The 72,089-nt window shown below is 43.8% G+C and overlaps 1 protein-coding gene across 1 annotated transcript; it reads right to left on the bottom strand.

The window, feature by feature from the left end:
• Nucleotides 1-15,654: 15,654 nt before the first annotated feature.
• On the bottom strand, nt 15,655-70,692 carry CHIC2 (cysteine rich hydrophobic domain 2). Its single transcript, XM_082256772.1, has 6 exons — nt 70,436-70,692; nt 44,741-44,795; nt 44,500-44,655; nt 18,023-18,079; nt 17,797-17,856; nt 15,655-16,293 (listed from the first exon to the last, which is right to left on the bottom strand). Exons 1-6 carry the CDS (start codon nt 70,555-70,557, stop codon nt 16,243-16,245), a joined length of 501 nt encoding a protein of 166 aa, XP_082112898.1. The 5' UTR covers nt 70,558-70,692; the 3' UTR covers nt 15,655-16,242.
• Between the last annotated feature and the right edge of the window lie 1,397 nt (nt 70,693-72,089).

The following is a 72,089-nucleotide window of genomic DNA, read 5'->3' as shown; positions in this document are numbered from 1 at the left end:
CATGCTCTTGTCCACTCCCCCACTAGCACGGCACCTGATACCTCTTCTCTTCTTAGCACTGTTCTGCTTACTCTAAAAACTACTAGTACAATGCATGTCATGAATGATGACTTGAGTGGCGTCAGTGTGCACTGTTTTTTTAAATTTCTTTCACATTATTTAATTACTCACCGGCGGTCCGGTGTCTGTGTCTTGCCGTGGTACCACTGCCTGGCTGCCAGGGATTCAGGGAAGCTGGCTCTGCTCCGCCGAGTCCGCCGCTCGGCGCTCTCATGCGCTGGCTCCGCTCCACAAGCCCGCCCACCCACACTGCTCTAACCAACTGGCAGCCGCTCGCCTCGGCTCGGCTCGGCCAGTAAGCAAGCAGCACTGTAGTGTACAGCATAGTCAGACAGGAGCCGCCGAGCCGACGAGACACATAGAAGTAGAAGGCGGCCATACCGTGCACCCACCACGACGGTATCGGGCCATGCAAAACACCGCGATAACGGTAATATCGTTACATGCCTAGTTGGAACCAGCAGGGTTCATACACATTTTCACCAATAAAATTCCATGACTTTTCCATGACTTCACGTAAATATTCATGACCTAATGTTTCATGAAATGTCTATGTATACATGTTAAATAAGAAGAAAATTCATGTCACACCCAGCATATTTTTACTAAAATAAATGACAATCTTTGTAGTGTACAGTATCTCTGCAGTTAGGGTTTAGTTTCTGGATACAGCGTGACTCAAAATGGTCCCTTGTTTTACAGTGGATGAGATGCAAGCACCGCTGCCGCACCTGGGAGCCGGTGTCACTTCAGGCACACGGGTGAAAAAGCCAGCGATCGGATTGGAAGCTGTCAAGCACACAGCTGCAGACTGGTGCTTTGCACCTTTAGCTTGGCTAGACAGCGCTGCCTCTCCCATGTTCGAAATGTCAAACGTTTTACGACACACACTGTACATTTAGCGGACATGATACAGGAGAAGGTCAGAGGCTGCAGACATGATACAGGAGGTGGTCAGAGACTGCAGACATGATACAGGAGGTGGTCAGAGACTGCAGACATGATACAGGAGGTGGTCAGAGACTGCAGACATGATACAGGAGGTGGTCAGAGACTGCAGACATGATACAGGAGGTCTTCAGAGGCTGCGGACATGATACAAGAGAAGGTCAGAGACTGCGGACATGATACAGGAGGTGGTCAGAGGCTGCGGACATGATACAGGAGGTGGTCAGAGGGTGCGGACATGATACAGGAGGTGGTCAGAGGCTGCGGACATGATACAGGAGGTGGTCAGAGGCTGCGGACATGATACAGGAGGTGGTCAGAGGCTGCGGACATGATACAGGAGGTGGTCAGAGGCTGCGGACATGATACAGGAGGTGGTCAGAGGCTGCGGACATGATACAGGAGGTGGTCAGAGGCTGCGGACATGATACAGGAGGTGGTCAGAGGCTGCGGACATGATACAGGAGGTGGTCCGAGGCTGCGGACATGATACAGGAGGTGGTCCGAGGCTGCGGACATGATACAGGAGGTGGTCCGAGGCTGCGGACATGATACAGGAGAAGGTCAGACTGCAGACATGATAGAAGATAGAAGAGCACAGGGGAAGCAGAGAGCACTGGAGGAGCTTAAGGGCACGGGGTGGGGGGGGGGGCTGGAGAGAATTAAGGGGGGTTTGGAAAGCATTGCAGGGGGGTTGGAAGGCGCGGGGGGGGGGCATGGAAAACCAGGGGGATGGAGAGCACTGTCTGGGGGGAACTGGAAATCACTGAGGGGGGGGGGCAGGGAGCTGAAGAGCACTGAAGGAGCCAGAAAGCATGGGGGGGGGGGGGGGGGGGGAGAGCTGAAAAGCACTGAGGGGAGCTGAAGAGCACTGAGGGGGCTAAAGAGCACTGAGGGGGCTAAAGAGCACTGAGGGGGCTAAAGAGCACTGAGGGGGCTAAAGAGCACTGAGGGGGCTAAAGAGCACTGAGGGGGCTAAAGAGCACTGAGGGGGCTAAAGAGCACTGAGGGGGCTAAAGAGCACTGAGGGGGCTAAAGAGCACTGAGGGGGCTAAAGAGCACTGAGGGGGCTAAAGAGCACTGAGGGGGCTAAAGAGCACTGAGGGGGCTAAAGAGCACTGAGGGGGCTAAAGAGCACTGAGGGGGCTAAAGAGCACTGAGGGGGCTAAAGAGCACTGAGGGGGCTAAAGAGCACTGAGGGGGCTAAAGAGCACTGAGGGGGCTAAAGAGCACTGAGGGGGCTAAAGAGCACTGAGGGGGCTAAAGAGCACTGAGGGGGGCGGGGGCATTTTTACATTCAGCGTATATAGCACTGGTACAGGTAGGTGTCCTTCCGGGTCCGCAGTTTGCCCTTACTGTCAGTCACTGGCCAGCAGCAGCAGAGGAGATGACCCAATCAGGCAGCGGGAAGGGCTGGCCGTGGTTTGCCTGGAGACACTGACTGGCTAGCAGCAGCAGTAACAGCCGGGAGATTATCAACCAATGAGGCAGCGGAAGCGTCAAGGAGGGCGGGCCGGCCGCATGAACGTGATGACGCGGGGGTGCGGTAACCGAAACGGTTACTGCCCCCTTCTGCGTCATCATCACGTTCATGCGGCCGGCCCGCCCTCCAGTGACGCTTCCGCTGCCTCATTGGTTGACAATCTCCCGGCTGTTACTGCTGCTGCTAGCCAGTCACAGTGTCGCCAAGCAAACCGTGACCGGCCCTCCCCGCTGCCTGATTGGGTCATCTCTTCGGCTGCTGCTGGCCAATGACAGCACGCGCATACCGCGGACCCGGAAGGACGCTAATACAGTGAAATGTAAATACAGTATGTGGCAATATAATTATCATAAAATAATTAAAATAATTAAGCATCCGCTCCCCGCTCCGCCACAGTAATTTAATTCCATGACTTTTCCAAAACCTAGTGTGTTTCCTAATTTTCCATGACCTTTCCAGGCCTGGAAAGTGTCATCTAAAAATTCCAAAACTTTTCCAGGATTTCCAGGACCGTATGAGCCCTGAACCAGGGCAGACTTCAGAAAAGAAGCCACCCGATCTCCCGCTAACGCAGCAACGCTAAGACCGGGACCAACACTTTCGTGAAGAACCTGAGGAGCGAAAGCTAGACCAAAGGGAAACGCGCCACAAACAGATAGTGCTGCTTTCTCACAGCGAAGTGGAGGAAAACACTGATTGCTGGTGCAAATTGGAATATGCATCTAAAGAAGTCAGGCAACCCCCTTGATGCAGGGACGCCACCACCGTCTGAAAGGACTCCACCCTGAGTTATTGCACTGCAAAAAAACTTACATGGCCCTGAGGTCCAGAATCAGATGAACTTGCCCTCCTTCCTGGGAACCATGAAAGGGTATGGAAAAAAAACCCCCCCCGAAAAGGTTTGACACCGAAATCAAGGCGATCACGCCTTGGAATAACAGAGCTTGCAGCAGATCTGGGGGCAGGTGCACATTGATAGGAAAGAACCTCTCTGGAGGACAAGAACAGAATTCTATCTTGGAACCGGATACAATCACCTCATGGACCCAATGGTCGCTGACCCAGGAGGTCCACAGCCCTTGAAACAGCAAAGGCATTCACCCACCCCAGACATGGATGGAGGGTGAATCTTCATGCCGAAGGTGCCATGAAGGATTAGAGAAGCCTGCTGTTTGACTGCCAGACCAAGGCTGCAAGAAACCTACCGAAGAGGCTTTGAGGGGCTTGGAACCTGTTGTTTTATTAAAGTCCCTGAGGGACGAAAAAACTTCTTGTGGGCTGAAAAGGAAGACCCACGCCACCGAAGAGTCACCTTCTCCTTCCCAGACTGTGGAAGGAAGGTACTTTTACCTCCCGTCAGACTCCTAATGATGTCATCCAGGGTAGCCCTGAACAGGCACTTGCCCTGAAAAGGTAATTCAGTCAGGGGTTTTGATCAGCAGTCCAACACTTCAGCCAAAAAATATGCCTAAGCACCACTGCCGTGACAGATAGCTTAGAGCAGTATTTCTCAACCTTTTCCAGTCAAGGCACCCTCGAAAATTATGAACAGTCTTGAGGCATGTCAAGGCATTCTAAAAAATGTAAAAAATATTCTAATAGTTTTACATAATACATCAACATCCACACAAATAGGACACCCAACGCTAGAAGTGATTTATTCTTCCAAATCTAAAAACACTTTTGCACACTGCTGATTGGTATTCCAATGTTTCTTTTCTCACTCAGTTTTTCCCCCATCACTAGCCGCAGGGCGTTGAAAAAGGACAGCCAGTGCCGATACCTGGCCCTTAATCGTGGCCAGCACAAGGCGCTGGTCCACACCAGGCTGGAGGAAAGCCAACACTCGCCACCGAGTAAGAACGAGTGGACAAGCCCCTGGACTCACACCAGGCAAAAACGGAATTTTTGTAAAATCTTACCTGTAAAATTCCTTTCTCTGAGTCCTCCGACAGTCGCCGCCTCTTCATATTCGTCACATATGGGGTATTAGACTTTGCTCCGAAGGAGTAGCTAGGCAACAGAATATGTTAACAATAAAGCTTTAACATATCCCACCCTCAAGGGGTGGTCCCCTCAGTCAATACCCTCCTACTTCCTGCAACCATATCTCAGTTTTAGTGGAATAGCAGTAGAGTATACATACAAACCCCAAAAGAGGGGCGGGGGCGGCGACTGTCGGAGGACTCAGAGAAAGGAATTTTACAGGTAAGATTTTACAAAAATTCCGTTTTCTCTTACGTCCTCCGACAGTCGCCGCCTCTTCATATTCGTCACATATGGGGACGTCCCAAAGCAGTGCAAACATGAGGGGTGGGAAACGCATCCGCGCCGAAAGGCAACGCAGTCTCCACATCAAAGAAAGGAACCTTACCAAAGGAAGGAACTAGCTGGGCAACAGCAAAAATAAGTGCTCAACAGGAGCAACAACCCAGGAAAAGACAAAAAACCAGGGGATACAAAACTTATCCCAACAGCCAGGAGTCCCCAACAAGGGACCCTAGGGAACAGCCGCACTAAGAACCTTGCGGCCAAAGGAAGCATCCGCCGATGCCTGAACATCTACTTTGTAGAATTTTGTGAAAGTGTGCACGGTCGACCAAGTCGCCGCCTTACACACCTGGGCTACAGAAGCCCCAAGACGACAGGCCCAAGACGTACTCAGAGATCTAGTAGAGTGCGCCTTCACAGGCACAGGGGGAACCTTCCCCTGCAAGGCATAAGCCTGTTCAATGGTCTGCCTGATCCATTTGGCAATGGTAGAGGCGGAAGCCGCCATGCCCTTCCGAGGACCCTCTGGAAGAACAAACAAGGAGTCCGTCTTTCGAAAAGACTCAGTCGATTTAAGGTAAACCCTAATCGCTCGAACAACATCCAGAGAATGCAATCTCACCTCCTTAGGATGTTTAGGCTTCGTGCACAACGAAGGCAAAACAATATCCTCGTTAAGATGGAATTCCGAAACTCGTTTCGGCAGAAAAGAAGGATTAGGTCGCAAGACCACCTTATCCAAATGAACAACCAGGTACGGAGACTTGCAGGACAAAGCCGCCAGTTCCGACACTCTGCGAGCCGAAGTGATCGCCACCAAAAAGGCGACCTTTTTGGACAACATAGACAACGAGATCTCCCTGATCTGTTCAAAAGGAGCACGTTGTAACACAGACAGGACTAGATTCAAGTCCCAAGGGGGCAAGGGATCCCTCCTAGGAGGAACCAGATGCCGCACACCCTGAATAAAAGTGCCAACCAAGGAGTTGGAAGCTACGGGACGTTGAAACAGAACGGCCAGCGCAGACACCTGACCCTTTATCGTAGCCAGCGCCAAACGCTGATCGACACCCGTCTGAAGGAAAGACAGCACACGGGAAACCGAGTACGTGCGGGGTGAAAACCCCCTGGACTCACACCAGGCAAAATAGGCCTTCCAAGTACGGTAATAAACCTTTCCCGAGGAAGACTTCCTCGCGTTGATCAAGGTATGAACAACCTCTGGAGAGAGACCCTTCTCCTTCAGGACCTCGGTCTCAACAGCCAGGCCGTCAAAGCCAGCGACTGTAAAGCAGGATGGTAAATCGGTCCTTGAGACAGTAGATCGTCCCGAAGAGGCAGACGCCAGGGGGCGTCGACCGCCAGATTCACGAGGTCTGCGTACCAGGACCGGCGAGGCCAGTCCGGTGCCACAAGAATCACCGTGCTGCGTTCCGAGTGTAACCTGCGAAGGGACCGGGACAGCAACTGAATCGGTGGAAACGCGTACATCAGCCTGTACTGATGCCACGGGGCCACTAACGCGTCCGACGCGTCCGCCCGAGGGTCGCGCGTCCTTGCCACGAACCTCTTCACCTTGTAGTTGAGGCGAGACGCGAACAGGTCCACATCTGGAAGACCCCACTTCGCGCACAACATCTGGAAGACAGCCGGGTGGAGAGACCATTCCCCCTGATCCAGGGTCTGGCGACTCAGATAGTCCGCCTGCCAGTTCTCCACTCCCGGAATGTGAACCGCCGTTATCGCCGGGACATGAGTCTCGGCCCAAGACAGAATGTCGGCCACTTCTCGAGCCGCTCGGGCACTCCTGGTGCCCCCTTGGTGGTTGATGTAGGCCACCGCCGTGGCATTGTCCGTCTGCACCCGAACCGGGCAGCCCTGCAGCCGGTCCGTCCAGCGATGAAGACAGAGCCTTATCGCACGCAATTCCAGAATGTTGATCGGGAGGGAAGACTCCCCCTCCGACCAGGTCCCCTGGGCGGACAGAACGCCCAGAACACCACCCCAGCCCGACAGGCTGGCATCCGTGGTGATTATCGTCCACGAGATCGGACGAAACGACTTGCCCCCGGACACCAACGGGGACTGGAGCCACCACAGGAGGTTTTCCCTGGTGCGATGACTCAACGAGATCTGAAGATCCAGAGATTGAGGTCGCCCGTCCCACTTGGACAAGATCTCCGCTTGGAGACCCCGCGTGTGAAACTGCGCGAAAGGAATCGCCTCGAAAGCCGAGACCATCAATCCCAGACATCTCATACACGTCCGCAGAGACGAGTTCGGAACGTCCCTGAGGGACCTGACTTCCTCCTGAAGAGTCCTGAGTTTGTCTTCCGGCAGGAAGACCTTCGCCTGCACCGAGTCCAGTATCATTCCCAGATAGGGAAGACGAACCGACGGACTCAGAGTCGACTTTGGAACATTTATCGTCCAACCGAACTCCTGCAGAGTTTGCATCGTGACAGACAGGTCCTTCTCCAGACCCTGACTGGTCGCAGACCGAATCAGAATGTCGTCCAGATACCCCAGGACAGAAATGCCCTGGGCTCTCAATAATGCCAGAACCGGTGCAAGCACCTTGGTGAAGACCCGCGGAGCCGAGGCGAGCCCAAAGGGCAACGCCACGAACTGGTAGTGATCCTCCGCAATGGCAAATCGAAGGTATCTCTGATGACCCTCGAATACGGGGATGTGAAGATACGCATCCTTCAAATCGATGGAGGCCATGAATTCCCCCGGAACCAGGGCAGCCACCACCGAGCGCAGGGATTCCATGCGGAACTTGCGAACCCGCACAGAGCGGTTCAGAGCTTTCAAGTCCAGAATTGGACGAACCTTGCCCTCCTTTCTGGGCACAGTGAACAGATTGGAATAAAACCCCCGAAATCTGTCCCGATGAGGCACCGGAACCACCACTCCCTGAGCCCTCAGGTCCCGCACCGCCAGGCGCAGATCCCGCAGGCGCTCTGGAGACAGTTGTAGATTTGAGGGAAAAAATCTGCTCTCTGGCCGAGAGAGAAACTCGATCTTGTAACCAGATCGAACGATTTCCAGAACCCATCTGTCCCGCACACGGGCCAACCAGGGCTGAAGAAAACCGAGCAAGCGTCCCCCCACCCCAAAACTGGGTGAGGGCGCCCCTTCAGGCCGAACTGTTATGGGCCGCAGGTCCGGATTGGCCGGACTTCTGTTTTCCAGACCAGGGCTTCTTCTGAGAGCCCTGGCCCTTGAACGGTTTGCCCTTGTAGCGCGGCCGAAAGGCACGAAAGGACCCCTGAGGGGGCCGAAAATTAGCATGCTTCTTCCCAGAAGCCCCCTTAGCCTTGGGGAAATGGGGCAAGAGAGTGCTCTTACCCCCAGTAATCCCCTTAATCAACACATCCAGGGACTCCCCAAAAAGGCGAGACCCATCATAAGGCAGATTGGCTAAGGTTTTACGTGAAGATTGGTCCACCGACCAACATTTCAACCAAACCAGGCGGCGAGACAACACCGCCACGCTGTGCACACGCGCGGCCAACGGAATCAGGTCCAGGTCCGCATCACACAGATACATGACACCCTGGTGGATCTGATCCACCATATCCAGGGTCGCCGCTGAGGCCGAATCGGCCACTAGGACGCGCCTAAGCATCTGCGTCCAACTTGCGATCGCCTGGGCCGCCATGAGAGAAGCAAACAGAGCCTTAAGCATAGAACCCGTAACAGAATAAGTATGACGGGCAAGAGACTCCAGTCTCCTATCCGTGGCATCACGGAAAATAGGGGATCCCTCTGCCGGGATCGCAGTGGCTTTGTTCAAAACCGCAATAGCATGATCTACTGGCGGAGGCACACACCACCGTTCATCAGTGGCAGGCGAGAAAGGATAACGCAGCTTAAATTTACTTGGTACCGCAAAAGGCTTGCGCAAATCGCGCCATTGGTCCTTAACAGCGCGCTGAAAATCAGCATTGCAGGGAAAGACCTGCGGCGTCCTGCGTTTTCTCTGCGTCCCATAAGCCGCCAAGGCAGCTGGGGGACACACCTCGTCCTGCAAACGTAGCGTCTGCTTAATGGAAGCAATCAACTCATCCATGATTGCAAGCTCTTCAGGCGAGCCAGGGGGAGAATTATCAACCCCCTCAACTTCAGCCTCTACCTCAGACCCCACTAGATCCAGAGAGGAGCGGGACCCCGATAGGGGGGTCCCCGCCAGAACAGCCCCATCACCTTCACCCTCAGAATCAGAGGACAGAGCAACTCTGGGCCGTTTAGTAGATTGAGCAGCCACCAGCATTTGCACCTGTGCAGCAAGGCCAGCCACAATAGTGGCCAAATCCCCCCCTGGGGGGGAAACAGCGGTCCCCTGGCTTTCCACCAAGACTGTGGGAAATTTGCCCTCCTGAGAATCCATTGCCCCTGTATGCCAGACAACCAAGGGTTAACTGCCCCCTTACAGCAAGCGCGGCAAGCGCAGCCCACCGCACCACACTCAGGCACAATGAGACCCCCACAGGGAATATACAGACTGAATACAGGCAATGGAACACAGGAATAGAAGGATAAAACCTGAGGAGACTCCGCTGCTGCTGCTGCCCCGATCGGTGCTTCCAGGAGAGAGGAAGTGATGCTGCCAGGGCGCTCTATGTAAGCCTATGGAGGCTACAAGAAAATGGCCGCCGTGCATGTAAACCATGCGGCCGGAGCGGGCGCCGGTAAAATGGCGCCGTTTGGCGCCGAAATCGCCGCTCCACAGTGCATAAAATCACACACAATATCATCCCATAATATGGATATATGTTAGATCGCCGCAGCGATCGCTGTATATGCCCCAACATGCCATTAAAAACATGCCCCACAGCACACAGCTCCTCACACTGCCCAGCCTGACATACTCAGTGTCATACAGCTCCCCCCCCCCCTTGCAGCCCACAGCATGCAGCCGAGAGATAGGGAGACAAGCAGTGTGATTAAAGGCAGGTTACACAGTCCCAGACTGAGACCCCCCCAGACAGACAAGTCCCCACATAGATACACTTACCTCACATGGCGTGGGGAACCCGCACAGGCGAACAAGCCGCTGCACATGAGGCAGGGAGAGTCGCTACTCAAGACGCACACAATGGCGGTTCAGAAACCGCACAGCGTCCGGTGAGGTAGCCACCTCACCAATCATCCCTGCACCGAACAGGGATGGGTCGTTCACCGTGCCAGGAGCGTTACCTGGCTGAACGCTCGATGGCAGACTGGGAAGCCACTGACCCACGACCTGCGACCAGGGGGATCAGCCCGAGACCCAGTCCGCATGATCCTCTTCGTCCGAAGAACTAACTAATGCTGACAAAAATAACAGCTAAGTAAAGGTAGAGAGAAAACTCAAACAAAATATCAAAAAGAAGAAAGAGTCTGGGACAAAAAGTCCCAGCACAGAGAGAGCCAGCCACTCCTGACAAGCTAGACATTAAAACTGAGATATGGTTGCAGGAAGTAGGAGGGTATTGACTGAGGGGACCACCCCTTGAGGGTGGGATATGTTAAAGCTTTATTGTTAACATATTCTGTTGCCTAGCTACTCCTTCGGAGCAAAGTCTAATACCCCATATGTGACGAATATGAAGAGGCGGCGACTGTCGGAGGACGTAAGAGAAATAAGCTTTCCACGTACGGTAATAAATCTTACCAGACAAGGCTTTTCTAGCTTTGATTAAAGTAGGAATGACCTCTGAGGAGAGACCCCCGTCTCTCAGGACCTGGCTTTCAACAGCCATGCCGTTAAAGCCAGCGACTGTAAAGCAGGATGGAAGATCGGTCCCTGAGACAAAAGAAGATCTTCCCGCATTGGGAGCCGCCAAGGAAGCTCTACGGCTAGGTGAACGATGTCCGCGTACCAGGACCAGCGTGGCCAGTCTGGCGCCACCAGTATCACCAACGTCGCTTCCGACGCCAACCTGCAAAGGAACCTGGACAACAACTGAATCGGAGGAAAGGCATACATCAGAAGATACTGATGCCAAGGCGCCACCAGCGCATCCGAGGTGTCCGCCAGAGGATCGCGTGTTCTTGCCACTAACCTTTCCACTTTGTTGTTTAGCTGACGAACCGAAGGAGACAAGGTCGACTTCTGAACGTTGATGGTCCAACCGAACTCCTGAAGCGTCTGTACCGTGGTTGACAGACTCTGGCTGGTACTTGATCTTAACAGGAGATCGTCCAGATATCCCAGAACCGAAATGCCTTGTGCCCGTAACAGGCCCAGAACAGGTGCCAACACTTTGGTAAAAACCCTTGGAGCCGAAGCGAGACCAAAAGGTAACGCCACGAACCGATAGTGTTCCTCCGCGATAGCGAACCGGAGGTACCTCTGATGGCCCTCGAAAATGGGGATGTGCAGATACACATCCTTCAGGTCGATAGAGGCCAGGAATTCTCCAGGGCTCAGGGAGGCCACCACCGAACAGAGAGACTCCATCCGAAACTTGTGAACTCGCACAAAAGCGGTTCAGCGCTTTCAAGTCCAGAATAGGACGCACCTTGTCCTCCTTTCTGGGCACAGTGAACAGATTTGAGTAGAAACCCCAAAATCTGTCCTGATGAGGCACCGGGACGATCACCGCTCTGGGGTCAAATGAATATTTGAGGGAAAGAATCTGTCCGCCGGCCGGTAAAGGAATTCGATCTTGTACCCCGATCAAATGATTTCCTGAACCCACCTGTCCGGAATTCGGAACAGCCAAGGTTGGAGGAAACCACGCAAACATCCCCCCACCCCTGAAACGGGTGAGGGCGTCCCTTCAGGCAGAGGCGGACTGAGCCGCCGCACCGGCGTGGCCGGATTTAGGTTTTTCGGATTCTGGGGCAGCAGAGTGCTCTTGCCCCCAGTGACTCCCTTAACCAAAGTATCCAGGGCCTCACCAAAAAGTCGAGACCCCGCATAAGGGAAATCAGCCACCGTTTTCCGGGACGTCTGGTCAGCCGACCAGCTCAGTCGACGGCTAAGCACCGCGACACTGGACAGGCGCGCAGCCAGAGGGGCCTCATTCAAGGCCGCATCGCACAAATACATGACCCCTTGATAAATCTGGTCCACCATCTCCACAGTAGTAGGGGGGGCAGAATCAGTCACAAGCGTATGCCTAAGCGCCTTGGTCCAATCCGCCACCGCCTGAGCCACCATGACAGAGGCGAAAATAGGTTTCAGCATGGAACCTGCCACCATGTAAGAATGACATGCAAGTGATTCCAGCCTCCTATCCGTGGGATGCCTAAACACCGGGGAATCCTCAGTGGGAACCAGGGTAGCTTTGTTCAATACGGCCACAGTGTGATCCACCGGAGGGGGCCACACACCAGCGCAAATCCGTAGAAGCCACAAAGGGGTACAGTAGTTGAAACCTTTTTGGCACTGTGAAGGTGCGTTTCAAACTGCGCCATTGTTCATTCACAGTGTGATGAAACTCAGCGGGACAGGGAAAAACCTGCGCTGACTTGCGGATCCTATGTGTACCAAAAGAGGACACAATGCCCGGAGGACTGGGCTCATCCTCCAAATGTAGTGTTTAACTGAAAGAATCAGTGCATCCATAGCCGCACGTTCTTCGGGCGACCCAGGGGGAGAATCCTCTACCCCCTCCACCTCCCCCTGCGACTCTTGCGGGTCCTGAGAAGAGCGAGACCCCGAAAGGGGCATGCCACCGACAGCAGCCACATCACCTTCTGAATCGGAAGAAAAATAAATCCTAGGCCTTTTCCTAGCAACACGTCCCGACATCAGTACCTCCATATTGGACACCAAAGTTGCCACTACAGCAGCCAAATTAGTCAGAGCAGGGGAGTCAGATGAACTGGAGTCCCCTACCAGGCCTGGAGGAAATTTGCGGTCCATAGACTCCATTGCAGAGGAAAAAAAAAAAAAAAAAAACTTTTTGCATGGTACTGGCCCTTTAAGTGCGCCGCGGAATGCTTTTTGGTAGCCCGTTTGCCCAGGACCAAATCAACTTTGGACACCAAGGACTCCAGAACTGTCGTCAGTGCAGTCAGTTGTGGGACCCAGGAAGGCCCGGCATCCTCAGAGTGGATCAGGTGGTGAAACGTGTTTCAGTGACTCCATGAATGGGGAGGGAATCTGCACAAGTGTAAAAAAAAATAGGGTTTACATCAGTCTGGATTTCAAACACAGGATTGGATCGGATAGCAGTGGGCATCAGCGGACATGTCACTGCTGACATCCGCCGCTCCATAGGGGTGCATGGAGCATTAGATCAGGTCCGCCTGAAAAACTGACAGGCGGACCTGATCGGAAAGCCCGCGTGAAAGGGCCCTTAGGGACACCCCACCACGCTGTCTGCACCACAAGGTCCAGCACTACCGCTGTATAGCAGCAAGAGCGAGGGAGCCCTAGGCACTCGCCACCACCAGACAGCTCATAGCAAGCTTCTGCACAGTGTGCGCCGAACAGTAAAAGGCATGTCTGGCTATTAGCACTAGAGGCCAAGGAGTTCCCACTGCCGAATCACAGCCCATCTGAGGTCCATAAACATGGCCGTCGCTATTTTCAATGGGAAACTATAGCAAAATGGCCACCAAGACTACACAAACATAGCCGCCAATCTGTAGTAAACTAGGCTACAAGAAAATGGCGGTGCCACGGGGCTCCAGGGGGTGCCACGGCTGGAAAAAATTGTCCCAACAGGAAGGGGGGCCCAGGGAGCACCCCAACCAGGCCCATCCCCCTCAAGGAACGATCATTTTGGGTGCAGGTGGCGCCCCCCGAGCCAGATTCACCTAAGAAAGGTATGTTCGCCCCAGGGGGTGAGCAGATAGGGGCCACAGGGACCACCGAGCTAGGGGAGGGGGAGGTGCGACTGGGAAGGTGAACCCAGGGGTCCGACCAATGCCAGGGAGGGGCCCATGTCCGCCACCAAAACCTGCCAGGGGTGGGCAGCTAGTTACCACACCAGGTACAGAGTGGGTACCGCTCCGGACAGGACACTGCTCCATCCTAATGTGGGTGCGGTCGGCCAGGAGGAAACACAAACTCCAAAGCCAGTTCGTATGCGCCCTCAGGAGACGTTTAACTCGCAGGCCAGCCCTGATCCAGTGGGGCTATGTCGTGGCTGACCTAGCACGGCGCTGCGGCCTGCACGTGTTCGCTGGCCGGCCTGGGGGGCCCTAAGGATCTAGATTATCGCCCAGTCCAGCAGTTGATCGTAGATTCTCATGGGTACAAAATAATGGAAAAAATTTAATTTCTAAAGAAAAAAATAGCTAGGACCAGAGATCCCAGCAAGGAACTAGGTCCTGACTAGCCAGAAAGAAACTGAATACCTATAGCAGGAAGTGGGAGTATACCCCTAGGGACTGCCCCATAGGTGTGCTTAAGTTTTTCTCTGCCTAGTGTCTTACTCCTGTAGGGGGCAGCCTAACCCTATGGTCATAAAGATGTAGAGCTTTGTCTGTCAATGAATGAAAGAGAAACACAGTTTACTCCAACACTGCTTTAAAAACAAGCAGAGGGTTTGTAAAGAACTTTTGGAAGAACCATAGTAATTGTATGCATCAATTTCAAGGTTTTTGACTCATACTGCTACAGAATTTATTAGACAAGTACTTGTTCCACTTACCGTTCTACAATTTCAGGCTATTAACTGGATTTGAGCTGCTTAAAATTTATTAAAACATCTGACCAATCGCAAAAAAAAAAAACCACGACCTAATTTTGTAACGTGTACTGGACAGATACAAAAATATGAATGGAGGCTGTAGACAATACAGGGGTTTTAGGTTTACCCACTTCTACAGGTTCTTCAGAATGTTTTTTTTTTTTCTGAAAGCCAACTCCAGGACAGAATTAACCCTTCCACTGGGGCCCTCCATCAACCGTACAGTGTGAGGGCTTAACTAAAAATACATTCAATCTTTATCCAACCAGACAGACCCTCACAGTACATATTTGCAAGATTATATAATCAGACTGTATGTAGTGTGTGGTCGGTTTTAGGTATTCCAGGTAAAAAAAACAAAAAAAACACTAACAAAACAGCTATTTCTCATAACTCTCCCATTTTAATGTACAAATAGGATGATAAAACATAACTAGGCCAAGCATCTTACAGCAAAAACATATGGACATTTGAGTGTTTATACAACTGATTTTTCTTATTTAAAATTCAGTGCACTCCTTTTGCCAGCATCAGTTATGCACAAATTAGAAAGGAAACAAAATGTAACAGAGGAAAAAAAGTTATACCAGATAATATGTTAAATCATTTTTTTTCTCTAGACAATTAAATTACACCCACATTGTGTTAGTACTGGCTATACATCCTTTATAGTGAAAAAAATTTGACTTACTTGAAATTTAAAGAATAAACCAATAACCAAAAATTAAACTATATATGTAAAAACGGAAGGGGGGGGGGGGGAAGCAAAAAATTATAGGCAGATGCATGTATATATCTGCAAGGTGAATTAGGAATTTTAACTTCCTAATTCACCTTGCAGAAATATACATGCATCTGCCTATAATTAAAAAATAATAATAAATAAAAATAATTAATTTTCAACGTATCATACTCTAGAAGGAGCAAAATTAAAGCGATCTTATAGTGGTAATAAACATTTTGTCAGTAAAGTTTTAAATAGAGCATCTGTGTTTAAAATGCTACATATCATATACCACAGTTTAATAACTAGTCTGAGAATACAGCATACCTAAGATGACACCACAGTAAATTTATTGTGATATTTTATATTTAACAAGATTTGATTATTAGGATTGTGTATTTGGTTTATTGTGCCACAAGGAACAGTTTGAGAATTCAGTGGATTGTTTCCGCTGTCAAGCAACGTGATCCAATTTTTTTTTTTTTTTTAGTGAGGATTATTCAACGTCTTTATGCCATGTAATGAAAGATGCAGCCAACCAGTGGGTGATGGCAAGGACAAGAAAGCAGCTAAAGATACCAACTTTGCGCAAGTAAACAAATCTGTCGTTTGGAAAGTTACCCAATTCGAAACGAGCACTGAAGTGTTATGGTAGCACAAACCATATGGTCCTGAGCTCCAGCGAAATGCAGCACACACTTTTCACAGGTATTTTCTGTAACCATGAAGAATGTCCACCTGCTCCAATGTTTTCAGCACATCCTTTTCAGAACCAGCTGACAGGATGATCTTCCCAGGCAAATACAAATTCCTAATGGTGCAGTTCCATCTTGGTTCCAAAACAGTGATACATTGGGGATAACGAAACAGGCAACATAAATATCACAAAGCAAAAGTAAATGATTTCAAGTCATGGATAAAATGTATATTTTTGAGATGTGTTTGAACTCCTTCCATAAAAAAAAAAAAAAAAAACACACAAGACTCACTGCTATGTCACCAATGGGGAAGAACCAAGAAAGGCACCATTGGAAATATGGGATATTTGAGTAAGTCCTTAGAGGGAACAAAAAAAAGAAACCATAACACTAAGATAAAAGGATGGGGGGAACCTGCTAATCTGGTCGAAAAATTGGTGTCTTTGGTAAAAATTCTATTAAGATGACCTGTGAAAAAAGACAGATATATTAATCAATGTTTGGTTCTCTGGCGATCAATCATAAAAGAGTAAGAGTAAAATAAATAAATTGTCCTTTTAAAAGAAACAACAGAATACTTAATTATAAGGAAAAAGCCAGAAAAAAAAGGTCATATGAAACAAATGCAAAGTAAACTCTTTTAACCTCAGAGTTCACTAAATGATACTACACAGCGGGTGTTTTAGAGCAATAAACAACAACACCCATAAGGTTTGAAAGGAAGCATACAAGCATATGGTTGAGAGGTCACTAAATCTGTTAAAATAAGCACAAGCTAATTATTAACTGACAATTTAAGTGATACAGTTCAGGATGTTTGTCTCTCAAAACAAAAAAAGGAGTTCCTTTGATAGCAACAATACAAAAAAACTATGCCCTACTAACGATTGCCTTTTAGGAACTAATTAATGACTGTGTCAAGGGCCTATTGTATAATCCATCTTATGAATATGGACTCTCTTCGGAGGTCAACTAAGTGATCTGCAGTGTTGGATTATTGAAAATGAAGCTACAGTTAAGAAATACAAATTAAACCAATTCTAATGTAGGTTAAAAAAAAAGATAGCTTTAAAATTTGTACACAAACTAAACCTTGACTAGAAAGTTCATAACTTTCAAATCCTATACAAAAACTGGTAAAAAAAATTCCTCTACACAATCTTGAAATGTCACCACTGTTTTCACTGTAGGAAGGAGAAAAAAAAAAAAAAAAAAAAAAAAGAATACTATGGAGGGGAATTAGCCAGTAAAGCATTTTTTTTTTTAATATTAGAAATTACAACAATTTGAGCTCAATGGTTAGTGAGTGTCAGGAGTAAAAAGCGAATGATAAAAAAGGGAAGGGGGTGGTTTAAAACAAACCCAGAACGAAAAACTTTAAAATGTACCCTAGAAATTGTCATTTTAATATATAAACCGCTCAGTATTTCAGCGATGACAATTGAGTAGTTTAAAAAAAAAAAAAAAAAGTTTGTTAATGGGATTTTTACCTCCTAGAATTAATGTTGTTAGCTAGATGCAGTGCAACTCCACATTTTAAATTGTTACATTTCACATTTTAAAAAAAATTGATCTACATGTTCTGGATGAATTAACAGACGTCAAGTTAAATATGGGCATTTAGAATAATGCTAATCAAGTTTCAGACTAGAAGATCAGTCAACTATGTGTTAATCTTTCATACAGAATCAGAAATTTCACACCCCATCAATGTACGCCCGGGCTATTTTATTTAGGCAATTTATTATTTTTTTTTTCATTGCACAGTGAAGACTTGTCTTCAGTCCTTCATAACTTTATAAATCAGCCCTACCCATGAGCCCATGCATCTGTGAACCGTAGAAAATCCTTCCGCTCGGGTGATTAAGCTCTTGACACCTTTACTGATTAATAATCAGGCAAAGAATAAGATCAGAGGCAAAATAAATGATCATTTAATAGAGAGACTCACAAAACAGCCCTTTAACTTACATATTCCATCATGTTATTGGTTTCACATTTCCTTTTGCTTAGTCTCCAGTGCAAGCACAGCTGGAAAAGAGGGATAGTAAAAGAAGAAAAATGAGCTCCATTTTACTGCGGCACACACATTAGCTCATTTATCCACCTTTCATATTTTTTGCCTAACAAAAGCATCTGTTTCCATACTGTGCAATTCAAACTTCAACACTGCGAAGTTACTCCCTGCGGTACTCACCTTGTGGTATAACCTATTGTTTTCCCATTCCAATAACTTCTCAATCGATCTTCGTGTCTGCAAGACAAATAGAGGGAGAAATTTTACCCTTCAGTAGCTTAAGAGAAAACTGCAGCTGTTTTTTTATTTTGGATGAGAAGGTTCAAGCTTCAGGACAGTGACCGAGACTGGGGTGGTCTGCAACATCATCAAAGAGGGCTGCTTGTTAAATAGTAACTGCAATGGATTAACCCACAGGAAAATAGAAGATCCACTTGGATAATAAACATAACTAAAACGGCCCCACATCACCCCAAATTGTGTACAGATTTCCAATGGCGAGTTTAGACAAAACATGCACACAAAATACTCAACCTAAAAAACTTTTACTTCTAATAAAATCAGCTAAAAACCCAAAATTACCATTACATATAATGTATAACTTTTCTTGAAACAATGTTAATTTGTATTTGCCGTATATATCAAATATAAATTTCATGCAAGCAAAAAATAAAATAACATTGGCCAATAGAGCATTATACCACCATTTTAAGTACAGCAAAAGTTACCATAAATCAGAAATTTCTACTCTGATTCCTTCACTATATGTAAATAGCTTACATTCCATATTTTGTTAAATGGGAAAGGGATTTAGGAATCACTTACAATTTACACTCTCAAATCCCCCTCTGCTGGAGATGTCAATATAAAGAAATTCCATATTAGACATTTTTGGTCCAATCTTGTATAGTTTATTTTAGGATATAAATAGATTTCCATTCCACTCCCAGTTGTTTGGTTGAGTGAGGACTTCGCAGCCTTCCTCCTCCACCTGACTCTTTTCTACTGAAGCACTACAAGCACTCCCTTCTGAAACATCCACAAATACATATATACTGCTTTAATGGAAACAAACTGACCCAAACTCTTTAGCTGAAAAAGGTCAAAGAGATAAACCCCCTTTGCGCCTACAGAAATCAAATATGCGTCCTCGGGTTTAAGGGGCTGTACCAGGGTAATGCCTGCAGCTAGAGGCATCACAATGGTACGAGTGTTTAAATCCAACAGTCGGCTTTCCTGTAATGACAACCGATGCAGCCGCTCAGCTGTCACTACAAGGACTACCCCCCCCCCTCCCTTCCAACGGCCTTTCCTGGCTTGCCCAGGTCTCCAGTCCCATTGGGAGAGCAGAGCCACCAGCCAGCATGTCCGCCGGCTGGTTGGAGTCCCAAACAAAGCCTAAGTTGGCTTTGATCGGGTCGCCGATGTAAAAACCAGGAACAGGCGTCATGACATAACTTTCGGGTACTGGAGCCTTAAAAAGGTGCCAGATTTAAAAATAAAATGAAAACATCCAAACTTGGCGTTTTGAATGCTTTTAAAGTGCAGAGGAGGGGTTTTAGACCCCAGATCCCTCCACAAAGGGCACCTGTCAAAACGGATGTTTACATTTCTTGTTCCAGCAATAAAAAAAAAGTGATAAAATTTTTTTTTTTTTTTTTTTTACATAGTGAGAAAAAAAATATATTAACCTTCTTACTGGTATTCCCGAGCGTGGCTCAGGGTTACATTTCAGAGCCAAAAGCGGTAACCCCGAGCCACACTCGGGGTACTGCCAGAAGCATCGCTGGATCCTGTAAAAGAGGTTACTTACCTTGTCACCGGGATCCAGCGATGTATGCGAGCGGTATGCAGCGGCGGATCTTCCTCCCGATCGTCTCCGTGCCCCAGCTTCCGTCTTCTGCGACGTGACGTTCGCAGGGGGGGTGGGACCGGCGGCAAATTCAAATGTAAAAACACACCAAACACACCAATACCATTCAAAATAAGATAAATTCACATTACATTGCCCCCCAGTGCCCTTTCCTGCAGTTTTACTGTTATGTATGTATGTATGTATGTATGTATGTATGTATGTATGTATGTATACACATACATACATACATACATACATACACACACACACACACACACACACTTTAACTTAGTTATAGTTTTTGATTATATTAAAATTTATGATTTTGTGTTTCAAACTTTATCATACCCAAGATGTTATAAAGAAGAACGCACAGTAAAAAAAAAAAAATGTAAAATAGTTGGTTTGGGCTGCTCATTCTCAAGAATTACATGCAAAATAATGGTACCGCTTTCAGCACCTAAAATCCGAAAGAATCATACCGCCAGGGAGGTTAAAAGCGCCCCATCACTCCGTGCTCGCACGCAGAAGCGAACGCATACGCAAGTCGTGCCCGCATATGTAAAACGATGTTTAACCACTTAAGCCCCAGCCCTATTTCGGACACTTTTTGTTCACAAGTTAAAACCAGTATTTTTTCCTAGAAAACTATTTAGAACCCCCAAACATTATACATATTATTTTAGCAAAGACTCTGGAGAATAAAATGTCGGTCATTGCAAAATTTTTTGTCACGCGGTATTTGCGCAGCGGTCTTTAAAAACGCCATTTTTTTGGAAAAAATTTGAAAAATCACATTTCACTGCATTTAAAAAATACTAAACAGTAAAGTTAGCCCATTTTTTTTGTATATTGTGAAAGATGATGTCACGCAGAGTAAATAGATACCAAACATGTTACGGTTTAAAATTGCGCCCCCCCGTGGGATGGCGACAAACTACGGTCAATAGAGATCTCAATCTGTGACGCTTTAAATTTATTTAACGGTTACCAGTTTTGAGGTAGAGTGTAGCTCTTTTTTTTAAATCATTGCCCACGCTCTGGCGATCACGGCGATACCTCACATGTGGGGTTTGAACAGCGATTTCATTCGCGGCTCGACTTGCGTATACGTTTTTTTTGTGCGCGAGCTAACGGTGACGGCTAAATTTTTTTTTTTTTTCCTATTTATTTTTTTTTCAACTTTATTACAGGTTTTTTAAAAAAAAAAATCTGATCACTTTTATTGCTGTCACAAGCAATGTAAACATCCCTTGTGACAGCAATATGTGTGACAGGTACACTTTATGGAGGGATCGAGGGTCTAAAAGACCCTAGACCCCTCCACTACACTTCCCTGTATGCAAAATCATGGACGCCGCCTCCGGGTTACGTCATCGGAGACCCGATCGATGCAGTTTCCGGCATTCATCGGGACTCCATCCAGCTGGCGGACGTGCCGGCTGGGTGCTCGGGGCTCCCGGTGGGACGGGAGCCCCGGTAAAAGCCACGAAAGGCGGCGGGAGGGGGGGGGGGGGACGTCCCCTCCCGCCCCCCCCCCCGGGTAACGATTGAGCGGCTCCCGAGCCGCATCGGTCGTTACCGACTGAAAGCCGACCGTCGGCTTCAAACCGGGATGATGTCTCTAGCTAGAGGCATCATCCCAGTATAAGCCCGCAAAGTTTACCGACGTAGCCCTACGTCGATATGCGGTAAGTGGTTAAACCACATGTGAAGTATTGCTGTGATCATCAAAGCGAGTGCAATGATTCTAACACAAGACCTCCTCTGTAACTCTAAACTGATAACCGATAAAACTTTAACCACTTGCCGACCACCGCAAGTACATTTACTGCGGCGGTCAGCCCCTCCTGGGCAAAGTCGTTAGCCCAGGAGCCTGTAGGGGGCAAGCGTGCACCGCCGGAGGCGTGCTTCCGCTCGTTCCCCTGCATCCCCGCGCGTGTGACCGGCGGTTCCGATGTCTGCAGGTCACTCGCGATCTCCCAGAGGAGAGGGAGAAAGGCAGGCGGCTAATGTAAGCAAAGCCGCCTATCATTCTCCCTGGTGTAACAGCAGAGATCATACGATCCTGCTATGTAGGATCGTAGGTCTCTGTGGTTACATGAAAAGCCACACCCCTTTGCAGTTAGAAGCACGCCCCTAGGGACACATTTAACCCCTGCATCTTTAATAAATTTAACCCCTTCTGCTAAGTTAACCTGACTGCCAGTGTCATTTTTACAGTAACAGTGCATATGTATAGCACTGATTACTGTAGTAATGTCACTGGTACCCCCAAAAGGGTCAAAAATGTCAAACGTCCGATCTGTCCACCTCAATGTCGCAGTACCACAAAAAAAATTAAAATAAATCGCAGATCGCCGCCATTACTCGTTAAAAAAAAAATCAATATAAATGACATAAATCTTTCCCTTAGTTCGTAAACGCAATAACTTTTGCGCAAACCAATCAAAATACGCTTATTGCAATTTTTTGTTACCAAAAATATGTAGCAGAAAACAAATTGGCCTAAAATGTTAAAAAATTTATTTACATTTTTTTTGGGGGGAATTTCATATAAAAAATGTGAAAAATTGTTTGTTTTTTTCTAACTTTGCCTTTTTTTTTTGTTTATAGCGCAAAAAGTAAAAATCGCACAGGTGATCAAATAGCACCAAAAGAAAGCTCTGTTTGTGGGAAAAAAGGACATCAATATCATTTAGGTACAGCGTCGCACGACTGCACAATTGTCCATTAAAGTCACGCAGTGCGAATCGCAAAATAGGCTCTGGTCTTTGAGCAGCCAAATCCTCCGGGGCTCAAGTGGTTAAAGCATCGCCAATGGAGACTTAAGTACCAAAGTTTGTCGTCATTCCACAAGTGTGCGCATTTTTAAAGAGTTACATGTTGGGTATCTATTTACTTGATGTAACATATTCCATCCATATAAAAAATTGGGCTAACTTTGCTGTTTTTTTTTTTGATTCATGAAAGTGTATTTCTTCCCAAAAAAATGCATTTGAAAGACTGTTGTGCAAATGCAGCGTGACATAAAATATTGCAATGATCGCCAATTTATTCTCTAGAGTCTCTGCTCAAAAAATATATATAACGTTTGGGTGTTCTAAGTAATTTTCTAGCAAAAAACACTGATTTTAACTTGTAAGCAACAAATGTCAGAAAAAGGCTTAGGTGCGAAAGGGTTAAATTTATGGAGGAATTTATGGCAACTGCTAACACCACAGACACACGTTTTTGTAAAATCTGGTACTATTGGTGGATTTTACTTTTTCAGCTGAATGTTGCTCTCAAACCAATTGGCTAACCTCTTAGGACACGCCGATGGGGTTATCCGCTAGAGATCAAATGAGAAGAAGGACGCTTCCCCTGACCTGAAGCTTCCACTTTAGAAATCCCTTCCCTACCTCCTCCTCCTCCACAAATGGCTCCTTTAACTTTTTTTTTCCCCCCCTTCTCCTAATTGTTAACCTTCCTTGTTCTTTTTGTATCAAGTCCGGACATGCGTTGTCCCCTCGAAATCTAAAAAAGCTACTGCACTGCTTGTTATCCAAACTTAGAAGAAAAAAATAAAATTTTTCGCCCATCTGATGGTCTTGAAATTTCTTTTTTTGGATTTTTTTTATATATATATATATATATATATATATATATATATATATATATATATATATATATATATATATATATATATATATATATATATATATATATATATATATATATATATATATATATATATATATATATATATTTATATATATTTTACATAGTGGTCATTCAGACCTTACTTATATTAAGATGCCTTCAATAAACGCAAATTTACAGCAATGTACTTTTGTTATTCCCTCATATCCCTGCATGAATATAAAACCTTACAAAATAATAAAATGAAAGGAAAAAAAAAATAAAAAATTGACCATTTCAAAAATTGGGGCCAAAACTACTACTATAAAATACAAGGTTAACATATAAAGACAACCAAACGAATGCCCAAATTTCGCCATGTGGAGGCATGTCAAATAGTCTGTGATTAAAGCAACGGTCTCCCTCTAATAAGACATTTAAATGCTCACCTCGTCAGATGCCCGTGCTGCTAATCTAGAGTAAAGAGGAATAGCCAGCTGAAGAATCTTCAAAAAAACATAGTAACACTGGGATTTATTTACTAAAGGTAAATCCACTGTGGTTGCTGTTTTTATTTTCCTTGCATCTCCCCCTCGGATCTACAGTGACTGCACTTCCAAGTGCACTTGCATTGCACTTGTAGTGCAGAGTTGATTTGCCTTTAGTAAATAAACCCCGTAGTAGTTAAGATTGAATAAAGACAATCGTCCATCCAGTTCAGCCTGTGTAGGTGTGTGTCAGTGACGATAATCATTTCCCATATCCCTGTATATTGTGTTCTTTGAGATGCACATCCAAGGGGAGTCTTTTAAAAGCATCCAAACTCCCCGCTGACACCACCAATTGTGGAATAGAGTTCCATATTCTTACTGTCCCGACAGTGAAAATTCCCCACTGCAGCTTAAGGTTAAACCGCTTCTCCTATCTCATTGTGTGGCCCCGTGTCCTCTTACACTTCCTGGGACTGAATCGTTTTTTGCTTTTTTTTCTATCCTGGAATCACCATTGAGGTATTTGTGAATTATTGTCCCCTCTCAGCCTTCTCTTTTTTAGCAAGAAAAAAATTTAGTACTTGTAGTCGCTCCAATAATCCAGAAATTAAGGTCGTCCAATCCCCTAATTAGTTTTGTTGCCCTTCTTTGGACTCTCTCCCGCTCCAGCACATCCCTTCTGAGGATTGGTTACCAGAACTGGACAGAATACTCCAGATGTGGCCAGAGTTTCTTAAAGTGGCAGGATTATAGTTTTTTCTCTGCTGTATATTCCATTTATGTATGTCATTCTGCCTGCTTTGGCAGCTGCCATTTGATATGGCATGTTATTGCTCAGTCTGTCTTTAACTAGGACCCCCAGGTCTCTCTCCAGCCTTGATTCCCCAGTGGTTCCCCTCCTAGTAGTTTGTATTTATGCTTTTAGCCCCCAAGTACACTACTGTATATTTCTCCCCAATAAACCTCATTTGCCATGTTGTTGCCCACTCCATTTTATAATATTTCTATATCCTGATGTGAAGTTATTGGCCTGCCTATTTTTGTGTCGTCCACAAAAACTGAGATTGGGCTATATATCCCATCCTCTATATTATTTATGAATAAATTAAACATAATAGGTCCCAGAACAGACGATACCTTACATGTGTTGATTAGAACACCATTTTCATTTGCGAGCGAGACTTACGTATACGTTTTCTTTTGTGCGTGAGCTCACGGGGACGCTTTAGGCTTTAGACTTTTTTTTTCCCCCATTTTATTTTTAAAAACAGTAATAGGGAGTGACAGTAATAGGCAGTGACAGGTACTCTTTATGGAGGGATCGGGGGTCAAAGACCCCTCCCCAATAAACCTCATTTGCCATGTTGTTGCCCATTCCAAATCTGCATTTTTGAATACGGGCTTTTTTTTTTTTTTTTTTTTTTTTTTTTTTAATTGGTACCATTGGCAGCCGAGTAAACTGGGATGTCGCTTCCGGGTTCCATGATTGGAGACTTGATCGAAGACTAATCTGGCTTTGTTTGGGACTTCAACCAGCTGGCGGATGTGCAGGCCGGTTGCTTGGGTCTCCCGGTGGGACGGGAGACCCGGGCAGAGCCGCGGAGGGGCGACGTCGCTGAGATAACAGCCGAGCGGCTGCTGAGCCGCATTGGCTGTTATCTACTGAAAGACGACTGTCGGATCTAAAAACGGTACCGGGTTTATGCCCGTGACTGCAGGCATCATCATCCCGGTCGGTTTGTGGGAAGTGGTTAAGCGTTTGGGAGTGTAATTTCCTAAGTCCCCCACTGTGCTCTGTGATTCCTACTGTCAGCATACTACAACACAACAGGACACAGGAGTTACTTAGGGGCATGCAGATCCAACCACTGAGCACAGCGGAGGACTACAGATCTACATTTTGGAAATGTTGGTTTACGAAAATGCTTCAGCTGGGATTTTCTTTTCTCTACAAGGACGATCAGTGGCACAAGCAACAGTTGCACAGACCTTAATGCTGACAGTGTGCATCTATTGGCTGCCTACATGCAGCTTGGGCAGATGAAGGCCCAACACATAAAATCAATAAAAAAAAGGTTCAAGCACGTAGGAAGGGTGCCAGTGCCCGTATAAATGAGCCCTAAACATCTTGTTTACAAAGATGATCTTTATTTTCAAAATTCATTTTAGTGACAAGGTTTCTTTGGGTTCTTTTTGGAAACTCAAACTGTACACCCTAAAATCCTAAATAAGCGCCCACTTTATTTTCAATGGCCATATTCAAAATGTATTCATCTCAAATGCATTATTCAGCAAACTAATTACCTCATACATCTGACCTATCAAGCTTAAAGTCACCTAACCCAATCTTTTTATTTAAAAAAAGACCACAGCTATTCACCATTACTGTCATCCAAGATTATTTTTTTTGGGCAGCTTTTAAAATGGTAGCCAGCCACTGATGGATAAAAAGACACTTGACATCAAGAAAAAGTGGAACTAAATACTGTGTTATATACAGCCAGGGCATTTTAATGGTGAACTACTGGAAATTTCATGAAAACAATGTTCAAAAAACAGATGTTACTCTTTAACTGGTTCATCAGTGATGTACTGGTACAAAAAAGGAACTTCAGTCTTTCATGAAGGTACTGCTCTAATGCACCAAACCACCCAGTTCCAAAACCTGCTAGAAACATCTCTTTGCCATCCTCTACATAGAAAGCATGTAAACCATACAGTACTAAAAAATGTTCTACACAAAGAGTAGGCTTTATTTGCAGTTGCTAGTTGGGCTTATGAATCCTATTTTAATATACCTTCTATGTGACATCCCTCTCTTTCAGACTAAATATTATATATATATATACACACCCCAACATAAAATGCTTTAAACCAGGGTTTCTCAACTAGGGCTCCTCTAAAACGGTTGCAAGGGGTTCCTTGAGCAATTCATTTTTGCCTCCCAAATAAGTTCCTACTCACATCATCAATCGTTTTAGCCATCTGTAAAGGGGGGGTCATTCTTCCCAAAGACCACAGAATTCTTCCCACTGATCACACTAATGTATTAGTAGTTGTAGCTATAGTCATTTTTAGCAGGGTTTCCCCGAGACTGGGAAGTTATTTTAAGGGTTCCTGTGTTGAAAAGGTTGAGAAAGGCTGATTTAAACAAAAGACACTGGCTAACCCTCAAAGTCAAATTATAGTGTTAAACAGCTATAGTGATTTGCCTGACTGACTGACTCCCTGAGCGCATGGGACGATTTAACTTTTTTATTTTTTGTTACATGATCCGATTTCTTTCCATTCCTATTGAACGAAAAAGTCTGCATGCTTTGTATAACTTTATTGTAAGAAACATATGATCAAAACATACTAGCTGGATCATAACTGGAAAGATCACAGCATGGGTAGAATAGCTAAGAAACTTATTTTTAAGTTAAGAAAAACCCTTTTTCATCTAGACTGGAACCCACAGCAGAATCTGCATGGAGGCCTGAACCTTCAGCATTGTTCTTTACTCAAAATAAGGGAAGTAATTCAAAATATCATCACTGAATGGTGTACTACACTTTTATTACTAGATTTATATGTATTTATGTAGCTAAATGCGTTGTTTCCAAGGGTACATCCCCTTTGTTGATGAGTGTTAAAAATCACTAGCTTTATGAAAACATTTGACAATAAATGAAGTATATGGCATTGCACTGTTCTACTCAAGTATTATGTACTTTCAATTCACAGCCAAGTGCCCGAATATGATTCAAGCTCATATTAAAATAATTTAGATTGAGTCTTTTAAGGGTGTAACTGCACTTTTCAAGCAAAAAACACTGTTCAGCTGCAAAGCAAGAAAATAAAAACCCCCGTTCTAGCAGATAATTCTGAGACCAGAGCAGATAAATCATGATGCCAGGTGTTAGAAGCGGGAGACTACTGCAGGTGCAAAGTGACAGCTCAGTCCCCTTTTTATCAAGCAGCAAAGTGCAGCTGCAGTAAGGATGAGAAACGACAGTGTAGTGCACCACAGCAGCTCCAACAAACCATTAGGTTTAGTTTTACAGCTATCAGAGCCAGAAAAGTTTTCAGATCTCCAAATCAACAAGTTAATTTTTTTATTCCACTGGCAGACTTAAATATGCAATTAGGTCCTTTAGATAATTAACACTAGCATGTACTAAAAACATAATCAGCTTGATTACCAATTAGTGTTCAATTGAAACGAATAACCAAACAGGACTCATGGGCTCGGGAGGCATTCTGTTTGAGTGGGAACCTAATAGTTTACTTAAGACCAAGTGTCACTTTTTAAATTTATTACACTCATTATCTGTGCATTTCTGCAAAGTGAAACAGTGCCCTGAGCTGACAAAGATCAGTGGACCCTGCTTGCTTTTTTTGTAAAGATCGCCTTTTTAGAGGCTGCGTCCCTTTTAAATGAAAATGGAGCTGCAGTTATGGTCACACTTTGTGTTAATTTAGTTGCCAGTCAGCGCCAAATCAAAAGAAAATAAGGCTGTGGAGTGTAATTAACATTCAGTTCAGTCGTTTTGTCCCTTGTCTAGCCCCAAGCTTTGTTCAAATTGCCATCTGAATGCTGAAGGCTGTAGGGAAATCGATTTGATTCTAATCGCACCATGAAAAGAACATGATCTAACTGCTTTCAGCCCTCCGTAAATCTGTACTGGGTCTTTAGCACAATGCAACTTCCAATTTAGAAAGCACCGAATGTCTCGTCAATGACTTTGTAAAGGGAGGAAACAAAAAAAAAAAAAAAAAAGGGGTGAGAAGAAAAAAAAAAAAAAAAAAAGAAAAAAAAAACAAGGGGCAGACATAAAAATTCCAATAGTTGTTTAAGCATTACAGTTCATTTGCATCACAGCAAACCTGAAAAGGGCTGACCCCTTAAACCGCCTCTCAAGTCTATGAAGTTGTAGCGTTGACAAGCCTATATTGACAGAAGCTCATTGACTCTGAAAGGCTACTCTATCAATGGTTTAAGACAGCAATAGGTTCTACGCTGAACGGCATCTGCCTGCCCACCCGCTGCTAAATCAATGGCAAGGGATTAAAATGCCCAAATCTAAATACTACTTTTTGCAATACCTGCTTACACCATAAGGATATACTACATTTACCTCTAAATTTTCCATTGTTTTCTTTGTCTTTTTCCATAGAATGTCACGATTTTGAGATGAACTATTACAATGAAATACCTTAGGAACACTCAAGGCCCTCTATTGTAATGCATCAAAATGAAGGAAAAGCTTAGATATCTACATGGTACCAATATAGGTCTATAGCCATTGTCAATATTCAGCCTCTGCCTTTATTTCAATAAATCATGCATGTAGAAATCATGTATTCACGAAAACCATGTTAATATATTAAACCTTTATAGCCTCTATGAATATCTGTTTCCTACACACAAACGAAACACTTCATTAATAAAACGCAAGAAACAAAAATACCAGACGTGTTAATTCAATGGTGTAGAACTATGACCATCTATTTTCTTTTTACATCATGAATGTATAAATTCTATGGTAAGAGCTCGGGATCAAGTGGCATTATTATGCATTTCATTTTTCTCAGCTGTGACAGGTGAAAGTAGAAAGCTCCTGCACGTGCAGGCCAATTAATCAGTGCACTTGACATATTACTGGTTCCCAGCGAAAGGCAGGTGACAGCACACAAAACCAGAATGGGACACTTGATTGGAGAGTAATATTTTTAGCTCACAACAATGGCACATTAATTGTCACAACTACAAAAGTAAAGCTGGGTCCTCTAGCGTAACTGCATGGATCAGTTCTAGAAGACATAATTTATGCGGCTATAATGTGAAATGAATGTCGTCAAAATAGACCAGCAACATGCTCCAAAAGTGAAGGCTGAAAAAACCATGAGAAAATCTAGTTATACTACTTAAGAACTTCCAAAGGCTGGGAAAACAAAAAAAAAAAAAATAGGCTGCAAAATAAAATTTGGTTTGCGCTATACATTTTAAGCTTGAATTTAATTTCTAAGCAATATAATGTTAAAAGTAATGCACATTGAAAAACACTTCTGTTACTTGTCTGGCAGGCTATATTGACTTGATCCAAAAGATTTGGCATATTTATCACACACTATGGTCATTCTAAAATGAACTAAACCCTCCTTATAGTTTACATTGGCGTTATTTTTAAGATTACCATTTTATTAGTATATTACTGTCAAATTACTAGAACGATCATTATTATATGGTTATTAAAGTGATTATGCTTCATTCTTTTCCCAGAGTGGTGACAATTTTCTTTTGTAAAAAAAGGTTGGTGAACCTGCTGCATTCACATAAAACCTCTTGGTGGGCTAGGAAAAAAAACAATACTATTACCCCTTGATGACAAAAGGTAAACACAAAGCCTAAACCTAGTTTTGGAACACAGGCTTTACTAAAACCGAGTGCAAATTCTGGTGTAGCTGTGATTGGTAGCCAGCTTCTAACTTCAGATGGTTCAGTAAAGCCCCTTTAACACCAGCGTGTTTTACAGGCGGACCCGATCGGACCACCCATTCTTCTCAATGGAGCAGCTGATGTCAGCAGACATGTGTTTGCCAACACCCGCTGGCATCTGATCTGGTCCAGTCCGATAAAATGAGTGGATCAGATAGGATGACAGTCATATGTAAAAGGACAGGCAGTGTGGTTTCAGCTGACTGCCCCATAGAGAACAGCGGGGCTGTGTATAGTAGAGCAGACATGGACTTGTTTTCCGCCTGCTCAGCGAGGATCAGCGGAGAGATCCCCACTGAGTAGGTGGATTAGCTTGACAAGTTCCGCTCCGTCTGACAGGGGCCTTAGGCTCCTTTTACACGGCCTGCCTCCGTCGGCAGACTCCATGCTGCTCAGCGGGGGATCGATACACAGATCCCCGGCTGAGCAGGCAGGCGACAGCTCCCTCTCCGCTCTGTGTGCGGAGAGGGAGGTGTCAGAGACCCGCTGCTCTCTATGGGGGAATCGGATGAGAGCGGACCGCCTGTATGCTCTCATCCGATCCCCAGGACGGATGGAAAATAGGGTTTCCATCCATCCAGATTTCACAGACAGGATCGGATGCGGATGGCAGCAGGTGTCAGGGGACATGTCTCCGCTGATACCCGCTGCCCCATAGGGATGCATGGAGGATCCGATCAGATCCGCCTAAAAAACCGACAGGCGGATCTGATCGGATTGTTCCTGTGAAAGAGGCCTTAAGCTTTGACAACAGATTTTACACTATTCAGTTTTAGTAAATCTACCCGTGTGTTCGTAAAACTGTACAAAACAAATTGTGTCTTCAATTGGTGGGAAAGGTTAAAGAGATATTACCTGTTTTTTTATTTTGCCTAAAATATAATTTTTTTTTTTTTTTAATTTAAGCTGTATAAATTTCTTGTCAGTACCATGACCCCCCAACCAAAATGCAACCCAAAATACATCTTTGGACTGTGGACATGCCATGGGATAGCACATACATAAACATTTGGTTTAAAAAAAACATTTTTGTTTTCCCCCTTACAAAGGAGAAAGATACAGGAAGGGTTTTAAAACTATTAACTATTGTGATTGGTGGCTATCTCAGTAATTATGAGCTTGTTAGTCCGTACCCAGTGACAGTTTGGTATCCATGCTAGGGACACATGATCAAGCCTGCTCCTACAAAAAAAAAAAAAAAAAAAAAAAAAAAAAAAAAAGCACATATATGTGGGCTCATTGGGAGAAAGCCTATCTTTCTCACCTAGCATATACAGCATGTGTGACCTCAGCAGGAAGGGGTTAATTTATATATAAAAAAGTTACTGGCGTTGATAATCTATTTCTTTAAGAATGTATACTGCACACTGGATCTGTATGTGATTATTGTATACATCACCTTAATATCCTAAGCTTTTAAAACATAATGGACTAAATTGACTAATTTGACAACTTGTGTGAGGGACCAGACAGAGCTTTACCACTTAAGGATCAGGCCTATTTTTGACACTTGCAAGTTAAAATCAGTATTTTTTGCTAGGAAATTACTTCAAACCCCCAAACATCATTTTTGTCCTGCGGTATTTGCGCAGTGGTCTTTCAAATGCAATTTCTTTTGGGAAAAATACATCTCACTGCATTAAAAAAAAAAAAAAAAAAAACAGTAAAGTTAGCCCAATTTTTTTCTATAATGTGAAAGATAATGTTACGCCAAATACTGTATTTTCTGGCATATAAGACTACTTTTGAACCTCAAAAAAATCCCCCAAAAATGGGGGGTCGTCTTATACGCCGAGTATAATATCTCCAAGGTAACCTAAGTATAAGTATTACCGGTAGATGTAATCTCTCAAGATGCTGGCTGTGTGGGAATCCTGTACCGGTATACCGTAGCTTCGGCTACATACAGTGTACCGCACTGAGCCAATCAGGGAGAGCGATGTATTCCATTATTGAATGAGAAGCCTGCTCGGATTGGCGGAGTAACATCAGCCCGCCTATCTGACTCTGCCAAAACGAGCAGGCTTTGCACTCGATAATAGAATACATCGCTCACTGTGATTGGCTCAGCGCGGTACACTGTATGTAGCCGAAGCTACGGTACATACGGTATACCGGTACAGGATTCCCGCACAGCCATCGCCTTGAGATTACATCTACTGGTAATACTTAGGGTACCTTGGAGATGTTATGAGAGATTACATGTATTACAATACTTGGGGTACCTTGGAGATCTATGAGAAATCTGATGTTTTTCAATGGTGTTGCCTTGCTTCGGAAGGGGGATAGTCTTATACGTATAGCCCAAAACCTATGTTTTAACTTAAAAATTAGGGGGGGTTGTCTTATAAGCCGGGAAAAAAACGGTACATAGATTACCAACAGGTCATGCTTCAAAATTGCGAACACTTTTGGAATGGCGACAAACATTGGTACCTAATCTCCATAGGCGACGCTTTAAAAAGGTCTACAGGTTACCAGTTTAGAGTTACAGAGGAGGTCTTGGGCTACAATTATTGCTCTCACTCAAATGATCGCGCAGATACCTCACATGTGTGGAACACTGTTTACTTATGTGGGCACGACTTTATTATGCGTTTGCTTCTGTGCACGAGTTCCGAGAGACGGAGCGCTTTACATTTTTTTTCTTATTTAACCTTTTTTTTTTTTCACTGTCCCTCTAAATAAAAATATTTTTTTGTTGATCACTTTTATTACTATTACAAGGAATGTAAACATCCCTTGTAATAGAAATAAGCAGGACAGGTCCTCTTTAATGTGAGATCTGGGGTCAAAAAAAAAAAAAAAAAAAAAAAGGGCCCTTTAAGACCGTTGGAAGGAAGCGACGTACGACGTCACTCTGGTCCTCCAAGGCCATAGATTCGAATGGGGGCCAGCTTGCCCTCACTTCCTGCCTAGGCTGAGAAAGGACCGTATCGTTTTCCCCACTACCGACGGCTCCGGTAAGTGGAGAAAACGACCGGGAAGCATCAGGAGGGCACCTCTCCCGCTGCCCATAAAAGTGATCCCGTGGGCAAATACACCGCTGGGACCACTTTTATGTGAAAGAGGACCGCCCGCCCAGTAAAGAAAAATACCAGGGTTATGTCCACTATCTGAACGTCAAAGTAGCGACATAAAACTGCAGGGGCCGGTCCGGAAGTGGTTAAACACTCAAACTGCAACCGAAAACAGTGCATGCATACGCACTTGCAAAACTAAAGGGAGATTTCAATAAACGCATTTTCCCGCAAAAGGGCCCTTTAAAATGGCCTATGCCAGATTCCATGCCGCCAGTTTTAGTAGTTTTACTGAAATGTTCAGCAGATTTAGGTAGTCCTAATAGCACCACCTAGAGCAGTGCAATTAATTAATTGTTAAAAAAAATCATGATCTCAATTCAAACCCCTGACAATCCTAAATTTGACATTTTCATGATTGCACAGTGCAGAGCTGTTCTTTGCTCAGCAGTCAAAGGAAAAAAAAAAAAAAAGCCTCCGGCAAATGTTTATCAGCCTTGCTAAGTGCTGGAAGATAACTATTAACATGTTTTACAATGTATCAATTTGTTCTTTAAGGCCCTGTTCACACCCGAGCGTTTCAGCTCGTAAAGCGCTCATCTCTGAAGTCTCAAAACACCCAACAAGCAAAGTCGCATTCATTTCAAAGGCCCCTGTTCATATATGAAAGTTTTGTAGCAAAACGCCTGAAGCCCAAAAAAATACATGAGCTTCTTTTTTGGCAGATTACAAGCGTTTTTGTTAGATGTTAAGGCCAGTCTCACAAAACACACCTCGCAGTAAACTCGCAGGCACACTGCAATGTGCGAATCGCTGGGGGTGTCAATACAAAGTTAACAACACCCCCAGATCAGTTTGCATATAGCAGTGCAAACTGTCAGTTCAGACTATATATACATACACACACACACACACAATATATATATATATATATATATGTATGTATGTGTGTGTGTGTGTATACACACACACACATACATACATACATACATATACACACATACATACACTTTTTTTATGCTGTTAAAACGTATAGATGGAAAATTTGATTACTTCTAAAAGTCAATTTTTAATTATAAGGAATTCAAAAAAAAAAAAAAATGATTTATAAAATTGCCAATCGGCAACTACAAAACAGTGAAATTCAAAACATAAATAGGTGTGATAATAAAAAGGTCAATAACTTGTACTGCACATAAATGTATTTGTATGTTGGATTATTGCTTCTTTTTGATGTATGAGCGTATTTGTTTGTTTAGATTTCATCACAAGTTTACTGCCTTTGGCCAAGTACATAGACTGTTCATGTTATTGTGACTGTCACACCTATTCAATCCAGTTTTAACTTTAACTATGTTTTTTATTTGCCTATTGGCAATTTTATGAATAATTCTTAGTAAAAATTCTTTATTATAAAAATGATTGGCTTTTAACATTACTCAAATTCTCCATCTATGCACTCACTCCCAGTGGCATAACTAAAATCCTGTTATTTTTATTTTATTATTATTATTATTATTTATTTTGGTTTATGGTTATTATAGGATGATGATTATGGGAGTGTAGTCATATGCAGAGATTTATTTGATGCTCCATTGTAACATCGGTATGTGTATAATTATGCCGACAGTGCTATATGGGGGGGGGGGGGGGGGGGGACACTATTTGCCCACCAGGTCTGCTCTCTCCTTGGGATTGAGAGCAGGGAGTAGGTTTACAGTAGATAGATTAATCTGGCATAATGGCATTTTAAAGAAGGTCATACACACTCTATGAATTCACCTGTCTTTTTCAGAAGATCTCCCAAGCAAAGTGCAGGACCTGGGATTCTTTATAGCCTATTTGTTTAAGCTCTGCAAGGTTCTAGGCCCGAGGTTAACTGAACTGATCCTTCTTTTTAGATTTGCTTCTAAACTCTGTTTTGGTTATCTGTTTTCTTCTCAGCCACTTTCTAAAATATGAAACATTACTATGGGATAAGTCCAATAAGAGGAATGCCACCTCGTGGACTTCTCTTTACTTACATTGCTACTAAGCACCAGAAGCATAGCTAATTGCTATATTTCCAGTGCTGTGAGGCTGGACCTTCTGGAATCAGCTCCTGGAGTAGCAGAGTCATATGCAGCCACTCTGCCCACCCTTTCCCCCCTCCTGCCCAATCATATTAATGCCCAATAAGTATTATACAAATTTGTTCCTAAAATACAAAGCCTTCTGTAAATGAACAGCGGAGAGACATGCAGAGCTAATGTGGGAGACAGCAGTGTCTCTTCTGTCAGAGTTCCAGAAGTATAGCACTGAAAAGTGCTGTAAAAAAAAAAAAAAAAAAAAAAAAAAAAAAGCGGTGAAGTCCAGGAGGTGGCATCCATTTCATTGGATTTAAAATATTAGTAAGCTAACACATCTTAGAAAGTGGCTGAATTTCTGGAGTTTTAAACTGCAACAAACTAATTTGATCCGGTCTAAAAGTTCACCTTGAAAACAAGGGATTTAGCTTACCCACATTTGCAAATATATGTGTAAGCAATAGGCATAAGTAAATTTGGCTTGTTGCAGACTAGCAAGTGAGCTGGGAATCAGTTTCTTTTTTGACATGCGTCGCCCTTCCATGTGCTCCTCGCTGCAAAGACCAATTATAGATTGGGGTGGTTGCCATTTGTTTGTACTGTTGAATTGGTGAGGGGATGTACTGGATACCTTCACTGCCATTGTGCTTTTTGCTGGGTGTCCAGTGTGTCCCTATACTTTTAAGGAGGGATGGGCTCCCTCCAGGCATACCTGTCCTCAAAGCGGAGTTCCGGGCACAGATGTCATTTTTCAATAAGCATACCCCCGGGACAGTCAGGGCTAGCACATTCCACAACGGCTAGCCTCTGATCTGTCCCGGTTCGCACTTACCTTTTAGAAGAAATACTTACTTATAAAATTTCTTCCACAGCATTTCCATCTCTCTTGTGGGCAGCTGAAGCCGGCGCAGTCCTCTTCTGCGTCTTCTTCCGCGTCTTCTTCTCCCAGAATGCGCCGCACCGGCCCCTCTCGTCACTTCTGGTGCGGCGCCGCATTCCTAAACAGCTTCTGGGCATGCCCAGAAGCTGTTTAGCAGGGGAATGCGGCGTCGCCCGGAAATGACGTGCGGGGCCGGTGCCGTCGCATTGATTCCTGGGAGCTATGACGTTCAGCTCCCAGGAATCATTGCGAGGCAGGAAGTGACGGGGTGAGCCGCGGCTCCGAGGGAGGAAGTACCCTGAGGTGAGTATTCACGATCTAGAATTACAAGGTAAGTTTTAAAAAAAAAAAAAAAAAAAAAACCTAACTATCCAATTCCTTTTCAGGTTATCCAGAACTAGCGGACGGGCACAAAAAAAAAAACATCGATTTTGTGCCCGGAACTCCGCTTTAATTTATCAATTATATACAGTATCTCTCAAAAGCGAGTACACCCCTCACATTTTTGTAAATTTTTATGATATCTTTTCATGTGACAACACTGAAGACATTACACTTTGCTACAAAGAAATGAGTATACAGCTTACATTTCCTCTCCCCTCAACATAACACACAGCCATTAATGTCTAAACTGCAGTACACCCCTAAGTGGAAATGTCCAAATTGGGTCCAAAGTGTCAATATTTTGTGTGGCCACCATTATTTTCCAGCACTGCATTAACCCTCTTGGGCATGGAGTTCACCAGAGCTTCAAAGGTTGCCACTGGAGTCCTCTTCCAGTCCTCCACGATTACATCATGGAGTTGAGCATATAGAGCACATGGTGCTCAAAAAGTTTGGGACTTTGTATGAGATGTGGCCAATGGGCACATGATGTTGTTATATGATATTCAATATACCTAGGCTGGTAAGCACAAAACAAGTATAGAATCAATTAACATCATGCGTTTTAATATTGTATGAATGGCAGTAAACAATATATAGATACAATACAATGGGGGTAAAAAGGGTTGTGTATAAAAGTTGGTACAAAGCTGTAACACCGTAAATGAGCGTTGAAGAAAGTACTATAAAACATTCGGGTATATCTGGTAAAAGCTTGTAGATGAATTGTTTGCCTCTTAAGCTCGACGCGTTTCGTGAAATATTATTCACTTCCTCAGGAGCAGGCATGGTCATAGCATCTAAAAAATATATATATACACATACATATGCGATATGATATCAAAATGAAAGAATGTTTTGTATTGTTAGCGCAAGGAAAGGAAACTTACACATATATATCGAATGTCAGTCAGGTAATGGGATCGCCCGGAATTGAGTCCCAATTGGGAACTGAGAGAGCAGTCTCCACAGACACAGTCAAAGCGCAAGATCCATAGTATGGTGAAGAAATCAAGAAGAGGTATTGAAGGGCTCGATTTTGTATTGTCATGACACTGTACGAAAGATATATATGCATATATGTCTCATTTAAAGTCCCACCCACCCTTTAATGTTTTCCCAATTTCCTTTCCCCCCCCCCCCCTATGACTTTCCTTCCCTTTCCCCCATTACTATATACATCATGGAGTTGGTGGATGTTAGAGGCCTTGCACTCCTCCACCTTCTGTTTGAGGATGCCCCACAGATGTTTAATAGGGTTTAGGTTTGGAGACATGCTTGGCCAATCCATCACCTATACCCGCAGCTTCTTTAGCAAGGCAGTGGTCATCTTGGAGGTGTGCTTAGGGTAGTTATGTTGGAATACTGCCCTGCGGCCCAGTCTCTGAAGGGAGGGGATCATGCTCTGCTTCAGTATGGCACAGTGCATGTTGGAATTCATGGATGCCTTAATGAAGTGTAGCTCCCCAGTGCCAGCAGCTCTCATGCAGCCCCAGACCATGACACTCCCACCACCATGCTTGACTTTAGGCAAGACACTTGTCTTTGTACTCCTCACCTGGTTGCCACTACACATGCTTGACACCATCTGAACTAAATAAGTTTATCTTGGTCTCAGACCACAGGATATGGTTCCAGTAATCCATGTTCTTACGCTGGTCTTCAGCAAACTCTTTGCAGGCTTTGTGCATCATCTTTAGGAAGTCTTCCTTCAGGGAGGACAGCCATGCAGACCAATTTGATGCAGTGTGCGGCGTATGGTCAGAGCATTGACAGGCTGACCCCCCACCCATTCAACCTCTGCAGGAATGCTGGCAGCACTCATACCGCTGTATGGTCTTGGCCACCATGCTGCAGCTCAGTTTCAGGGTCTTGGCAATCTTTTTATAGCCTAGGCCATCTTTATGTAGAGCAACAATTCTTTTTTTTTCAGATCCTCAGAGAGTTCTTTACCATGAGGTGCCATGTTGAACTTCCAGTGACCAGTATACGAGTGTGAAAGCAGTAACACCAAATTTAACACACCTGCTCCCCATTCACACATGAGACCTTGCAACACTAACGAGTCACATGACATTGGGGAGGGAAAAACGGCAAATTGGCCCAATGTGGACATTTTCACTTAGGGGGTGTACTCACTTTTGTTGCCAGCGGTTTAGACATTAATGGCTGTGTGTTGAGTTATTTTGAGGGGACAGCAAACTTAGTGTTATACAAGCTGTACACTCACTACTTTACATTGTAGCAAAGTGTAATTTCTTCAGCGTTGTCACAAGAAAAGATATAATAAAATATCTACAACAATGGTGAGATACTGTATGTGCTCCACATTGATAAAAACCCAATATTTTAGAGTTAGGACTGCAGTACACTGGGGTGCCGTCACGTGGCTGCTGCAGGTTACACATTTTCAAATGTGCCCAAACGAAACCCTTTGTTTTTAATGTGAACTGTTAGACAGGACAATTCGGTTTGTTGCAGGCTGGCTGATAAGCAAACAAGGAATTTTAGTTTTTTTTACATATATGCGCAATATACAACACAATGACATGGTATATATGTGTGTGTGTGTGTGTGTGTGTGTGTGTGTGTGTGTGTGTGTGTGTGTGTGTGTGTGTGTGTGTGTGTGTGTGTGTGTGTGTGTGTGTGTGTGTGTGTGTACAAAAAATAGATAACCTATGTGGACGGCGCTAGTGGTTCATTATTTGATGCTACGAACATTATTAACTTTTCAAGGTAGCAGAAGTGTTTTTTAGTCTCACATGAAATTCAGAAAAAATACAAAAAAATTTTAAAGGGTTATATCGACAGCAGGTCACAAAGGAGGTCAACTGCATGTCAAATTTCCAATGATCTCAGAAGCATTTTTATACCGATGCCATTGGCCAAAGCCCTGTGTCAGTTTATCACCCTGCTTTCGCCACTATTTAAAGTATATCAAAAGCCAAATGTCAGTTTTGTTCAGAATGGTTAAAGCCTGTTCGCTTTTTTTTTTTTTTTTTTTTTAATTCTTTATCCCACTGGGCAGCTTTCCTTTTAACTACTTGCCCCCTTCCTGCCAAGGCTAATTTTCAACTTTCAGCGCTTTCGTATTTTGGATGACAGTTGCATGGTCATGCAGCACTGTACCCAAACAACATTTTTATAAATTTTTTGAGACAGATCGAGCTTTCTTTTAGTGGCATTTAATCACCACTGGGTCTTTTATATTTTGCCAAAAAAACGAAAGATTTTTTTTTTTTTTTCAAAGTTTGTTTAGATTAGAAAATGTACTCAATAAGCAAGCGTTCTCCTTTACTGATGTGTGCTGATGAGGTGGCACTAATATGTGGCACTTACTGGCATTACTGCTGGGCCCTGTTGGCGCTGCATTGATAATCAGGGCACTGAGGCTGTCAATCAGCCGGAGATCCCTGCCCATCACCATTTTTCTCTTGGTATCAGGAAAACTAGTCAGAAGGTACTTATGCTTTTAGCAGAGGAACAGGGCAGCAGACAGAAATTACACGGGTGCTTTGGATTGAGACAAGTACACACCACAGTCCCTTAAAAAAGTATTCATACCCCTTGAAATTTTCCACATTGTCATGTTACAACAAAAAACGTAAAATTTATTTAATTAGGATTTTATGTGATAGCCAACACAAAGTGGCATATAATTGTAAAGCTGAAGGAAAATGAGAAATGGTCTTCAAATTTTTTTACAAATAAATATCTGAGAAGTGTGGCACACATTTGTATTCAGCCCCCTTTACTCTGAGACCCCCAACTAAAATCTAGTGAAACCAATTGCCTTCAGAAGTCACCTAATTAGTAAACAGAGTACACCTGTGGGCCATTTAATTAGAAGTTGTGTAGAAGTTTAAAGCAAGGTTAGGTTATAAAAAAATATCCCAAACTTTGAACATCTCACAAAGCACTGTTCAATCCATCATCCAAAAATGGAAAGAGTATGGCACAACCGCAAACCAACATGGGCGTCCACCTAAACTGACAGGCCGGGCAAGGAGAGCATTAATCAGAGAATCAGCCAAGAGGCCCATGGTAACTCTGGAGGAGCTGCAGAGATCCACAGCTCAGGTTGTGGAATCTGTCCACAGGACAAATATTAGTTGTGCACTCCACAAATCTTGACTTTTATAGAGGAGTGGCAAGAAGAAGCCATTGTTAGCTGGTCAGAGTTGATGGGAAGATGGATGGAGCCAAATACAGGGCAATCTTAGAGGAAAACCTCTGCAAAAAGACTTGAGACTGGGGCGGAGGTTCACCTTCCAGCAGGACAACAACCCTAAACATACAGCCAGAGCTACAATGGAATGGTTTAGATCAAAGCATATCCATGTGTTCGAATGGCCCAGTCAAAGTCCAGACCTAAACCCAATTGAGAATCTGTGGCAAGACTTGAAAATTGCTGTTCACAGACACTCCCCATCCAGACTGCAAAATAGCTCAAACTCTGTCAAAGAACGGGCAAACATTTCAATCTAGATGTGCAAAGCTGGTAGAGATGTACCCAAAAAGACATGCAGCTGTAATTACAGCGAAAGGTGGTTCTACAAAGTACTCAGCACTTTGACTCAGGGGGGCTAAATACAAAAATGCACACCACACTTTTCAGGTACCGTATTTGGAAAATAATGTAAAAACCATTTATCATTTTCCTTCCTCTTCACAATTATGTGCCACTTTGTGCTGGTCTATCACATAAAATCCCAATAAAATAAATTTACGTTTTTAGTTGTAACATGACAAAATGTGGACATTTTCTTAAGGGGTATGAATACTTTTTCAAGACACTGTATAGAAGGATATGCTTTGTTCATATTTCATGTCCGAGGTTTACAACCACTTTAACTTTGAGGAAATCAAGTTACATAGGGCTTTGCAAGCTTCCTGCATCTCCAACAGTACTCAGGCCTGACACAGAATTGTGTGTCATGTGTACACATAATTATTAGGTATTTCTCCGGTAACAGCAGAGCAAGGATCACAGGAAAGTACTGAATGCTTGCAATGCAACCTGTAATATGGTTGGTTTTAACATTTTTAAATGACTGGCAGGTTAACTAAAAAGCCCTATAAACCATTTGAACATTTTACTGTAATGCAGTCAGGCGGAATATACTATAACTTGATCAGCACAAACTAGCTAAGAACACAATGTCAAACAATAAATATACGAATCCAAGTAAATATAATACAATCCAGTTGCTGCTTATCACTTAAAAAAGTATTCTCACTCTAACTCAAATAAACCATTTGAATGGTGGAGCGCAAAGAGCAAGAAATTAGCAAAATTATAAGCGAGTAAGACCCCGTTCACACTGGGGCAACGCTACTTGCCGGGGCGACCTCACAGGTCGTGGTGCACAGCTCGCACCGCGACCTCGGAGCGGCCGGCACGGACTTCATATCATTGAAGTCAATGCAGGTCGCCCCAAAGAAGCTCCGGACCCTTTTTCTAAGTCAGAGCGACTTGTGTCACTCCTATTAGAACGCTTCCACAGCTTATGTATGGCAGGCGACCTACGGCAACAATAATATATCAAAAACAACGATTTTTTTTTTTTTTTGGATTCGCTTTCACTGTTTGCTATTTGTAAAAAAAAAAAAATCTCCCCCTAGTACAGCGCCAAAAAAAAAAAAAAAAAAATTCAACAGTTCATTGTGCTTCAGAATAAGACAGAATGCTGTTATCGTCCACCTCTGTGTTTAAAAAATAATAACTGTGCTTCAAAATCAATCATCCAAAGTAAATGCATAATGTGCTAGTATACAATGCATACTAGCACATTATGTGACACTTACCTGCAAACGAAGCCCTCGTTGTCCCCACTGGAGGCTGCATCCATCCTCGCTCGTCTTCCTTCCGGGTCTGCGAACTGTGTTACTGGCTGGAGCCGCCGGTCACGGCACAGGGCTCTGAAGAAATGGCACAGGCCTCCGTTCCTTCAGAGCGCATGCACCAATGACGTCATCAGCTGCATGCAATGTAAATATCTCCTAAACAGTGCAAGTTTAGGAGATATTTACAGTACCTATAGGTATAACCTTGTTATAGGCTTACCTATTGGTACAAACATAACAGGGGGGTATACAACCACTTTAATACTCCCCGCAGTCATAACCAAATTGTTAAAAGCAACATGGGTTACATGTTGGTGAGCTGCAATCTAATCGCCAGTGGAGGATTGATTTACGAGCACAGTTATTTAAACACGGAAGAGAACAGCATTCTGTCACTTTATTCTGAAGCACAATGAATTGTTGATTTATTCCCGGTCCTGTACTGTAGGGATTTTGTTTTGGACTATCACTTTATTTTTTATTTTTTTAATAGTAATCATTGTTTTTGATACTTTATTATTGCACTTTTTATTTACATTTACTCACTTAGAGCCGGTTCAAATAGCAGCGACCCGACTTGCCAGGGCGACCTGTGAAGTCGCGGTGCGCAGCTCGCACCGTGACCTCGGAGCGGCCGGCACGGACTTCATATCATTGAAGTCAATGCAGGTCACTCCAGGTCGCCCCAAAGAAGCTCAGGACCCTTTTTCTAAGTCGGAGCGACTTGTGTCGCTCCTATTAGAACGGGTCCTGTGCTAATCTATGGCAGGCGACCCGCAGCGACTTGTCAGGCGACGTCGCCCCAGTGTGAACCGGCTCTTATGATTTTTCTAATTTACTGCTAGTTGCACTGCACTATGTATAAGGAATATACACTTATTCAGGAGGATTCCCAGTCTTGGGGTTTTACATGCCATGTGCTGAAGTAAAGGTTTCAATACCCAGTGCCAGTAGCAGGCCGGAGAGACAAACCGGTGCTCTTACACACAATGCAGGCCTGGGTCTAAAGCAGTCCAATAAGCACCCTGCAGGAGTTAAGAGTCATAAGGGGTCACCTTAACCACGATAAAGGTCACTTCCAGCCTCAGAAAGAGTCATATGGCCTATTTAAAGTGTTACTAAACCCACAACAGTAAAATCGGTCTGTATACGCAGTAAAGCAGGCTTGTTATCCTAACTGTTGAACCTAATGGGTTAATCCTCTGCACTGTGTAAAAAGGCTGTTTGATCTTCTCTTCTCTGATCCTCTCCTTCCACTGTCCCCAATATATCTCCTGATAGAACAGCGGCCAGGGAACAAGCTGCACATGCTCAGTTTGTTATGTATTGCTACAGAGTTTATTTTTCTTGGGAGGGTGATCACAGGGCCAACAAGCACTGTCCAGACAGAGGGTCAGGGAGCCTCATAGGACAGTCAGGGGAGAATGAAAACTCCTCCTACAAGCTTTACCTGACAATGATAGAAGTCACAAGACCGCTATATACTGCCGATGAGAAAAGGTAGTAGTTTATATTAACAGTTATAATTACTAAAATAATTGCATTTCTATGCAATACATGTATACTGTGCACTGTGGGGGACCAGTTATAGTGAATGCAGGGTCCTGGGTTTGTCAACAATTTAAGGTTGCGTTCCCTTCTACTGACTGCCAAGTGCTCCTCAGCCATTTTCTGCATCCTGAGCAGAACTGGCTTGATTAAACTACCTGCTGTTGCTAACCCAGCAAGTCTTTTTGCCCTCCGATTTCCTACCTCCGCTTGTCCCCATTTACTTCAGTATTATCCTACTGCATTACCATTCTCCCCATTCAGACTCCCCAGACTGCAGTGTACCTTCTGGGTACCAATAGGCACACCTTTTCAGGACTACCTTCTCAACCATACACTACTGTTCTCAAATAGTGACTGCAAAAGAAAATACTAATCAGCTAGATTTATACTCACCGGTGTTTTCTAACACATTTATTAGTACTTGGCATGACAAAATAAAAAAAAAAAATTCAACTTACTCTTTTACTAAGACACACAACTGGCCACATGCTGCATCCTAATGTGCAACAACAACATAGACATCCACACAGCAGCCAGCGGACATTAATTGGAAGGTTCTTCTTAAGACAACTGTTGACTCGGTTAATGCTGGATTTAAATTCCTCTGGAGCTACCTAAGCGTATAAAGAAACTGTCATTAGAACATTATACCTAAATGAATCATCAAGAAAATGTATTAAGTATTCACTGCATCCATACCTTGCCAGTTAAAGAGGATGGAAACTCTGCTTCAAATTTGTTGCTAAGACCAAATCTAAAAGAGAAAATAAGGTAGTGTTATTCATGTTAATAAAGCTGAAGTCACGCACCAAGGCCAGCTCATATGTAAGGATTTAACACCATTTTATTTTCACAACGCAACTCAAGCCAAAACTATTTGAGTAATTTTCTGTCTGACTCGATTAGGGCCCAAACAACTAATCAATTATGAAAATAGTTCTCAACCATTTTCATAATCGATTAGTTGGTCAACTGATTAGTTGGCCTGTATACAGAATGCATTATTTGTTTACATATCAGGAACTTGTTTACATATGCAGCACACATACAGCTCAGTACACCATCCATACATGTCAGGAAGTGCCTGGGAACTTGTGAATGTGTAAGGAGCAATGACTCATGGGACATGTAGTCCTGGGAAGGAAATGAGTGGTTCTAAAAAGGTAGAAGTTTTTTTACCTTGCTATAGGGACACTCTATACCAGTGGTCTCCAAACTGCGGACTGAGGGCCAGATGCGGCCTGTTACTTGCCTTTATCCGGCCTATGGGGGACTATCCCTCCCACTGATACAAGACACTATTCTGCCATCTAACACTGACAATGGAGCACCATTTCTCCCACTGACACCACTAATGGGACACTTTTCTCCCTAGGATACCAACGATGGGGCACTATTCCTCCCCCCCAATACCAAATGTTTACTCCCCCTGATGCCAGGAAAATTTCCACCCCAGCTGGCCAAAGTCCAGCCCTCCTAAAGTCTGAAGGACAATATTCCGGCCCTTTGCCTAGAATGTTTGGAGATCCCTGCTCTATACTTTGCAGCTTGCCATTGGGGCATTCTGAAGGCAGGAGGAGCCAGAAGCGTCAGTGGGGATACCCCAGAAAAGGAGAATCAGGGCTACTCTCTGCAAAACCATCATACAGAGCAGTTAAGTATAACATGTTTGTTGTTTAACCACTTGCCGACTGCTCACAGTATATTTACTGCGGCAGTCAGCCCCCCACAGGCAGAGTGACGTAGATCTACATCGCTAGCATGTGAGGGTCTAGGGAGCGAGCGCACGTTCCTGCTCCCGCGTGGTCACGGACCCCCCCGCATCTGCAGAGGAAGAAAGTCAGGCGGCTAGTGTAAACAAGCCGCCTGTCATTCTCCCCTGTGTAGAAACAGTGATCACACGGTTCTACTATGTAGGACCGTTGATCAGTGTTTCTACAGCTCAAGCCACAGCCAATCACAGTTAGAATCACACCCCTAGGGACACACACAGCCCCTCCCTCTCAAATAAAGTTAACCCCTTCACTACCAGTGTCATTTTGCAGTAACAGTGCATATGTATAGCACTGATTACTGCAGTAATGTCACTGGTAACCCCAAAAGTGTCAGTCAAGGGTCCGATCTGTCCACCGCAATGTCGCAGTACCGCAAAAAAAAAAAAAAAAAAACGCAGATTGCCGCCATTACGCGTTAAAAAAAAACAACAAAAACGACAAAAATCTTTCCCTTTGTTAGTAAACACGATAACTTTTGCGCAAACCAATCAAAATACCCTTTTTGCGATTTTTTTTACCAAACATATGTAGCATAAAACAAATTGACTGAAAATGTTAAAAAATTTAGATTTTTACATTTTTTTTGTTGGGGGATTTCATATTAAAAAATGTGAAAAATGTTATTTTTGCAAAATGTACACTCTTGTTTATAGTGCATGATCAAAAAAAAAAAAAACGCACAGGTGATCAAATACCACCAAAAGAAAGCTCTGTTTGTGGGGAAAAAAAGGACGTCAAATTAGTTTAGGTACATCACAATTGTCCGTTAAAGTCACGCAGTGCCGAATCGCAAAATAGGCCCTGGTCAGGAAGGGGGTAAAACCTTCCGGGGCTTAAGTGGTTAAAGACTGTTTAGGACAGATTAGCATCTGAACCCAGAGAACGTGGAGGCTGATACACTGAATATAAGGCATTAGAATTACTGTACATTTAAAGTAAACTTTTACCAGTATTGTGCATTTAAAATGATCATATCCATGTAAAAAAAAAAAAAAAAAAAAAAAAAAAAGTCTCAGTTTTTAGTACTACTTTATTATAAAAGATTTATATCACCCTTCATATAGCTTCATGTCTGACTCCTAGTTACAATATCCATAAATCCTACTTCTGGGTGTAAAATATATATGAGTGTAATATAGATTATTACTTTAGCTGTTTCACAGCATAAATTAACCCCTTATAGTAGCGATTGTCTGCCTTTTCTACATTTATTTTTAACGCCATTAAGTAGGGATGCACCGATCCGATATTCGGATCGGATATCGGCACAGATATGGCCATTTTAGATGGATCAGGGGGGGATCGGTAACATTGACCGATCCACTGGCCGATCCGGTTTTTGCTTGGTAACGGCTCAGCCATCCCTTGCTATGTGCAGTAGTAGTATGGGATGGGAGCCGCTACTTCCTGTATAGGTCCGGCTCACAGGCGGAGTGATATCAGATGCACTCCGCCTGTGAATGGAGGAGCCGTACACATGAAGCAGCACTTTGCTCTGTACTGCAGCCGCTTGCTTTGGGTGTAGCTCCAAATCGGTTCTGGTATCAGCGATTTCACAACACCAGATATCGGTATCGGGTCCAAAAAAGTTGGATCGGTGCATCCCTACCATTAAGACAGGTGATACTAAAAAAAAAAAAAAAGCATGCTGCTGCTACTAAATGTCTCAGGCTTGGTTCACACCAGTGCATTTTTTTTGGTGCTTTTTGCAGAAACGCAGTACAGTTCATTTAACATGGTTTCCTATGGGACACGTTCACATCTATGCTTTTTTTCAGCCGCTGCATATTTGGAAAGGGTCAGAGACTTGTTTTCAATGCAAAACAGTGCTTTTTTTGGTTTTAATAGACTTTAATGGTGAAGCTGCAGAAAAGCATGTAATGCATTTTAGCATTGATTTGCGTTTTTTAATCTGCCAACAAAAAATTGGCCAAAAAAAAAAAAGCATAAAAAAATGCAAATCGCATGTTTTCAAAAACGCACAGCAAAAAACTGCAGAAAATGGGATCAAAAGCAGACTGCATAGGTGTGAACTGAGCCTTATGCTGGCCATACACGTATCTGTTTTCAGATGAGAATATTCATACGAAAAATCTTTGTACATTCGCTGAATGAAAGAACATCGTTTGAAAATTTCACTTGCTTTTAACATTCAGTTTCAAAATAAATGTAATTTCTGAATAAACCAACATACACGGTCTGAAATTTCCTTTTACCAAGAAGTTTTCTATACTACACCTTCGAACTTTCCCCACCACTGTGATAAAAAAAAAAAAAAAACGAACGTCGATTTGACCCCACTACTGATTAGAAAATCAAATAAAGTTCTAACAATGAACATTTTTTTTTTAGAAGGAAGACATTGTTTTTGTGACCAGCATAAGTGAAAGCAGGCGCAGGTAGCTTTTATCAAGCCACCTGCCTATGACAAAGGAGTCTGTCATACATAAAATATTACACTTTGTCTGAAAATCAGCAAAACAATCTTTCATTTTTTTTTTTTTAAATATAAAAATTTGATCTGACTCTGATATTTGCCAGATAAGATTCAACCTCTAAGGCTGCATTCACATGTCAGCGTATTGATCGCGGGCAGAATCGCTGGGATTCCGCCCGTGATCCGGAAATCATTGCAAATCGCGGGACACCTGTGCGTTGCCCGTGATTTGCAATAGCACCCCAAACGCTGTGCGATGTTGCCGCAATTTCCGCCTGCCGAATCGCAGTAACATCGCGCAAAAAAAATCGCGGGACGCATTACGCTCCAAAGAAGCTCTTGTACTTTTTTGGGCGTAATGCGTCCCGCGATTTTTTTTTTGCGCGATGTTACCGCGATTCGGCAGGTGGAAATCGCAGCAACATCGCACAGCGTTTGGGGTGCTATTGCAAATCACGGGCAACGCACAGGCGTCCCACAATTTGCAATGATTTCTGGATCGCGGGCGGAATCGCAGCGATTCTGCCCGCGATCAGTACGCTGACATGTGAATGCAGCCTTATAGTGTATACAGAATATCTCTTCCGTCTGTTATTCTCAGAGTGGATTAGAGATTTTGCTCCCTAACCATATAGTTGGTTATTTAGATTTACCACTGCATTATTATTATACAGGATTTATATAGCGCCAGTTTGCGCAGCTCTTTACAATTTGAGGGAAGACAATACAGTTACAATACAATTCAGAACAGGAGGAAATAAGAGGGCCCTGCTCGTTAGAGCTTACAATCTAGAAGGGAGGGTAAAGCATAGAGATATTAAAGAATATGTTGCCTTTTTTTTTTTTTTTTTTTTTTAACCACTTAAGCCCCGGAAGATTTTACCCCCTTCCTGCCCAGGGGGTATTCTGCGATTCGGCACTGCGTGACTTTTAACGGACAATTGCGCAGTCGTGCGACGCTGTACCTAAACGAATTTGACGTCCTTTTTTTCCCACAAACAGAGCTTTCTTTTGGTGGTATTTGATCACCTGTGCGATTTTTTTGATCACGCGCTATAAACAAAAAAAGAGCGTCAATTTTGCAAAAATAACAATATTTTTCACATTTTTTTATATGAAATTACCCCAAAAAAAAAGTAAAAATCAAAATTTTTTAAAATTTTCGGCCAATTTGTTTTATGCTACATATGTTTGGTAAAAAAAAAAAAATCGCAATAAGCGTATTTTGATTGGTTTGCGCAAAAGTTATCGCGTTTACTAACAAAGGGAAAGATTTTTGTCATTTTTGTTGTTTTTTTTTTTTAACGCGTAATGGCGGCGATCTGCGATTTTTTTTGCGGTACTGCGACATTGGGGCGGACAGATCGGACCCTTGACTGACATTTGTGACACTTTTGGGGTTACCAGTGACATTTCTACAGTAATCAGTGCTATACATATGCACTGTTACTGTAAAAATACACTGGTTGTGAAGGGGTTAACTTTATTTGGAAGGGAGGGGCTGTGTGTATCCCTAGGGGCGTGCTTTCTACTGTGATTGGCTGTGGCTTGAGCTGTAAGGACACTGATCAACGGATCTACATACTAGATCCGTTTTATCAGTGTCTTTACAGCGAGGAGAATGACAGGCAGCTTGTTTACACAAGCTGCCTGACATTCTCCCTCTCCCCCGCCGAGTGACCGGCGGACATCGGGTCCGCTGGTCACACGCGCGGGGGGGGGGGGGGGGTCCGTGACCACGCGGGGGGGCGCGCGCTCGCTCCCTAGACCCTCACAAGCTAGTGACGTAGCCCTACGTCACTTTGCCTGTGAGGGGCTGACTGCCGACGTAGATCGGCGTTAGGCAGTCGGCAAGTGGTTAAGCTTTACATATTAACTAAATTATATACCACACTTTTTATAAAGTTTATTATCCGATCAAAACAATGATTGGCCAACTAATCGATTATGAAACTAATCGTTAGTTGCAGCCCTAGACTCAATTAGAAAAGTGTCCCCCCTCATCTTCTGTTACTTGTGACCGCAAGAAATGAGCCCAAAAGGGTACAGTTTGTTTTTGGCTGAACTAGGCTGCAAACCCTCATACATTGCTGTTGGTGGAAGCCAGTATCTAATTAAACAAGCAACTTTAACTTACACAGCTAAACACCATCTTCCAGCTATATACTTAGAGAAAATCCTAAGCCCCCTTTCACACATATGGACTGTTTGTCCATTTTTCATCCATCCATTGACGGATGAAAAAATGGACATCAATGCATTCCTATGGAAAAATGGACGACAACAGATGAAAGCCCTATTTTTCTTCCTAAAAAAGAAAGAAAAAAAAAAAAAAAAAACACGATCAGATGAAAAACGAATGTAAACTGACAAACGGTCCATTTTTCATCCGTTTTTGCATCGGACGGTAGAAAACGGACGAGTACTTCATCCATTTTTATTTGACTGAACGGTCTGCATATGTGAAAGGGGCCTAAATCAGAACAGAATGTACACTCTCATAGAACTATATGCTATGAATGGCCAAGTGTAGTTATTACAATCTTGGGGAAGTTCACCGACAGTAAAATGATATCATCTTGCAGAGCACAACAGACATTTAGTGCATTTTGCTCCATGAATTAAAGTAAGGTTTTTAAATATGCTTACATTTCCAGGCTTTATTTTGCACACCAACAGGCTTGCCTAAAGTGCAGGTACAAATTTTTTTTTCTTTTACATAGTTACATAGTTAGTGAGGCTGAAAAAAGACACAAGTCCATCCAGTTCAACCTATGATGTGTGTGTGTGTGTTTGCTTTTAATCGTACATTGTATACCCCTGTATGTTTTGGTCTTTAAGGTGTCCATCCAATAGTTTTTTGAAACTATCAATGCTCCCTGCTGATACGACTGCTTGTGGAAGAGAATTCCACATCCTTACCGCTCTTACAGTGAAGAACCCCTTACGCACTTTAAGGTTAAACCGCCTTTCCTCTAGTTTTAGTGAGTGGCCACGTGTCTTATTGTATCTCCTTTCTCTGAATAGTTTGTTCCTTATGCTCGGGTCGCCAGTACAGTATTTGTACATTGATATCATATCCCCCCTCAATTGTCTCTTCTCCAGAGAGAATAGGTTCAGTGATTGTAGTCTTTCCTCATAGCTGATGTCCTCCATTCCCCTAATTATTTTTGTTGCCCTTCTCTGGACTTTCTCCAGTTCCAGCACATCCTTCCTGAGGACCGGTGCCCAGAACTGGACAGCATACTCCAGATGTGGCCGGACCAGAGTCTTGTAGAGAGGGAGAATAATCTCTTTATTTCTGGAGTGAATCCCCTTTTTTATACATCCCAGTATTCTGTTGGCTTTGCTTGCGGCGGCTTGGCATTGCATGCCACTGCCAAGCCTGTTGTCTACCAGTACGCCCAGGTCCTTTTCCATCCTAGACTCACCCAGAGGTTCCCCCCCTAGTGAGTAGCTTGCTTTCTGGTTTCTGGCCCCCAAGTGCATTACTTTACATTTTTCTACATTAAACCTCATCTGCCATGTAGTTGCCCATCCCGTTATTTTGTTCAGGTCTGCTTGCAAGATTTCCACATCCTGCATAGAAGATATTGGCATGCCTAGTTTAGTATCATCTGCAAATACCGAGATTGTACTAGATATCCCCTCCTCTAGATCATTTATGAATAAATTAAACAGGATTGGTCCCAGGACAGAACCCTGGGGGACCCCACTTTCCACACCCGCCCAATCCGAGTACTCCCCATTAATCACCACCCTCTGTACTCTCCCCTGGAGCCAGTTCTCTATCCAGGTACTCACCTTATGGTCCATACCTACCTTCCTTAGTTTGTACAGTAAGTGTTTGTGGGGAACGGTGTCAAAGGCCTTTGCAAAGTCCAGATACACCACATCCACAGGCTTACCTTTATCTAGATGGCAGCTCACTTCATCGTAGTAGGTTAATAGATTGGTTTGGCATGAACGATTTTTCATGAATCCATGCTGATTACTACTAATAATACAGTTTTCATTACTAAAGTCTTGTATGTGGTCCCACATGTTTCTGTGTCGCTGTTAAGAGGAATTTCCCCATAAATTTCCTGTACTGGGGACAACCATTTAACAATATGAAGAAATCTCTCCAAAGAAGAGTCTGACAGGAGTTTTAATCCTTCACTGCTCTATACAAAACTAGAAAAAAAAAGTCTATGTTCGATAGGGGAATGCTAGAAGCTCAGTCAGCTTTTTATGGCTATCACTTTAAGAGGCCTGGGTAGCAGTAAAATCCGACAGGGATTTTAATCCTTCCCCATTCTATTCAAAAAACAGAACACAATACTTTTGGGTATAGATAAAAATTGTATTCCTTCACTGCCCAAAGCCAGTTTTTTTTTTTTTGCTGCATACGTAAAAAAAACATTTTAGGCCTGAAGGGTACTTAAAGACATTTTCCAAAAGCAGAGACCCTTGGGAATAAAATGGTGGTAGTTTTAACCACTTCCAAGCAACCCCATGTACATATATACTGCGACAGGGCGTCCCTTTGGCGCAACACCTACCAGTACGTCATCCCCATTTCCATGGCACGCATGAGCAATGCCACCGACTTGCTCCCGCTGTGATTGGACACAGCAGGTCCGGCAGACCCCATTATCACTGGCAGCCAGCGATCGTTCTCGAGAGAGACAGAATGCCGTTCTGTCAGAGAAGGGAAGATGGAGATACTGTGTTTCTTCCCCAGTCAAAGCAACCTCCACAGTTAGCAAGCACTCCCAGGGAACACTTTGTTTGCCCTAGATGTTAACCCCTTCCTTGCCAGTGTAACTAGTAGAGTGACTGCATTTTTTTAGCACTGATCACTGTATTGGTGTCACTGGTCCTCAAAAAGTGTTACTAAAGTCCCGTACACGCGATCAGATTATCGAACGATCTGTCCTCCGTTTTTTGTGGCATGCTAGTCTGATGTGGAGTGAAGAGGTTATTTTCATAGGAATTTTCCTGTACGACAGAATTCTACTCCAGAAGTGATGTCATGTGTTGGATTGCTTTGTATGTGTTCTCTCTAAGCATGCCTAGTCTTGCTCTTAAGATTTTTTTTTCTGTCAAAATCTGTACTAATGAGAGGAAAATCAGATGTTGTATTACGGAGTACGGACAACAAAAATTTTATAGCCTGCACATCAGGATTTTGTCAGCCGAAAAGTCGGAGTTGGCTGTCGAAAGCACCATACTAACAATCCGAAAATCGGCAGATCGTTCGTCAGGACGAATATTCCCTACAGATTTTCTTATCGTGTGTACGGGCCTTTAGTGTCAGATCTGTCCGCCGCAATGTTGAAGTCCCCAAAAAAAAAAAAAAAAAAAATTTGCTAAACGCCGCCATTACTAGTAAAAAAATAAATAAAAAAACTCCATAAAAAATATCCCATAGTTTGTAGACACTAACTTTTGCGCAAACCAATCAATATTACGCTCACTGTGTTTTTTTTTTTTTTTTTTTAGCAAAACTATGTAGCAGAATACATATTGGCCTAAACTGATGAAGATTTTAAATTTTTTATTATTGGATATGGTTTACAGCAGAAAATAAAAAGTAATATTTTTTTCTAAAATTGGCGTTTTTTTTGCTTATAGCGCAAAAAATAGAACCCGCAGGGGTGATCAAATACAACCAAAAGAAAGCTCTGTTTGTGGGGAGAAAAGGACAATTTTATTTGGGTACAGTGTCGCATGACTGCGCAATTGTCAGTTAAAAAATGGCGTATTGTAAAAAATGGCCTGGTCATTAGGGGCTAAACCTTCCAGAGCTGAAGTTGATAATGTTTTATGTCATAAGATGTTAAGTGCAAGGTTTTATTGAGTGCATTTCAGTAACAAATTTACTAAAGTTAAGGGCACTGAAATGCAATATTTTATCCAGTTTTGGTTGATTTTTGATGAGGTTGCAGTGAGTAAATAGATACCCAACAACCCATCTTAAAAAACAGGCTGCTGCATTTGCATGCAAAACACTGTGTAGTGTCCACATGTGATCCTAAATAGAGATGCACCAAAACATATTGGCTGAAAATGGATTTTGCTGATAAGAGAAAAAGTGCCGATAAAGCATTCAATTATGCAGCGATTTTACTGTGCTTATGATTTGTCTTTCATAGGTCACGTGACTCAAAAATTAAATTAAAAACATAACAGGGGTGCGTTATTAATGCTTTCTTGCAGCCTTTTCAATGCATTTCAACGAGGTGGTGCGATTTTTTAACGGACCAAAAATGCAGCAAGCAGAATTTTTAACACAACGGAAGCGCAACTGACCCAATGTATGAAAAAGGCAGGCCAAAAACGGTAAGGTTGGGGAACAAAGGTCTGGGGGACGCTGAAAATCCTCCAGCCAGGGAATGCAGTTGATTCTGACTGCAGCCTCTAATACACAAGGTGAGAAACTCAGTATGGAGTGAAATCCAAGTAAGCAATTTCAGTACATAAAATGAACTGTGCAAGGCTGAAGCTCAGCTTTAACATTTGTGTTCAGACCTAGGTTCAGGTCTGGTTACTGGCCTGCGTTCTCTATGGTGATTTTTGGGCACCATAGTTTTGGGGATATCGCAGGCGCACGCAATTTTAAAACATAGAACGTTAGGCATCTATTTACTCGATGCAACCATTTACTTGATGCAACCTCATTTTTTAAATTTTAACCAAAAAATAGGTATTAAATGCGTAGTTTTGCACTAGAATTAAAATTTGCGTTTCACAGTTGCACAAATATCACGTAAAAAGACAAATATTTACAACTATCACCTTTTTTTCTCTACACGGCCTCTGCTTTCAGAAAATATATAATGTTCTGAGGGTTCCAAAAATTAGGATTTTTACATGTATTCGACAAAGAAAACAATTGCTCCATTCAGACACGGAGCTGCGGCCCGGCCCCGCCCCCTTTCTATTTTTTTATCGGGTCACTGACTGACAGCAGCAGGAGCCAATGGCGCCACAGTACTGTCTCCAGGCCACCCAGTCTCTCGTGCGACATTGCTGGATCTAGGTGGGCCTCAGATGAGTATTATGGGGAATGCATTAGGATAAAAAAAAAAAAAAAAAAAAAAACCTGACTTTACAACCACTTTGAGAGCCGGTTCACACTGGGGCGACCTGGTCGCCTGACAGGTCGCCTGCCATAGAGAAGCTGTGGACCCCTTCTAATAGGAGCGACACAAGTCGCTCCGACTTAGAAAAAGGGTCCGGAGCTTCTTTGGGGCGACCCAGAGCGACCTGCATTGACTTCAATGTTATGAAGTCCGTGCCGGCCGCTCCGAGGTCGCGGTGTGAGCAGCGCGCCGTGACCTGTGAGGTCACCCCGGCAAGTCGGATCACTCTAATGTGAACCGGCTCTAAAGATCACCAGATATAAAAGAAAAAATAAACAAAAAAAAAAAAAAAAAAAAGCTTGTTAACCAAAGCAGATCTTGTGCACATAGCACTTGTCCCCATCTAAATTTGTGCAGAGGTTGCTGAGCTGCGGTGTCTGATAGCAAGCCCCTTCCTCCTGCCTAGCTAGCTGAAAGCACTGATCAATAGATACGGACTTCTGAATGACAGTTCAGGGAGAGATGTAGCATACCAGGCAGAGCAACACTCCTGCATTTTTGTTGTGTTGAGCAGTGCTATCTGCTCACCTTTCCCCTTTAGTTTACAGTTTGCTATTCAGGGAACAGAGAGAGTGGGAATGGTCAGCTTGTATTTTGAATGATTGCAGCTTTAGAAGAGCACCTTCATTCACAAAAATACAAACTGACAACAGCACAAGCCGGGTACTACATTGGATAGCTTTGGACAAGTGTAGTAGCTGGCGTGTGCTGTTAGCTTGCATTTATGTGAATAAAAGCTCTTTTCTCCAGCTGCAATTATTGACAAGGTAAGGCTCACAGTTTCCACTCTCTCTGATCCTCTGAATAGATGTGGACTCTGTGGGGGAGAGTTGCTAAAACTGGAACACTCAGACTGATGCAGCTGTGCATAAAAGCCAATCAGCTTTTAACTTCAGATTGTTCCATTAAGGTTTGACAATAAGGCCTGGTTCACACTGGTGCAACATACACTCTGTGGTTGGGAGCACGTCGCAAATCCATCGCATCCCTTAGTAAAACCACCACCACACAGTACACAAACACTGGTTAGGCACAAATGTAACCCTTTGATCATCCTAGATGTTTAATCCCTTCCCAGGCAGTGCAATTAGTACAGTGACCGTGTATATTTTTAGCACTGATCACTGTATTAGTGTCACTGGTTCCCACAAAGTGTCAGTGTCCGATTGTCAGCTGCAAAATCTCAGTCCCACTAGAAGTCGCTGATCACTGCCATGACTAGTAAAAAAAAAAAACAAACATTTCCAGTATATATCCCATGGTTTGTAGACACTATAACTTTTGCGCAAACCAATCAATATTCGCTTATTGGGATTTTTTTTAACAAAAATATGTAGCAGAATATATATTTGCCTAAATGTAACCACTTCCGCTCCGGAAGAGTTACCTCCCTTCAGAACTAAGCCATTGTTCATGATACGACAGTGCATTACTTTAAATGGCAGTTGTGCGGTTGTACCCAAAAAAAATGTATGTCCTTTTTTCCCCACAAATAAAGCTTTCTTTTGATTGGGGGGGGGGGGGGACACATTTCTTCATCAATTTCTTTACTGTTAGGGCTACAAGATTGTGGAATTCTCTACCACAAGAGGTGGTTTCTGCGGGTAGTATGGTGGCTTTCAAAAGACTCTTAGACTTACATCTCAAGGATCAGAACATTCAGGGATATGTGAGATGATTACAGCCACACACACCTACACAGGTTGAACTGGATGGACTATTGTCTTTATTCAACCTCACCTACTATGTAACTATGTAACTATATATGTAATTTAGGCTACATTGTGTGTTCTACATATTTTTTGTAAAAACAAAAAATCTCAATAAGTGTATTTAATTGGTTTGCACAAAAGTTACAGCATCAACAGGATTTTTTTTTTACTAGCAATGGTGGCAATCAGCGAAATATAGCGGGACTCAGATATTGCAGTGGAGAAAAATCGGACAACAACTGACACTTTTTTGGCAACCAGTGACACAAAGTGATCAGTGCTAAAAAATATGCACTGTCACTGTACTGACACTGGCTGTGAAGGGGATATCAGGAGTGATCAAAGGGTTAACTGTGAGCCTAGCTACTGTTTCAGTGTAGTGGGGGAGGTGCTTTTACTATTGGAAGGCATAGATCGGTGAAACACAGGATCAATGCCTTCTGTACTGACAGAACAGCAATCTGCTTTGTTTACATAGATCAGCGTTTTGCCCCTGTACCGAACGATCAACAGGTGACGATAGACATCGGGTCCGTGGGACTCGCTGATCAGCTCCCACTGCGTAAAATCAGAGGGAGCAAGCTGACCAGGGCATGTGCCAGATACCCGTATGTGCAGGATTATAGCCTCCCTGTAGCAGTAAATCTGCTATGGGGCGGTCAACAAGTGGGTAACTACTTGCCTTCTGGGCACTTTTACCCCCTTCCTGCTCAGGCCATTCAAAGGTGCTGTTGCACTTTAAATGACAATTGCGCGGTCATTGAACAATGTACCTAACAAAATGTTTAGCATTTGTTTGAGACAGATAGAGCTTTTGGTGGTATTTAATCACCACTGGGATTTATTTTTTGTTAAAAAAAAAGGAAAAAGACCAAAAATTTTGAAAAAATTGGGGTTATAAAAATTTGTAAATAAGTAATTTTTCTTCTTCACTGATGTGCGCTGATGAGGCTGCACTGAAGGCGGTACTAATGGGCACCACTGCTGGGCACTGTTGGGGCTGCACTGATTATCTGTGCAGATGTCCCTTGTGAGGAAATGCCGCTGATCGGCTTTTTTTCTCACACGCTGTCAGTAACCGGTGTTGTAAAATTTTGTCGGACCCGTGAAAAAAAAAAAAAAAAAAAAAAAAAAAAAAAAAAAAAAAAAAATCGGACCTCGTCACTTCCGGTGATAGAGCATCACAAAACAGCGGATGGGAGTCGTCTGTGCGCATGCGCAGAAGACATTTTTTCGAGGTTTGGCAAAATTATAACAGAGAGCGGACAGCTGATTGAGAGGAGGCGGGGCTGAGGTGCGACTGAGAACGGAGGACACATATGCAGAGCTGGTGGAGGAGGCGGGACGGAGGTGCGGCCGTGTAATATATGCAGGACTTTAGCGACTCCTTATGTTTTATTATCTTTAGCAATTATCGTATTATTTATCCCTAGGATTTCATTACATTTAGTATTTCTTATTTTGTATTATATAAATACTAAATGTAATGAAATCCTAAGGATAAATAATACGATAATTGCTAAAGATAATAAAACAAGGAGTCGCTAAAGTCCTGCATTTATTACACGGCCGCACCTCCGTCCCGCCTCCTCTCCCGCCTCCTCTATTCAGCTCTGCAGATGACGCGGCGGTGTCTTCCGTCCCACCTCAGCCCCGCCTCCTCTCATTCAGCTGCCCGCTATGTGTTATAAGTTTACCAAACCAAGATAATGTCTTATGCGCATGCGCACTTGAGACTCCTATCACCGGAAGTGACGAGGTCCGATTTTTTCACGGGTCCGAGAAAATTTTAGAACACCGGCATTTTCTTGTTTACATGTGATCAGCTGTGATTGGACACATGGGTAAAGAGCCTCATCATCGGCTCTTTACCAAGATTGGGGCGCGGCGATAGAGGGACGTCGTCATATAACAACATTATCCTAGAACAAGAGAGACACCGCCCGTCCATAATTTGTCAATACGGAGGGCGGGAGGTGGTTAGGGAATGTCATTCATTTTTTTATTTTTATTGTGTAGGTTTTAAAGCAGAAAGTAGAGAATAGTCCCCCCACCCCCAAAATTGTTAGTGTTTTTTGTTTACAAAATGCAGTGGTGATCCAAAACCACCAAAAGCTCTATTTGTGAGAAAAAAAAAATGACAAATTTAGGTAGTGTTGCCTGACCGTGCAACTGTCGGTTAAAATAGCGCAGTGGTTAAGTAGTAAAAAAATAAAACACCCAGTGGTGATTAAATACCACCAGAAGCTCTAATTTTGCGGGGAAAAAAGTGACAAATTTAAATTGCGTACAGTGTTGCGGGACCAAGCAATTCCCAGTAAAGGAGCACAGTGCTGAATAATGAAAAAATGCCTTAGTCATGAAGGGGGTAAAACCTTCTGCAGGTCAAGTGGTTAATGTAGCCCCCCAATCCAGTCCCCCTCTGTGAGAACATGTTGAAGAGAAGAAATGGATACACAGGGTCCTCATTCTGTACGTATGTGCCTGTGTAGCTGTGGGGACCCAGTTTCTGCAATAACCATTTTATTGGAACAAACACCATTTTTTCTGAAACTTCCATGGGATTGTGTTATATATAGGCAGTTTAGCTGGAAGTAGTGCTTAGCTGAGTTTTATGGCTGTGTCTGAACACCAACATCAATATTTTTATGTAACATTCCTTCATCAATGACAACTGCAGTCATTTCAAACTATTTGCAGTGACTCAATTAAAAAAGGTACTACAGAGATAGCAACATTCCACCTGGGAGCTCATATCAGCCAGCATACCTCAGCTAACCAATAAAACAAGCTCCTGTCTGCTTTTTGGATGCTCTTGCGATGAAACACCAAAATGATGAGCACGCATCACAGATACTCATACATTCCTTTTCAAATTGTTTCATAAACTAAGGATCAAACTGGGTGGCGAACATCTTCCTAACAGGTTACCACGTGATTGAAGTAAATGTAGATCCATTACTCCAAGAGCAAAATCAGTAAGTAATACAGCACATTTTATCTGTCAAATTATGCATTCTATCAGATCAGAGATATAGCCTATAAATAATGTATATAAGAGATAGATTTGGGATAAAAACAATCAATATTCCCACTGAGAACAACACCACCCCTCTCAAATCCTGCAAAACAAACCAATATGATTGACAGCACAGACAAGTATGGTGAGCCAGAACACATGCAAGGTGGGGGGGAAGAGGGAATTACAGACAAGGTTCTGAGCTGAAGTGACGCTGGCACTAGTTCAAGGTAAAAAAAGAAATTAGAATACAGAATCTTTTTACTAAAGCTTACAGAAAAGTGTCCGCAGTGTGTCCCTAAGGGCCCTTTCACACGGTCAGTTTTGCAGGTGGACCTGATCAGACCCTCCAGTCTTGCCTATGGATCAGCGGTTGTCAATGGACACATTTCCATTGACACCAACCGACATCCGATCCTGTCCACTAAAAACAGACGGATAGGGATCCCCATTCGTCTGGTAAATCAGATCACAGTTGGGTGTAAAAGGACAGGTAGGCCATTTACATCTGACCACTCAGAGGAGAGCGGGCTGTGTCTGTTCTGCATAAGTGGAGCGGACACAGATCATCCAAGGAAACCTGCCCTGGGTGCAAGTGGCCAAGCAGTCATTTTTTGTCTTTGCTGACATTTTGGTAATAATTCTCTTTTTAGAAGTGATAAAGAATACAAGCTGAGCATCCAGTCCTGACCTCACATTGCCTGGTCATAGACTCCTGCTATTACTGGGTCTGGTCCAGCCATCGGCAGGATAAGTTACTTTTTGACATACAGGACAGCAAGGAGGAGGGGATGGGAAAAGAGCATTACCTTATACGTTAGATTGGCTTTAACATTGGGGGTCTTCTTTAGGCCCTCATTCACAAAACTTTAAGAATAGGGATCTTTTTTTTTTTTGACTTGGGTAGAAATAACAGTCACTGGAAAAAAAAAAAAAAAAAAAGGGATTCTTATCCTGGTGTGTTAATGTTAAAGAGGAAGTAAACCCTCCTCTGCAAGTTGTACCTATAGGTAAGCCTATGATAAGGCTTACCTATAGGTACTGTAAATATCTCCTAAACATGTACGGTTTAGGAGATATTTACCTTACATGCAGCCAGCGACATCACTGGCACATGCGCTCTGAAGGAACGGCCGCTCGCGCGCGTGCATGGGAGTGACGTCACCGCGGCTCCGGCCTATCAGATGGGCGGATGCCGCGATCCCGGAAGACGGGCAACTGGACATGTCGCCCGTCAGAGGTAAGCAGGCGGCACGGCGGGGGCTCGTTCTAAGGTAAGTATTTCATAATGAGCTAGTATGCGATGCATACTAGCTCATTATGTGTTTCTCTTGCAGGGTGAAAAAAAAAATGTGGGTTTACAACCTCTTTAAATAATAAGCCTTTAATGTGCCAATAAAAAATAAATTTATGGCACAGAAATATACAATGGTGGGCTTATATAATGTGTGAGATGTTGCTGTGAAAATGCTGGAATAGTATGAAAGGCAATGTAAAAGTATTTAAAACCAAATGTCCTATTAAAAAAAGTTAGACATACCGATAACTCCTTTTCTGAGAGTCTTCCAGGACAGGGCTACTCCTACCAGGACAGGAAACACGTTAACCCCACCAGATAAAAAGCAGACCTCTAGCCGCCGCCCCCCCCCCCCCTTTAGTATTTTTCGAGAACCGTAGGACGTCCCTGCAAAACATATGCATAATACATATACAAGACATCAGGGGGTGGGAATCCGGCTGTCCTGAAGACTCTCAGAAAAGAAGTTACCGGTAGGTCTAACTCAGCTTTTTTCAAGTTGTCTTCCAGGACAGCCCATGAGACGATGAGCCAGAACTTACCAGTCTAGGGGAGGGACCACTGCCTGTAGAACCTTTCGACCAAACACCTGCTCCTGGGAAGAGAGGTGGTCCAGGCGATAATGTTTAACAAAGGTCGAAAAATTAGACCAGGTGGCCGCCTTACATATTTGTTCTGGTGAGGTTCCAGCCCTTTCAGCCCAGGACGCGAGCAAGACTCTTGTTGAATGTGCATTGACAAATGGAGGAGAAACTTTCCTAACGCTATAGGCTTCAGCAATTGTCTGCTTTATCCACCTGGCTATGGTGGCCTTAGAGGCTCCATTGCCCTTGTGTGTCCCAGAAAAAAATAAAGCTTCAGATTTACTAAAAGGTTTTGGTAACCTCTAGGTATGCGAGAACTCTTCCGACATCCAAAAACCTAATATTCCTCTTACTAATTTTAAGGAAAATTACAAAAGGTTGGTAGCACAACATCCTGTGATCTATGAAAGGAAGTGGCTACCTTTGGCAAAAACCCCGGGTCAGTTTTTAACAACACTCCATCATCCAAAATTGTCAGGAAATGCTCCCTAATTGAGAGAGCCTACAATTCGCTGACCCTGTGAGCTGACGTAACTGCAACGAGGAATTTAGTTTTCAGTGTGAGCAATTTCACTGACAAATCCCTCAGGGGCTCGAAAGGAACAGTCACTAAAGCTCGAAGTACAAGGGACAGGTTCCAAGAATGATATGCTTTGACAACCATTGGTTTTAACCTAGCAATTGCCTTGAAAAACCTTGTTAGGACAGGCTTTTCCAAAAGGGAGTACTGGAGGAACACACTTATGGACACTGCCTGAATCTTTAAAGTACTAAGGGATAGACCCTTGTCGGCACCCTCCAGAAAAAAATCCAGAATAGATGGAATCTTCGCTTTTCAGACAACCAAGAGTTACATTTCTTCCAAAATTTGTAGTATATAGCTCTTGTGACAGGCTTCCGGGAATTAACTAGGGTCTTCACAACCTTGTCCGCGAACCCATGGGAGCTTTGTATCTGCTCTTTAGATACTTACCTGTTAAGTTTAATTATGCCACCTGAGGAAGAGATACCGGACCCTGAGACAACAAGTCCTGTCTCATAGGGAGAGTCACTGGAGGTTTCGAAGCTAGGGCCTGCAGGCGTAAAAATCATGGCCTTTTGGGCCAAAAGTGGGCTATGAGGATCAAACTGGTGTTTTCCAGAACAAACTTCAGGGATTATTCTGATAGGAGGCGTAGCAGAGGCTGAATGACCAGGGATTCGCATAAGCATCAATCCCCAGAGACTGATCTTCTGGATTCAGGGAAAATAATCTGTTTTGTTGTTTGTTTGGGCTGTAAAAAGCAGATGGGAACCCCATCTGCTGGCAATTTGCACAAAGATTTCCAGGTTAAGGGACCAACTGTCCCGACACACCTTGTAGTGGCTTAGGTAATCTGCCAAAGAAACCTGAGTCCCTTTCAGATGAAGTGCTGAAATGGAGGCTAGATTCACCTCGGCCCAAGATAGAATCTTTTGGGCTGTGAATTGCCCGCTGGATGATGTCACTGCGACCAGAAACTAGGCTATGTCACTTCCTTTGGGCCAGCGTGGAAGGCCCCCTTCCCCCCTGCTCGGCCAGCCACGCTGCCGGCAAGGACGCCGCCATCCTATAAGAACTTTTCTTAACCTAATATCCAAGGTAGAGTGACAACATCTGACAGACTTCCAGTCAGATGACTTTGCCTTGGCTAAGATAAGGTCATCAGCCTGCTGCAGCCAGGAGAAGGTGTTCTCAGAGCCCGTTCACACACCATTTTAGCATGCAAGCCAGAGCCAGCTTTGACTGGCAGTGGTTCCAGCACATCACATTGTGTACTTTTTTCCCCAGTTATTGGAGTATACAAAGTTACATTCCATTCAAGTCTCCGCACTGTAGTGTCATTTGATGCAGCATGTCTGCATTTTTTCACACTTCAAATCACACCAGTGTTAGGGCACAACTGATTTCAACGTGCCCTTGCATTGAACGTGCGCAAAAAAAAAAAAAAAAAAAGTCACTACAGTGTGAATGGCCCTTAGGGCTGGTTCACATAATTTGTAGTGTGTGCATGCATTTTCCTGTGCCACACAAACGCACTGCTCTCTGCAGACACATTCAGGTGCCATTAATTCTTAAAGGCAGCCTCATGCATCTAGTAGATGTGGGTACATTCGCAGCCACCAAACGCAGCATCATGCGGTCTGGTGCAACGCAATTTTAAGAATCGCACCTGCAGCACTCTTGCCGTGTCCCCGTGCTTTTGGTAATCTTTTGAAATTACCAGGCTGTACAAAACACACAAAAAAAAAACGTACATGCCCGCATGCACCTTTATGGCACCTTTCTTTTAGCAAGTCACAACATAAGGCTAGGTTCACATTATTGCAGGTTGGGAACTCATGTCACCGATCTGCAGGTAAATACACTGCAATTTAGCAGAAGAGCCTACCTGCAGAACACAGATCGCACAGATCTGAACGGAGCCCAAGTGGCTGCAGCAGGGGGCTGATCCAAATTCAGACATTTGTGAACAAAGTTGCTTGAATTTTTACGGTTGTCAACTCAGTCCAGGAAGACGACGCTGGTCATGAATGACACCACAACACAGATGATTCTATCCTTCTGGGGAGAAAGGAAGCTGAAGGCATTGTCAGGAGTCTGGTGATCGTGAGAAGACATACTTGTGCGTTTTACACATTTCACTCACACTTGTAGCAGCCCATGCTGCCCCTCTGAAAAGTAACCAGCAGTGGATTGTGTTTCAAAATGCAGCTGACAGGCAGCTTGGAGGCAATATCTTACCTCGTTGATGCCCCTGAAAATCCCAAACAAGAACTGCTTGCATTACATGCAGTTGCCACAGTCTATTATTTACTCGAAATAGTCGTGCTCAGCGGCGTTACTGCCTGCTTAACAAGATAAGGGGTATATGTTTTCCTAACACAAAAAAAAAAAGCCTTGTGGCATGTAAACCCCGTCTGGTTGCCGTTGCAGCTTAAGGGTGAGGTTGCAGAGGTAGTAAAACTCTGGTTGAGCTGAGCGCTTACCTGCCCTGAACCGCTACCCCTGTAGCTGCAGAGGCTAGGGGTGCAACATGCTACGGCTGCAAAGCTTTGTGGCTAGAAGAATACCCCCGGCATTTCGGTGAGCGTAGCACCAGCCGAATGCGACCGATTGTAAAATCCAAATCTGCATGGCCATAGTGTACCTGTCGCGTCGATGATGGAAAACCACAGCTGCTTGCAGTGCTTACAGGGCTGGAGGAGATGTAGGGAGTTCCGGGACCCTGTAAACCAGCTTGCAGCGCACGAGTATAGGGCAGAGGTGACGTCAGCTCGGGAGCGGACCGCTGCAGAAACTGGCTACACGCTCAGAGCTTGCAAACTCCTCCTACATCTCCTCGAGCCCTGTGAGCACAGCAAGCGGCCATGGTTTTCCATCATGGTGGATCTTGCGGGACGGCGACACTATGATCGCACAGATTTGGATTCAATATATTCTTTTAATATGCAAGTTATTTTTTGATATACAGTTTGCCCATTGCTGCGCTTAGATGGTGCTTCCCTGTCTTTCTATACGGCTTCATTACACAGCTGGCTTCTCACTCTGGGCATAGCAGCCACCAGTGCTGGACTTTATGGACTACTATTATTGTACTTTTTAGGACTGTTTCAGGGACTGATCTCCGTATGGGATTATCTCCCATTATTCTGTGTGAACCCAGGTTTGTCAGTGACTTCAGCCTGGGTTCACACTGATGCAGTGCAGGAAAACCGCACCACATTTCTGTTCAATTCACATGCTATTCTTTGCAGTGCGATTTGAGTCCATTCATTTTGTATGGGCACAAATCACACCACACAGTAGAGCTACACAATTGTTAAAAAAAAAAAATCACAATCTCAATTCAAAGCCCCAGACGATTTTTGGATCGGCAGCTCCTGCCGCCGGCCATTCGTTCTAAGGGAAACAAGCAATGAAGCCTTTCGGCTTCAAAGCTGGTTCCCTACTGCACGTGTACGTAGTGCATTCTAATTGGCTCGATGGTAGGGGAAGGAAAAGGGGGACGGAACTTCCGAGGGACAGCGCGTGAGGAAGGGTACACGTCAGGTACCCTTTCCCCCTCCCCCCTGAAAGGTGCCAAATGTGGCACAGGGGATAGGAAGCAGATGAGTGGAAGTTCCACTTTTTGGTGGAACTCCACTTTAAAACACTAAGCCTTTTCCTGACGCTTGCTGCTTAAAGCGGTTGTATACTGACGAAAAAAAAAAAAAAAAACCCTGCAAGACAAAGGCATAATGAGCTAGTATGCATCGCATACTAGCTCATTATGAACTACTTACCTTAAAACGAAGCCCGGACACGGACGCCCGGACACGGACGCCCGGACACCGCTGTGGGAGCTGTCATGCTCCCTTGGCGTCTCTTCCCGGTTCGGCAGCTCCGACGCTGTGAGTGGCCTGAGCAGCGATGACGTCACTTTCCGGAAAGGAACTCTGAAGGTCCGCCGGACCTTCAGAGCGCATGCGGCTGCATGCAGGGCAAATATCTCCTAAACCGTGCAGGTTTAGGAGATATTAATTGTACCTACAGGTAAGCTTTATTATAGGCTTACCTGTAGGTAAAATTAAAAAAAAAAAAAAAGTGAGTATACTACCGCTTTAAGTTAAAATCAGTTTTATTTGCTAGAAAATTACTTAGAACCTCCAAACACACACATAATATATATATTTTTTTTTTTTTTTTTGCAGAGACCCTAGAGAATAAAATGGCAGCTGTTGCAATATTTTATATCACACTGTATTTGCGCAGCGATCTTTCAAATGCAGTTTTTTGGGAAAAAATAACAAAAAAATAAACAGTAAAGTTAGCCCAATTTTTTTGTGGAAAGTGAAAGGTGATGTTACCCTGAGAATCGTGATCTTTATTCTAAGCAAAAAAAAATCTTGCATTCTCATTTTATCCAGAATTGTGCAGCTCTACCACACAGTGGTGTACGTTTAGCTAATACAGACATGAAGGGACAGATGTCCTCATAATCGGAGTTCCTTATAATGCCTGGTCATACTCCTTTGTTGGTGAGAAGACAGTGACAAGGATGGCTTGGAGTTTATATGGATATCATTGCTGATTATGACCCCCTATAATTAAGGGGTCATATCCTTCTGGTAAGGAGTATCTTAATAGAGCACTGGGTGAAGGTGTTGAGGTGAAGGTTTTCCATCACTCCTATCAAGTCCACGCTTTTTACATTGCTGCGATTAATTATTAATCACTTTGATTCAAGCACTTCAAGGACTTTATTTATTTAAATGTTATAAGCTGGCTTATTGCTTTTATCCATTGTTGTAGTTGTAGCTATAAATGGTTTTAGCAATTTTAGATTTTATATCAGCTTTTATATTTATGCAAATAAGCACTTTTTAGTGAATATTATTGTTGCGCGCAATATCCATTCCCATTTCACGTTTAGTAAACTGAGATACAGTGGGTACGGAAAGTATTCAGACCCCCTTAAATTTTTCACTCTTTGTTATATTGCAGCCATTTGCTAAAATCATTTAAGTTCATTCTTCTTCCTCATGAATGTACACATAGCACCCCATACTGACAGAAAAACACAGAATTGTTGACATTGTTGCACATTTATTAAAAAAGAAAAACTGAAATATCACATGGTCCTAAGTATTCAGACCCTTTGCTCAGTATTTAGTAGAAGCCCCCTTTTGATCTAATACAGCCAGAAGTCTTTTTGGGAAAGATGCAACAAGTCTTTCACGCCTGGATTTGGGGATCCTCTGCCATTCCTCCTTGCAGATCCTCTCCAGTTCTGTCAGGTTGGATGGTAAACGTTGGTGGACAGCCATTTATAGGTCTCCAGAGATGCTCAATTGGGTTTAAGTCAGGGCTCTGGCTGGGCCATTCAAGAACAGTCACGGAATTGTTGTGAAGCCACTCCTTCGTTATTTTAGCTGTGTGCTTAGGGTCATTGTCTTGTTGGAAGGTAAACCTTCGGCCCAGTCTGAGGTCCAGAGCACTCTGGAGAAGGTTTTTGTCCAGGATATCCCTGTACTTGGCCGCATTCATCTTTCCCTCGATTGCAAACAGTCGTCCTGTCCCTGCAGCTGAAAAACACCCCCACAGCATGATGCTGCCACCACCATGCTTCACTGTTGGGACTGTATTGGACAGGTGATGAGCAGTGCCTGGTTTTCTCCACACATACCGCTTAGAATTAAGGCCAAAAAGTTCTATTTTGGTCTCATCAGACCAGAGAATCTTATTTCTCACCATCTTGGAGTCCTTCAGGTGTTTTTTAGCAAACTCCATGCGTCTTACACTGAGGAGAGGCTTCCGTCGGGCCACTCTGCCATAAAGCCCGACTGGTGGAGGGCTGCAGTGATGGTTGACTTTCTACAACTTTCTCCCATCTCCTGACTGCATCTCTGGAGCTCAGCCACAGTGATCTTTGGGTTCTTCTTTACCTCTCTCACCAAGGCTCTTCTCCCCCGATAGCTCAGTTTGGCCGGACGGCCAGCTCTAGGAAGGGTTCTGGTCGTCCCAAACGTCTTCCATTTGAGGATTATGGAGGCCACTGTGCTCTTAGGAACCTTAAGTGCAGCAGAAATCTTTTTGTAACCTTGGCCAGATCTGTGCCTTGCCACAATTCTGTCTCTGAGCTCTTCAGGCAGTTCCTTTGACCTCATGATTCTCATTTGCTCTGACATGCATTGTGATCTGGAAGGTTTTATATAGACAGGTGTGTGGCTTTCCTAATAAAGTCCAATCAGTATAATCAAACACAGCTGGACTCAAATGAAGGTGTAGAACCATCTCAAGGATGATCAGAAGAAATGGAAAGCACCTGAGTTAAATATATGAGTGTCACAGCAAAGGGTCTGAATACTTAGGACCATGTGATATTTCAGTTTTTCTTTTTTAATAAATCTGCAACAATGTCAACAATTCTGTGTTTTTCTGTCAGTATGGGGTGCTATGTGTACATTCATGAGGAAGAAGAATGAACTTAAATGATTTTAGCAAATGGCTGCAATATAACAAAGAGTGAAAAATTTAAGGGGGTCTGAATACTTTCCGTACCCACTGTAAGCCGAGATCTGGATGATCACAGCTTGTCATAGAGCATTGCCGGTTTAAATTACTGAGAAGAGCAGTGGAGAACATAGTCTTCTCTTCTCATCTCAGCACACAAACGGCTTGCATTCACTGCAACAGAAACGGCCAGTTTAGTAACACATGATGTCACCTTATCACTGTGCTTCTCTTTGAAGATCTCCTCTTCCTGCTTCTCCAGCTCAGAGGTGGAGAATCAGGGGGAGAAGCTGTGTGATAAGAGGAAAAATACTTCTTTCTTCCTATATATCAGCACCAGTGGGTTCAAAATGAATGTATGTATATACACACACATACACATACACTGGTGTGTGTGTATATGTATATATGAGTTATTTTAAACTTTAGTTTCACTTTTTAAACTTAGGGGCGGCTGTAATCTCACAATATCTCGTGAGATTACAGGCAGTCCACCCAGTTATACACAGATCTCAGCAGTTCTCAGAGAAAAAAATTCTCCTCTGATCACCCTGTGAGAAGTGGAGTTCTCCGCCTTCTAAACTGGGTGCCAGAGGAGATATTTTTTCTCTGAGAACTGCTGAGAAGTGAACTGAGAGAAAACTTCTCAGTTTACTAAACGTACACCAGTATCCATATCGGTACTCACGGTTAAACAGGTATTGCCGCATCCCTTGCAGGAACCTGCAACACAGAGATGTGAACTGAGCCTAAATGGCATTTTGTGCTGTGTTACCCCCTTCCCTCCTCCACCAATGGAGAAAGTATGTTGTAACAAAAATAAAAGGAAGAAATATGTGCTGCGAAGCAGCCCTTCCACTTTTCTCACCTAGGCCAGACATTCTCCTCACCTCCTGCATGGCTCAGGTCCAGAGAGAGCCCTGTGGCACATCTGGGCATGCGCCAGTTTCTTGGTTACCTGTGCATGCATGAGGTTTCCACACACGTGCAAAGACTGGCATCAAGGGAGTCCAAAACCTTTGCCGTCTTAGCGCATGCACAGAAACCCCTCTGCACACATGCGGATGCACCAACGGCTCTTTCAGGACTAAAAGTCTGAGCTTGGCACATATAGTAATAGCGGCACCAGGAGAGGTGAGCCTGAAGTTCCACTTTGTTATTTAGAAATATACAATGGAAGTTCCTCAGTCACATTGCTGCCAGGAGTCAGAAATATCACAACTCAGACTCAGTCTGCTGCATGGTAACCAATCAGCTTCTCTCTTTCATTTTCAAACCTTAGCTGAACAAGCTGAAGATAAAAGCTGATTGGTTGCCAGGCACAGCTGGCCCATGGTTGATAAATAGCCCCCCATGCCAGGTATACAGAAACACAGCCAGACCCCCCTCCTCCTGTTATCAGACACCCCCTCTCCCCCGCCTTACACTGTGACGTGCCCGCATCCTCGGACCACCACCGGGTCAGGAGAATACTTGAGAAGCTGCTCCTCCAGGGCCCGCTCTTCATCTTCTTCCTCCTCTTCATAAATCTCATCAAAGTCCGCCATTCTCGCTCCTCTCCTCCGCCGGGCGCACACCGGGATGCGCCGCAGCCACCTCCACCCCTCCTCTTCCCGGCTGCTGCAATCACCAGGAACCTGAGGCCACCATACCCGGCCGCTGCGCCCTGACGTCACGACGTCCGTTACGTCGCCAAATCCGTGAGCTGCCGCCGATGCCGCAATAGGTTCTTTTTTTTTTGTTTGCTTTCTAAACTTTATTGTTCCATTAACAACCACTAGGCATAGCCGTAGCCGAGCTTGTATTAGTGTATGCGGCTGATTTTAGGACGTAGTAAATGTGTGTGGACAGAGAGACCATTGTCTTTATCTCAATCTATGCTCACTAAACAGTGTGTGGAGAGGAAAAGGCTTTTTTTATTTATTTTACAAGCATGTTTAGGGCCCACACCAGGATCAGTGCGTCCAATGTGTCGTTTTTCATGGACATTTGGATGCATTTGATGCGCGTTTTTATGTGCGTTTAAATGCAGTTGATGCGCGTTTTTATGTGCGTTTAGATGCAGTTGATGCGCGTTTTTATGTGCGTTTAGATGCAGTTGATGCGCGTTTTTATGTGCGTTTAGATGCAGTTGATGTGCGTTTTTATGTGCGTTTACATGCAGTTGATGCACATTTATATGTGCGTTTACATGCAGTTGATGTGCGTTTTTATGTGCGTTTACATGCAGTCGATGCACATTTTTATGTGCGTTTACATGCAGTTGATGCATGTTTTTATGTGCTTTTACATGCATTTGATGCATTTGATGCACGTTTTTATGTGCGTTTACATGCAGTTGATGCGCATTTTTATGTGCGTTTACATGCAGTTGATGTGCGTTTACATGCAGTCAATGCGCATTTTTATGTGCGTTTACATGCAGTCGATGCACGTTTTTATGTGCGTTTACATGCATTTGATGCTCTTTTTATGCAGTTGATGCACGTTTGTATGTGATTTTACATGCAGTTGATGTGCATTTTTTCCTCCACGTTTGTCCTGTGAGATGATTTCTTCTTTGAGCTTTTATGTGCACTGCGATGCAATGCTGTGCGTTTGCACATGTTTTCAGTGTGGAAAAATGCAACTCGCTGTACTTTAGGATAACCTGCATTTTAGACTGTATGCCAAGGTGGGGGGCAAATTCAATTTCATTGTGAGCAGCATCAGCATTATGTTTGCCCTCAAAGGCCGGTTGTATCTGTAAGACGACTCCCAGAGCACCCCTCCCCCCCACATCAGATGTCAAGAGCCCCCCACTATCAGAAGTCAACAGTCCCCCACCCTCCCTTACATCAAAGCACCCCCCCCCCCCTTTACCTTGTGCTGCTGTCTGGAAGAAGCTGAGGATGGAGCTGGGAAGCAGAAAGTGTAGGGTCTGGAGGAGGAGTTTGCTGAATGATGAGAGCTGGGGAGGCAACGATGAGGAGATGCTGCAGCTGCACAGAGAGTCACAGAATCTGTATGAGGAGCTCTGTCCTCCTTTCTGCTGCCAACTGCTGAGACAAGGTGGGGACAGAGATGAGGGGGTTGCCGG

This window comes from Pelophylax lessonae (genome assembly GCF_965119305.1).
Source record: "Pelophylax lessonae genome assembly, chromosome: 1".
Taxonomy (NCBI): Eukaryota; Metazoa; Chordata; class Amphibia; order Anura; family Ranidae; genus Pelophylax; species Pelophylax lessonae.
The sequence above is the reverse complement of the archived record's forward strand: the minus strand, read 5'-3'. Positions and strand labels throughout refer to the sequence as shown.

Coding starts and splice junctions, on each gene's coding strand:
- CHIC2 (XM_082256772.1), bottom strand. CDS start 70,557: ATGGCGGACTTTGATGAGATTTATGAAGAGGAGGAAGAAGATGAAGAG. Junction 44,796..70,435: donor GGATGCGGGCACGTCACAGT/GTAAGGCGGGGG, acceptor TTTCTCTTTTAG/ATTTGGTCTTAGCAACAAAT. Junction 44,656..44,740: donor CATCCTCTTTAACTGGCAAG/GTATGGATGCAG, acceptor TTATACGCTTAG/GTAGCTCCAGAGGAATTTAA.